The 72,089-nt window shown below is 38.2% G+C and overlaps 3 protein-coding genes across 7 annotated transcripts; 1 reads left to right on the top strand and 2 right to left on the bottom strand.

Annotated features, from left to right (window-relative positions):
• Positions 1–27,871: 27,871 nt before the first annotated feature.
• LOC107766315 (adenylosuccinate synthetase, chloroplastic-like) lies at positions 27,872–31,720 on the top strand. The gene is made up of 4 exons (XM_016585074.2): positions 27,872–28,625; positions 29,373–30,065; positions 30,254–30,565; positions 31,070–31,720. Exons 1-4 carry the CDS (start codon positions 28,287–28,289, stop codon positions 31,238–31,240), a joined length of 1,515 nt encoding a protein of 504 aa, XP_016440560.1. The 5' UTR covers positions 27,872–28,286; the 3' UTR covers positions 31,241–31,720.
• A 907-nt stretch (positions 31,721–32,627) lies between these two features.
• On the bottom strand, positions 32,628–33,821 carry LOC107766306 (dehydration-responsive element-binding protein 2F-like). The gene has a single exon (XM_016585062.2). The coding sequence runs from the start codon at positions 33,594–33,596 to the stop codon at positions 32,733–32,735; it is 864 nt and encodes a 287-aa protein (XP_016440548.1). The 5' UTR covers positions 33,597–33,821; the 3' UTR covers positions 32,628–32,732.
• Positions 33,822–35,936: 2,115 nt separating this feature from the next.
• On the bottom strand, positions 35,937–41,801 carry LOC107766321 (uncharacterized). Of its 5 annotated transcripts, none has more exons than XM_075253885.1 (8): positions 41,379–41,801; positions 39,993–40,053; positions 39,554–39,771; positions 39,266–39,459; positions 38,995–39,102; positions 37,097–38,892; positions 36,797–36,869; positions 35,937–36,645 (listed from the first exon to the last, which is right to left on the bottom strand). In XM_075253885.1, exons 3-8 carry the CDS (start codon positions 39,678–39,680, stop codon positions 36,559–36,561), a joined length of 2,385 nt encoding a protein of 794 aa, XP_075109986.1. In that variant the 5' UTR covers positions 39,681–39,771; positions 39,993–40,053; positions 41,379–41,801; the 3' UTR covers positions 35,937–36,558. The 5 variants fall into 5 exon arrangements, with proteins under 5 accessions (XP_075109986.1, XP_016440572.1, XP_075109984.1 ...); XM_016585086.2 differs by having other exon boundaries at positions 35,937–36,590; XM_075253883.1 differs by having other exon boundaries at positions 36,311–36,611.
• Positions 41,802–72,089: the final 30,288 nt, after the last annotated feature.

The raw sequence follows: 72,089 nt of genomic DNA, 5'->3' as shown, positions 1-72,089 counted from the left end.
TATGTCAAAGATTGAAGAAGTTAGGGGTCCGCCTGTAGAACAGCGGGATCGTTCAAAGTCAAGCCGTAACCCATTGGAAGGCAGAAGGCTACAACAAAAATCCCCAGCACTCAATCCAAGATAGAAGCAACAAGAATCTCGCCCCAAGAATGCGAGTCAACAGTCTGAGAGGGTCAACAAAAGCTAGTCACAAAAACAAAAGGAAAAAAAAAGAAGAAAAGAAAAAGAGAAAAATGAATGAATCCGAAGCACGGATGTGGAGAACAAATGTGATCTGCTCAAGAACTAGCGCCTACAACTAGCAAGTATCAAGGTTCAAATCCAAAGTCTGTATGAAGCACCATTCAAGACTCAAGACCAAGTTTCAGAAGACTTAAAGATAGGAATCCTTGTAACTAGTAGCTGATAGGCTTAGTTAGTCTTTTTCAGTTTTCATTTTTTGTTGTAATGACAGGACCGCGGACCGGAACCTCAACGGAACGGCACATCGATCGGCTCTTCACCTCGGTACACTCTACCATCTCTCTCATTCCCGAACTACACGTGGCCTGATTCCTGTATAACCAAGGATATGTAGGCAGCTCAGATACCAGGGCTCGGTCACATTCCCTTCCTTTCCTTAAGTGTAGTCCGTCCAAGTAATGGTCGGGTCAAAAATACGGCTAGTCGTTCTTTGTCGGAAAACTCTTCGTGTTTCCAGTCAAAGAGGGGCAGCTGTAAGCACGTGATTTTTGACCCTCCCCGGGAATTTTTACATTCTTAGCTTAAATATTTAATTTAGGACTAATATAGCTATTTTGACTATTTTTACTTTATTTCGTTGCAAAAAGAAAATTTCAAAAAAATATATATATAAATTTTAGTTTATGTATCTCTCATAAACTTGAAAAATTGTACTTTATTTTGGTACTTTATATAAATCCGAAAATTACAAAAAAAAAATATAGTTCTATTAATGTTTGCAGTCATTATAATTTTGAAAAATACAAAATATCACTTCACATTTTTGTCTTTATTAAAAAAACGAAATTACAAAAATAGTTTTATTAATATAGTCATTTTAATTTGGAAAAAATACAAAAATATTACCCCATATTTTATCTTAATATTTAAAAACGAAAATTACAAAAATAGTTTTATTAATATTTTGTAGCTATTTTAAATCCTTAAAAAATATTTAAAAAGATATAGTTTTGTTAAATACTAGTCTTATTTTGGTAGTTATTTTGCTTATATAGGACTAGTTAAGCAACGTCGTTTTCTATTTCTCGGGTCCGAGCAAAAGAATAATATTCGGGTTCAAACTACCCGGTTTTAGGCCTAATTTTCGGACCTAGCCCATAATAAACCGTGTCCAGGACACGTGGGGAACCCCACCACGCGTGGGGGACATATGCCTCGAACCCCACCACGCGTGGGGCTCATTTTCATGGGCATTGTATTACAAAAACACGGACAAACACGTTTGAGGAGGAGGACTTTGGAGAATTTTGAAAACGGACTACTGTTCCTCTTTCTTCTTCAAAGAAGAAAGTAAGAAAAACCTACTGCCCCCCCCCCAGCGTCGAAAGCCACCGGCAACCTCCTCCCCCTCCTGTCCAAACAACTACCTCCATCGACACGTCCGAGCTCACTCCTCCTCAACCCGTCACCTTCCCCGGCAGCCCCACCATCGTCAACCTCCGAACAGCCCCCCACCATCAACACTCCATGAACGACCACCCAACTCCTCCATCGCCGACCACTGTCAAAATGCCATAACCATCGACAGACCACCGTCCTCACCTTCCCAGTCGAAACCATCGTCGTCATCACCCAAATCACCACTGTTTTGCCCTCCCCAGCCCACGAGCTCCTGCTCGTTGTCATTGTCAAGCCGACGACCAAACAACCCAGCTCAACACCACCGTCGACCACCAATGCTGCCCGTCCCAGCTTCACCAGCCTCACGTCCGAAAACCACCAGTCTGTCACCTCCCCCATCGCCTAAAAACCACCTGTGGAACCAACAAAAACCATCACCAAACAGGCCCGTCAACCACTGCCCGCAACCCCACCGTCCAAACGCGACCACCACTGCTTCAGCTCATGTTATCGTGGTTCCTTCACTGTTGTCGTGCAGTCCGTTGAGGTCGTCTTTGTTCGTCGAGGTCCGGCGCGTCGAGTTTGTTCGTTGAAGTCGATGTTGAGGTTCGGTCCATGGCTCTATGCATTTCTGTTTATTCAGTCCGTTGAGGTCGTCTTTGTTCGTCGAGGTCCGGCGCGTCGAGTTTGTTCGTTGAAGTCGATGTTGAGGTTCGGTCCATGGCTCTATGCATTTCTGTTTATTCAGGTTAGTAAGCCTCGATGTATTGGATTAAAGAAATTTTACGTTCAATGTTTGAAGTTGCAATATATCAATTGAGATTCTGCTTATGTTTCACCGTATGCATTTTAGTTCATTTTTGTGTTATGTTATTATTGTTTACTTGACGTCATTTGATTTAGTTGTAGTAGTAGTCCTAAGACACAGTTTGACGTTGATTCGCTCGTCCCTTCATTGTCTTAGTTTGTTTGGACAAGATTAATATTAGTACGTGTTGTTACTACGCCCGAAACACTCATTCGCTTAACTTCTTTTATCAAATCTTGACAAGTTATGAGATTGTAGTTGTAAAGAAGCCGTAAGGTTTAGTATTGTTAAAGGCGTAAAAATGGCATCCTTTTAAAAAAAAATATAAAAAAAAAATAAAAAATAATAATAAAAAATAAAAAAAAAACGGGACAAGCTTCGCCAAAAATAAAAAATGTACAAATTGCGGGGCCCTCACAAAATATATGTATTAAATACTTAGATTCCGGGACGGGCCGTTTAGCAAATTTCACGGCCCTACCCAAAAAATAATAATGCGCTAGTTGCTTTAGGCGCGCCTTTAATAATGTTATCTCCCTAAACTCGGGTGCACATTTATGTGACCCAAATCCAAATCTCAACGGAGTCGAAATATGTCTTTAGTTACGGGCGCATTGATTGTGGCGTGGCCCGAGATGCATTTCCATGACGTTGTAAATTCCTTTTAATAATAAATGAGACGAGCCTCGACAAACAAAAATGTAGAAGCTGCGGGGCCCTCTAAATGCATATATATTAAAAATACTTAGAATTCGGGACATGCCGTTTAGCAAATTTTACGGCCTTCCCCAAAACAACCATACGTTAGTTGCTTTAGGCGCGTCTTAAATAATTTATTTTTCTTAATTCGGGTGCACATTTATGTGACCCAAATCCAAATCTCAACCGAGTCGAGATATATCAATAACCACGGGTGCATTGATGTAACGTGGTTCGAGATATGTTTTCACGACGTTGCAAGTCCTATAAAAATAACAGTGAATGATAAAAGCGGTTAAAAGATAAAATTGGCACATAAGTTCATACTTGTATAAAATCAGATAATCAAGCCGAATATAACAATTGAGCGACCGTGCTAGAACCACGGAACTCGGGAATGCCTAACACCTTCTCCCGGGTTAACAGAATTCCTCATCCGGATTTCTGGTACGCAGACCATAATATAGAGTCATTCTTTTCCTCGATTCGGGATTAAAATTGGTGACTTGGGACACCCGAAATCTCCCAAGTGGCGACTCTGAAATAAATAAACCAATCCCGTTTCGGTTGTCCTTTAATTGGAAAAAACTCCCCTGCGCCCTCTCGGGTGCGTAAAAAGGAGGTGTGACATAACTTTCTTGGCATGTGATTGAAATTAAGGCTTGAGAATCAATCTCAATATTGTTTAGCCTATTATGCCATTGATTGAGGGTAAGACATGGGGATCAAGTCCTGATGCTCCATAATGATAAGAGTTGGGTTTGAGTCCCAATTTATTATGGCCTAACATGCCTTTATATTGGTAAGACATTGAGTTTGAGTCCCAATGTACCATATTGATGATATAATGATGACTAAAGAAAAATAATATATTTTTCATGAAAAGGCATGAAAATTGTCCCACTTGATATGTTTCATTCTTGAAGTGAATGTGATAACAATGCATAATAAGTTTCAATGAAGACAATTGGTTGAACAATGAACGTGGGCGTTCCAAATATCAAAATAATAATTGTGAGCACGTGATTTTTGCCTTACGAAAAACTACTCCAAAATAAATCAAAATAAATTTCTTTTACTGTGTAATTTCTGAATGTGCGTGATGTTAAAAATTTGTTTATGTCCGTAAAATGTTTGCTTTGTCATAATTGAACAAAAATAAAATAAAATACATATTTGCATGAATATAGGATTTAATTATGCATTTAAGAGATAATTTAAATAAAATCACAAAAATATGCATTGGTTTTATTTTAAATGTTTCACGGTGTGATTGATGTTTTTGTCTATGTGTTAAATAATTGTTATAGAGTAATTAATATATTTTTGTGAAGGTAAAATTGTTTTATAATTACAATTAGAAATTTAAATTAGAAAAAATGAAAAAAATAAAATAAAAATACATATACATAAAAATCGGACCTGGATTTAAATCCAGGCCCAACCAAATTAATTCCCTTCACAGCCCAATCCCAACAGCCCCATGTCTGGTCCAATTCAAAAGAGTCAATACGACAGCGTTTAGTCATGGTTCAGCATGGACCGTTCGATCAAATCCAATCAACGGACGAGATCTCCTACCCTTACCCGAAACCCGTAACCCGACCCTTTGACCCAATACAGGCCGACCCTGAACTTAGACCAAACGACGTCGTTCGGATTAGTGGATTAATCCTGGCCCTTAATCTTACTTGATCGGACGGATAACATCAATCCACCCCACCCCTATATAAGTCCCCAAGCCTTACCCGGCCCCTAACTAAACACCCCCCCCATCCTACACTGTTCATCATCGTCCCCAAGCCCCCACTCCTAACCCTAGCCGCCCTAGGATTCCACCGCCTGAAACCCGGCGGCATCAACGCCGCCGGTCACCACCTTAACACCCTAGGACCTCCTGAACCTCCCCTACACGAATCCAACCTTAGTTTCCTTCAAATCAGGCCCCAACTCTTCGAATCTTAAATCGAAGGTTGGCCTGAAAACCTGATTTAAACCAATCAGCCCCAAATTAACACCATGGCTTCCCCTAACAACCCTTGTTATAGATCTGAAGTTAGTTTGGTTCGAATCAGTTCGGAACTTCTCGAATCTTCTTTTGAAGGTTCGGACCAAACAAGAACAGACTCAGATCCGTTTCAAACTAACACCAAATGACCCCTAGGCTACCCTCACCATTGTGTCATGTTTGGTTCTTCTCGAATCTGACCAGAAATGGTTAAATCCCAAATCGAGTTTTTAAGAACCCTAAAAATACCAAACTTCCGGATTCTGTTCAGATTATGATGAAGATTGAGGTTTAATCGACCTTAGTCGAAGTATTTTCAGTGGAAAATACTTCGACTAAGGTCAGTTTGATTTCAAACAAAAAATCCGAAATCCAAGTTGAGGTCGAGTCTGATTAAAATTCAGAGGTATTATTTTCTATTATTTTGTGTATTCTGAGTATATTGTTGTTTGTGTCAATAGCTTTTTGATTTTTTCATATTTGTTTTGATCAATTCTGTCATTTCTGTCTCCTACCTATCTACTTGATCCGAATGTGAATTGTTTCTATTGATTGTGCTTAGTTACAATGTGTGTAATCGACTCGATTAAGTTCGTCGATTAATTATATTACGAATTCTCATAATACTGATTGAAATTATCTGTTTCTATTATTATGTACTGTTTGTTGACAGATATTGTAGATAATCATTTTTAACTAATACTCGTTAGTTAAATCATCCTGGTTTATATGAATCTGTCAAAATAAAGGTTGTATATATGTTATTGTCTGAACATTAAAGTTTCAGGACATTGTCAGTATTGACAATGATCCTGTGTGTGTTTGATTCTAGTTCAGTGTTAGGTCCAGTCTGAATTGTTTTGATAATTTCAGTAATATGTTGTTAGTTCTGAATTCAGTGAAATATTGCTGTAATGTCAAGTTTGGATTCAAGTTTACAAAAGTTGGTCAGATACAATTGTATTAAGAGGTTAATAGGATTGGTTATAGCTGGAATAACTAAGTTTGTACAGATTTTAGAATCTGTTTTGCTGTAGGTCTGATTTTTCAGTAATAACATCAGGGTTTCAGGGGCACTTTTGGGAATGAAACAGTAAAAAACAGGGTGTTAAGGCTAGTGTATTATAATGTAGTGATAATGGTTATATTTAAGTAATAAAGGGGGAACAAGGGATAATGGGGTTGCTGAAAATCATGTTAGGATCACATAAAGTATTAAAAAGAAGTTTCAATGGAAACTTTCTGGTTGTTAAAGGGATAAAGGGTCCCTCCAATACTAATTAGTATAGAACCAGCCCTGTATAAATACAGGAGCTGGACAGACCTTAAAGGGGAGTCTTTTAATCAGTTTTTAAGACCCTAGAGAATTTTTAGGAGAGTTTGGAAGGAACAAGAGGGCAGTCACACACACACACAGATATACAGCAACAAAAACAGAAAAATCAGAAACAAGAAGTCCAAAACAGGAAAGAAACTGAAAAATCTGAAAAATGTTACTTTTCTAGAATCTGTCCGGGTCTGTTTTTAGCGGCAATTTGTGGTTCAAATCTGAAATTTCTCATAAGAATACTGCTATTGTGCATTTGTTTTCCTTGGGTCTCATTATTGCTCAAATCTGTGGGAATACTGGTATATTTTGCTGCTTTGCTGCTGCTGTCACTGTTGAAATTCATTTCTTCTACCTCCATTTTCAGGTACATGTCTTTAAAATTTTAAGTTGGAAAGAGATTCAACATGACTCATCAATGAAGTTTGAATTGAAATTCTGTTTTCTATTTGTCCAAGTTCATCAATTTAAATTTCATTTTTATTTTATGTTAGTTAATTAGTAGTGAATTCAATTTGATAGCTATGAGCTAATTGTCTTACTTTGAAAGTTCGTATAAAGATTTGTAATAACATTAGCTCATTATCTCATTAGTTTAATCATATTAAATTGTCGAAGTAGGGAATATGGTATGAATGTTGGTCATTATTTAAATTTTGATGTTGGTTAAGTAAGAAGTGATGTAGAAGTGCCAAGAAAACTACAGTAGTGATATTTATTGTTACATAAGGTTAAGATGGTGTTGTTGATAAGATAACAGATGTGTGTATAAAAGTGGGCGAAAGGCGATATGATGTAGCTTATTACAATGTTAAAACGTTATGAATACGATATACAGTTAAGCTGCATGTAAGGTAATTTTATTGAATTAACTTGTATAATAACTCCTTTCCTATAAACTAGATGCCTATTTGCCTTCATAAAACAAATTAACCAAGTAATTATGCCTATTAGATTAAAAGCAAGCATAAGAATGAAAAGAAATGTATAAGCATAAATTGCCACACTTCCTATCAATGATAATTAGAAGTAGAATTTGCATTAAATAAATAATGAAAATTCTCGGAAAATATTTCCTTCCTTTATGAATCATTTATTTTCAGTTTCATATGCAATTTATTCTTTGGCATATATATATATATGTCATATTTGTTTAAAAATAGTATTAATCATATTTTTATTCTGTTCTTTGAATTTGAATAGTCTTGGATAAACATGTTATATGCGGAAATTATAATCAATGGGCAACATTCAAAAATTGTGAATTCTTTTTCAAGAATTAAGGATATCTAAAATGAAGATTTCTCATAATATAATAAAACAATTTATGGAAAAATCCCTAATATCATTACAAATATGTCGCGCAATTAGGGATACGTTCGCGTACCCTGATTATATTTTTTAAAGCTAAATTCGGATTATGCGTACGCGCAATTTCGAACAAATATTTAATAAAAAGGATTTTTCCAAAGGCGTTAAATCAATTTCATAAAAAACCGAGATGTACGGTTCACTATTCAGAAAAACAAATATTCTTGATTCGACACAATTTCGAAAAATGATTGCTCAATAAATATATTATCAAAAGTTATTGTGTACACGTATGCGTGACACAATTCCGCATTTTTTTTAATTAATAACACGAATATACGTACGCGTAATTCGATTCAAAGAAGGGTTCTTAACTACAATAAGTAAAAGCGGTAGAAAAATCATGTAACAAAAAGTATTTAATAAAAATCAAGATAATTAAGCCAATAATAAAAACAGTTAAGCGACCGTGCTAGAACCACGGAATTCGGAAATGCCTAACACCTTCTTCCGGATTAACAGAATTCCTTACTCAGGATTTCTGGTTCGCAGAATAATAAACAGAGTCATATTCTCCTCGATTCAGGGATTGAAATAGGTGACTTGGGACGCCTTAAAATTCCCAGGTGGCGACTCTAAAACAAATAAACAAATCCCGTTTCGACTGTCCTTCAATTGGAGAAAACTCCCCACGCGCCCCGCGGGCGCGGCGAAAAGGAGGTGCGACAGCTCTGGCGACTCTGCTGGGGATTAGAGGATTGTTACTATAACCCAGAACCATTGGTTCAGTGTTTAAAGAATTCGAGCTTAAAATATCTGTTTTATTGGTTTTATTTACTATATAATTATCAACTGTTTATATGCTAATATGCTAAATGTTTTTTTTTACCGCTTTAATATTATTTGACTTGTGAATATATACAACTGCTACGAAACCCCCTTCTTTCTGAGTCTTCTGAATTTATGGTGTACACGTGCGCGTGACCCACCTTTCTGTTAAAGTCATACCAAATAAGACGGAGTTGGGACAAGTAACTAGGCCGGGCAGACTTTCGTGCTCCCGGTACATTACCCCCGCTTCGGCTCAAACTGTCCGTTTGGGTAAGCCAGGTTTAGAACAATCAACCTAAGGTTTTACACTTAGAATAACTCAGCCATGTACCGGATCCCTAGTAGGAACGAATATTTGCATCATATGCATTTGGCCTTGGAGACTCAACACAGGGGTTGGGTCTGTCTAGGACAGGTGAACCAAAAATTAAAAGACCATCATGATGCATCCTACTTGTTATTTGTGCATTCATTCGCCTCAAACATGCTTGTTGACCAGCTTAAATAAAATCATGGTGAGAAGCAAGGAATAAAATGGGTTGCTTTAAAAATTTCGAAAAAATATAGTTTTAAATTTTTTTTTTTAAATAAAAGAAAAAAAATTTCGAAAATGATTTTTAGTATAAATTTTAACTTTATTAAAATTAAATTTCAGATACAAAATGAGCACTACACAAAGCCCCTCATCCACAAGTACGGAGGAATTTTTATGTCAGCTTCAAATGTGGTGGTATGATTTAGGCAAAGACGGTCAAAAATGGGTCGTCAAGCATTTGGGAAATCTTACGGACATTATGAAAGTTGAGCCTCGGGATGATCTGATTACGGCATTAGTAACGTTCTGGGATCCTGTTCACAATGTTTTTCGTTTCTCTGACTTCGAGCTTACTCCTACATTAGAGGAGATAGCTGGCTATGTTGGTTTTGACGGAAGTTTGAGAAATCAAAGCTTGATATTCACAAAGGCTCCTTCAATACATCGATTCTTCGGTCTTCTGAACATCAGCAGTCAAATCAGGAAAAGCAATGTCATCAATGGATGTTGTTCCTTCAATTTTTTGTATTCCAGGTTTGGAAAATCAGATGGGTTCGAAATTCATGAGAAAGGCCTTACTAATAAGCAAAACAAATACACTTGGCAGATGCACCGTCGATTTGCTTTCATGGTGGCTTTTCTAGGAGTCATGGTCTTCCCAAATAAAGAGCGAACAATTGATATTCGCACCGCAAAAGTTGTGCAAATCCTCACCACTAAAGAAAATCACACCCTTGTCCCCATCATTCTATCAGATATTTATCGGGCTTTGACTTTATGCAAATCAGGAGCGAAAGTTTTCGAAGGATGCAAAATTTTGTTGCAAATGTGGATGATTGAACATCTCCAACAACAGCCCAAGATCATACAGTATGGGTCGAACAAAGCTAATTGCATCGAGAGCTATGAGGAAAGAACAAAAGATTATCAAGCTCCAGAAGGGATAGAAGCATGGGTATCTCATCTAAAGGCTTTAACTGCAAATCAAATTGAATGGACTCTGGGATGGATCCCGATGAGAGAAGTAATACATATGTCAACCTCAAATAGTTATCTACTACTAATGGGATTGAGAAGCATTCAGCCGTATGCACCACTAAGAGTTTTAAGGCAACTAGGGAGATATCAAATAGTTCCTGATGAGGAAGATTTGAGTACGCAAGTAATCGAATTACACCCAGAAGCCACTATTCCCGAAGCTTTACTTCAGCAAATGTGGAATGGGTGTCGATACTTGAAAAGTGATACTCAAGTCCTAGACACTACCAAGGGTGAGATAAATCCTGGATATGCAAGGTGGTTCGAAAAGCGGTCTCGCGTGGATGATATACCAGAACCCGAGCTAAAAAGGCCAACAAAAAGACCCCATGTTCAAAACTTCAATGATAAAATCCAAGAGCGGTTGATCTGGGGAGAAAAAGAAAAAGGGTACAAAGCAACTATCCATGCCCTAAAAGAAAATCTAAGAAGCCTCAGTTTGGAGAAAGATTTGCAAGAACAAGAAGCCGAAGGCGAGAAAAAGAGTCTAGCTTGTGAGAATGAAAATCTTCATGCTCGATTCCAAAAAATGAAAAGAGTCTCTGAAACGCCAAGAAGGAGCTGGAAGGATCAAAAAACCATCGCCAATCTCTTTGAAAAGATGCAAGATTATGATTCCATTCTTGCGGAAAACAAAAGGGAATTGAGCAAAGCAAAAGAAAGGATCCAACAATTAAACGAAGAAGCCAGATCTAACAAGGAACGCCAAGATAGGCAATCCAAAAAAGACAAGGCTCAATTCAAGAAGGAAAAAGACTATTGGATGCGATCAGAAGACCAGCTTCGTGCACAACTAGAAGAGACAAGAAGATGCAACATAGAATATCAGCAAGAAGACCTCGACAAGGAAAGATCGCAAGCAAGATTAGAGCAGGCCAGACTCCGAGCTCTATTAGAATCAGCTCTAGAACGTGAAAATCGCGTCAGAGATATAGCCACCACTCGTCAGCAGCAATTACAAGACCAAGACCAACGTCTCCAAGGTTTCAGGGCACAAGTCCACGACCTGGCAGTCTTCACATCTCAAAGTTATGTAAACTGCCAAGGAATGGATTATGAAGCGTTTACAGAGCATGCGCCCACTTTTGCTCGTCATCTAGCAATAGAGTTGGAAAGGATGTATCGTACACTGGGAGGTCATCCGGGTCAAGCACCACATTGAGCAGATAATCCAATATTTGACAACAAAAATGGAAAGTGGGGCATGTTGTGAGATGTTATGAATTATATCTTTTATTTTGATTTAAGTGTGTTGTTTTCAAGCCATTTTCTTAAAGTTTTCAAATGTAATTCCATCTTTGTGTAATGAATAAAAATGATTGCCTTGGGTCCAAACTACGCAAAGGTTTGATTCATGTAAGAGCATGATACGTAGGCAATCTCTCAGATTCGACCACCACGATAAAAGATATATATAAAATGAATAACAATAAAAATTTCAAGAAAGCTGGGACGACACAAGCAACCGAGCGAATGCATAATAGAAAGGGATTATTTGTCTAGGAACATTGCATCTCAACGTGTGATTATATATGTGTTAAACTCTCAAAACTAACAAGTTTGTCCATTTCCTGAATTCAAGCAGTTAGTTTCTCTAAAGAGTATACTGGCATATTATCACTATCACACAAGATCCAAAGGACCAATACCCGAAAGTATGTCTATCCCAGATGTTGACACAGGTATGGAAATAGAAGAAATGGATGTTGGAAAAATGAAAGAAGAGATGTTTAAGCTCAAGCAGCAAATGGTTGAGATGTACCAAGCTTGGTCTACAGGACAGTTACCCCCATCTTACCCAAATAACCCTGCTCCATCAATGATCCAAACTCAGGATAATATCACCACTGAATTATCCCCAAGTTTCCCCATTTATCAGCACTACCGAGGCACCACCTCTCAGACACCACAGTCTCCACCTCCAAAACCAGTTCCGTACCTTCCTCCACCTATGACTCCTGTTTTCGTAGCACCTCCCCCTGCTACATTTCACATATCTCCTAGTGAGCCTACATTCCAGGCCCAGGACAACCAATATTACCCTCCGGAGCCCACCCTCAAAGCCTCCGAAATTCATTCAACCACTCCTCATTTTGATCTCCCAACCGAAATTGACAAGCCAGCCAAAAATGTTGAGCAAGAAGAGATGTTCCGGAAGGTCAAAAGTCTAGAACAATCATTCCAAGACATGCGGGGATTAGGTGGGCAAGTCAGTGTAGCATACAAAGATTTATGCTTATTCCCTAATGTACAATTTCCATTCGGCTTCAAGATGCCCAAATTTGACCTATACAGCGGGCACGGCGACCCAGTAGCCCACTTAAGGGGTTTCTGTAGCAAGATGCGAGGAGCTGGGGGAAAGGATGAATTGTTGATGGCTTACTTCAGTCAAAGTCTAAGCGGATCAGCTTTGGAGTGGTATACACGCCAGGACCATGGAAGATGGTACACCTGGGATGACCTGGCACAGGCATTCGCATACCATTTCCAATACAATCTGGAAATCATCCCAGATCGATTATCTTTGACCAAATTTGAGAAGAAACACAATGAGAGTTTCAGAGAGTATGGTTTTCGGTGGAGACAACAGGCAGCAAGAGTAGATCCTCCTATGAAGGAGAGCGAAATGGTAGACTACTTCCTCCAAGCTTTGGATCCAACTTACTATGCCCATTTGGTTTCAGCGGTTGGGAAATCATTCAACGAAGTAGTGAAGATGGGAGGTATGGTGGAAGAAGGCCTCAAGACAAATAAAATCATGAGCTATTCAGCAATTAAGGCAACTACTCAAGCCATTCAAGGGGGGTAGGAGGAATCGGAAGAAAGAAAAGGGAGGAAACAGCAGTAGTTGATTCAGGAATTTGGCCGGGACCCAGAGGTTCACCACTTTACTATAATCAACAACGACCTCGCCAATCAGCTTACCACCATGATTCATCCCAACACTACTATCACCCTTCAGAGCCTCATTTTGCCATTAACCATGCTCAAGCATACAATCAGCCACCTGTTCACACCAATTGGCGTGCTCCTGCCACACCAAATACTTACCCACGAGCCTATCCCGGACCAGGTTTCAGGCCTAGGCCAGCATTCAGGGGAGAAAGGGAACAGAAAAAGAAAACTTACACTCCATTGGGAGAGTCTTACACTAGTCTGTTCCACAGGTTGAGGCAGCTAGACATGCTGAGACCAATACAATCCAAACTACCCAATCCTCCACCAAAGAATCTGGATTACACCATTAGCTGTGAATATTGCTCCGGTGCACCAGGCCATGATACGGAGAAATGTTGGCATTTGAAAAATGCAATACAAGAGCTGATTGATACTAACAAAATCGAGGTTCAAACCCCCGAAGCTCCAAATATCAATAGAAATCCAATGCCAGCCCATCAAGAGGCTAACATGATAGAAATCATACAAGCTGATGGGGAGACAAAGAAGCCGTCACAAACTGTCATGATGATCAAATCTTATGAAACCAAGCCAGATAAGCAGTTAATGGAGGAGAAGCCGGTATCTAAACAGAACAAAAATGGTGATGAACCGTCTATGATAGTCGACGAGGGGTCATCGAGCAAAGTTGCCGCAAAACAAGAGAGGCCGAAGGTGATAGAACCAGGGGTTGCTAACAAACCCGTTGTATTCGTGGAAGGAGCACGTACAGATCGGGTTATTATTGCACCTGTAATTCAGCTGCCAATCATCAACAACAAAACCATCCCATGGAACTATGAACGGTTGACCGTAATGTACAAGGGCAAAGAAATCAAGGAAGAAGTGTGTGAGGTGCAAGGCTTGACTCGTTCGGGAAGATGTTTTACTCCCGAAGAGTTGAGAAAAACTAAAAACAATCCAATATCAACAAAGAAAGTTGTGACGGAAGAAGAGGCGGAGGAGTTTTTAAGAAAAATGAAGCTCCATGATTATTCTGTTGTGGATCAATTAAAGAAAACCCCCGCTCAAATTTCATTGTTGTCATTACTGATCCATTCAGAGGAACACCGTCTGGCGTTGATGAAAATCCTGAATGAAGCTCATGTTCCTGAAAAGATCTCTGTAAATCATTTGGGCAAAATAGCCAACAGAATCTTTGAGACAAACAGAATTACATTTGCTGATGATGAATTACCTGTGGAAGGTACCGAGCACAACAAAGCTCTTTACCTCACCGTGAAATGTGAAAACTCCGTAGTAACCCGGGTATTGGTTGACAATGGGTCCAGTGCAAACATATGCCCTCTCTCCACTTTAAACAAATTAAAAATTAAAGAGGAAAGGATCCAGAAAAATAGTATCTGCGTACGAGGATTTGACGGTGGAAGCAGAGATTCATTTGGCGACATAGTGTTGGAACTAACTATAGGGCCAGTTGAATTCACAATGGAGTTCCAAGTGTTGGACATATCTGTTTCTTACAACTTGTTATTGGGTCGACCATGGATCCATGCTGCTAAAGCAGTCCCGTCAACACTACATCAGGCTGTCAAGTTTGAATGGGATCATCAAGAAGTAGTCGTGTATGGAGAAGAAAGTTTAAATGCTCACAGCAGTACCATTGTACCGGTCGAGGGAATAGAAAATTAACCAAGGACCATGGGTATACCAAGTGACCAACACGGTGTCAGTAGAGAAAATTCCAGAAGGGAAATACCTTCCTAATCCAAAGATATCTTCTGCATCAGTCATGGTAGCTTACGAAATGTTAAAGAATGGCTTTATACCCGGCAAAGGTCTGGGCTTATCTCTGCAAGGAATTGTACAACCAGTATCTCTCCCCGAGAACTGGGGAACATTCGGTTTAGGGTTCATACCCACTGCCAATGACGTGATAAGGGACAGGAAGCTGAAACACCAAACATGGGTTCTTCCAAAACCAGTCCCACATCTGTCAAAGTCTTTTGTCAAGACCGGCGCTAAAAATCGCCCGGTAACAACAATTCCTAAATCCCGGGTCAATCCTGAGGAGGAATTAATTGAAAGGTTCAAGAAACTGTTTAGTGATGTGAATATGTTGGAAAGCGGAGAAGGGTGTAGCAACGCAGAAGTTCAATTCGTTGGGCCAGAAACAAAGCTCAATAATTGGAAAGCCACTCCTCTCCCAATTCGAAAGGAGTCTTGGTAGTTTATTTAGATTTTCTTTCAGTTTGTTTTGGGTTATTTCAAGGTTGTAATCCCGAAGTTTACCTTACAGTTGGTTTGAAGTGTGCAAAACCTTGTTATCTTTCATCATCCAATAAAAAGCAGTTTCCTTTTTATTATCATTCCTAATAGCTTTCTTTTCTTTTTCTTCTTTTCTTGTACAGTTCCTTTTACGCTGGCTCTAGTGATATGGCATGCATGAGGAATTCTCAGCCCAGTCTTAAAAGTCAATCTGGTTCCGAAATATTAATTCAAGAAATATATTGTGATTATGAATCAGAATATGATGAAGATGAGGTTTTTGAAGAGATTAGTAAAGAGTTAATTCACTTTGAGGAAAAAATCAAACCTAACTTGAGTGATACCGAGGACGTCAATATAGGGGACACGAGTAATGTCCGGGAAACTAAAATAAGTGTCCATCTGGAACCAAAGATCCGAGAAGAGTTAGTTAAAGCACTCATAGAATTCAAAGATGTATTTGCATGGTCGTATGACGACATGCCAGGCTTGAGCACTGATTTAGTGGTCCACAAATTGCCCACCGATCCAACGGTGCCTCCTGTTAAGCAGAGACTGAGAAAATTCAAGCCTGATATGAGTATGAGAATTAAGGAAGAAATCACCAAACAATTGGAAGCAAAGGTCATTCGAGTTACTCGATATCCTGTTTGGTTGGCTAATGTTGTTCCTGTGCCAAAGAAAGATGGCAAAATTAGAGTATGCATCGACTATCGCAATCTCAACAAAGCAAGTCCAAAGGATAATTTCCCATTACCCAATATACATATTTTGATCGACAATTGTGCCAAGCATGATATAGGGTCTTTCGTGGATTGTTATGCCGGGTATCATCAAATTCTAATGGATGAAGAGGATGCAGAAAAGACGGCATTCATCACACCATGGGGAAATTATTACTACCGGGTAATGCCATTCGGTCTAAAGAACGCCGGAGCAACCTATATGAGAGCAATGACCACAGTGTTTCATGATATGATACACAAGGAAATTGAGGTGTACGTGGATGATTTGATCATAAAATCAAAACATCAGGCCAACCACGTTGGGGATTTGAGGAAATTCTTCTTAAGACTTCGCAGGTACAACCTCAAGCTTAACCCTACCAAATGCGCATTTGGAGTTCCATCCGGAAAGTTGCTGGGATTCATAGTCAGTCGACGAGGCATCGAACTAGATCCGTCAAAAATTAAAGCCATCCAAGAACTGCCACCTCCAAAAAACAAAACTGAAGTAATGAGTTTGTTGGGGAGGTTAAATTATATCAGCAGGTTCATTGCTCAGCTCACAACAACCTGTGAGCCAATTTTCAAATTGTTAAAAAAGGATGCTGCAGTCAAATGGACAGATGAGTGTCAAGAAGCGTTCGATGAAATAAAAGGGTACTTGTCAAACCCACCCGTGTTGGTCCCGCCAGAACCAGGAAGACCTTTGATTCTTTACTTAACGGTTTTGGAAAATTCATTTGGTTGTGTATTGGGGAAACATGACCTCACTGGCAGAAAAGAACAAGCCATCTACTACCTTAGCAAGAAGTTCACAGCTTATGAGGTTAAGTATACTCATCTGGAAAAGACATGTTGCGCCCTAACATGGGTAGCTCAAAAATTGAAACACTATTTGTCATCCTATACTACTTACCTCATTTCTCGGTTGGATCCATTGAAATACATTTTTCAAAAGCCTATGCCAACAGGAAGACTTGCAAAGTGGCAGATATTGCTCACAGAATTCGACATCATCTATGTGACTCGAACTGCAATGAAGGCTCAAGCATTGGCCGATCATTTAGCCGAAAACCCGGTCGATGAGGAATATGAGCCGTTGAAGACTTATTTTCCCGATAAAGAAACAATGCATATCAACGAGGTGGAGCAAATTGAAAAACCTGGTTGGAAACTTTTCTTTGATGGAGCTGCTAACATGAAAAGAGTCGGAATAGGAGCTGTAATCATTTCTGAAACAGGGCATCACTATCCTGTTACGGCTCAACTACGATTTTATTGCACCAATAATATGGCTGAATATAAAGCTTCCATTTTAGGGTTAAGGCTAGCCGCCGATATGGGTATCCGAGAAATCTTAGTCATGGGAGATTCGGATCTTTTGGTACATCAAATTCATGGAGAATGAGGATGAGAAGAAGTCAGGCGTCCACCTGGAGAATGAGGATGAGAAAAGAAGAAGTCAGGCGTCCACCTGGAGAATGAGGACAGAAAATTGAAGGAGTCAGACGTCCACCTGGAGAATGAGGACAGAGAATTGAAGAAGTCAGGCGTCCACCTGGAGAATGAGGACAGAGAATTGAAGAAGTCAGGCGTCCACCTGGAGAATGAGGACAGAGAATTGAAGAAGTCAGGCGTCCACCTGGAGAATGAGGATAGAGAATTGAAGAAGTCAGGCGTCCACCTGGAGAATGAGGACAGAGAATTAAAGAAGCCAGGCGTCCACCTGGAGAATGAGGACAGAGAATTAAAAAAGTCAGGCGTCCACCTAGAGAATGAGGATGAAGAATTAAAGAAGTCAGGCGTCCACCTGGAGAATGAGGATGAAGAATTAAAGAAGTCAGGCGTCCACCTGGAGAATGAGGACAAAGAATTGACGAAGTCAAGCGTCCACCTGGAGAATGAGGATGAAGAATTGAAGAAGTCAGGCGTCCACCTGGAGAATGAGGATAGAGAATTGAAGAAGTCAGGCGTCCACCTGGAGAATGAGGACAGAGAATTAAAGAAGTCAGGCGTCCACCTGGAGAATGAGGACAGAGAATTAAAGAAGTCAGGCGTCCACCTGGAGAATGAGGATGAAGAATTGAAGAAGTCAGGCGTCCACCTGGAGAATGAGGATGAAGAATTAAAGAAGTCAGGCGTCCACCTGGAGAATGAAGATGAAGAAATAAAAGAAGTCAGGCGTCCACCTGGAGAATGAGGATGAAGAAAGAAAAGAAGCAGTCAAGGCACCCACCTGAAGAACGAGGGAATGAAATTGAAGTGTTGAAATCAAAAGCCCGCTCATATGAAAAAGGAGCACACTTAGAATCAATAAAGCAGAGGAGTCCAACAGAATCCCCAGCAAGAAACAACAAGAGTCCCAAAAGAAAATACGGGACACAATGAAAAGGAATACGGAATAAGCCAAATGCCCAAGAGTCACCAAAATATCAAGACAACAAGAAACGCAAGGGCATGATCTAGATAAGATTTTTATAATTCCTGTACCATAATCTAGTTTAATTTTTTGACGAAGTCAGGCATCCACCTGGAGAATGAGGATGAAGAATTGAAGAAGTCAGGCGTCCACCTGGAGAATGAGGATAAAGAAATTGAAGGAGTCAGGCGTCCACCTGGAGAATGAGAATGAGAAGAAGTCAGGCGTCCACCTGGAGAATGAGGATGAGAAAAGAAGAAGTCAGGCGTCCACCTGGAGAATGAGGATGAAAATTGAACGAGTCAGGCGTCCACCTAGAGAATGAGGACAAAGAATTGACGAAGTCAGGCGTCCACCTGGAGAATGAGGATGAAGAATTGAAGAAGTCAGGCGTCCACCTGGAGAATGAGGATGAAGAAAGAAAAGAAACAGTCAAGGCACCCACCTGGAGAATGAGGACAGAGAATTAAAGAAGTCAGGCGTCCACTTGGAGAATGAGGATAAAGAATTAAAGAAGTCAGGCGTCCACCTGGAGAATGAAGATGAAGAAAGAAAAGAAACAGTCAAGGCACCCACCTGAAGAACAAGGGAATGCAATTGAAGTGATGAAATCAAAAGCTCGCTCATATGAAAGAAGCACATTTAGAATCAATAAAGCAGAGGAGTCCAACAGAATCCCCAGCAAGAAACAACAAGAGTCCCAAAAGAAAATACGGGACATAATGAAAAAGAATACGGAATAAGCCAAATGCCCAAGAGTCACCAAGATATCAAGACAACAAGAAACGCAAGGGCATGATCTAGATAAGATTTTTACAATTCCTGTACCATAATCTAGTTTAAATTTTTTGTATTTCCTTTAAAGTAAGGTGTAATAAGGAGGTCAGCAAGCAGTAAAAGCAGCACGAAGCAGCAGTAACATCACAGTCCCGCGGTAATCCCAGTTACCCAAAACTTCCCGAACTACATTGACCTGATTCCTTTATAGCCAAGGATATGTAGGAAACCTCTGAAGCAGAGGTTCGGTCAAATCTTTCTAAAAAATGCTTCCCACGGAGTATTCGAACGGGCAAAAATCGCTCGTGTCCGCTCACTTTATCTTTGTACAAAAACTCTTCGAGTTTCTGCACAAAGAGGGGCAGCTGTGAGCACGTGATTTTTGCCTTACGAAAAACTACTCCAAAATAAATCAAAATAAATTTCTTTTACTGTGTAATTTCTGAATGTGCGTGATGTTAAAAATTTGTTTATGTCCGTAAAATGTTTGCTTTGTCATAATTGAACAAAAATAAAATAAAATACATATTTGCATGAATATAGGATTTAATTATGCATTTAAGAGATAATTTAAATAAAATCACAAAAATATGCATTGGTTTTATTTTAAATGTTTCACGGTGTGATTGATGTTTTTGTCTATGTGTTAAATAATTGTTATAGAGTAATTAATATATTTTTGTGAAGGTAAAATTGTTTTATAATTACAATTAGAAATTTAAATTAGAAAAAATGAAAAAAATAAAATAAAAATACATATACATAAAAATCGGACCTGGATTTAAATCCAGGCCCAACCAAATTAATTCCCTTCACAGCCCAATCCCAACAGCCCCATGTCCGGTCCAATTCAAGCAGAATCAAACGACGTCGTTTGATCACCCCTTATCAAGGGCCGTTCGATCAAATCCAATCAACGGACGAGATCTCCTACCCTTACCCGAAACCCGTAACCCGACCCTTTGACCCAATACAGGCCGACCCTGAACTTAGACCAAACGACGTCGTTCGGATTAGTGGATTAATCCTGGCCCTTAATCTTACTTGATCGGACGGATAACATCAATCCACCCCACCCCTATATAAGTCCCCAAGCCTTACCCGGCCCCTAACTAAACACCCCCCCCCATCCTACACTGTTCATCATCGTCCCCAAGCCCCCACTCCTAACCCTAGCCGCCCTAGGATTCCACCGCCTGAAACCCGGCGGCATCAACGCCGCCGGTCACCACCTTAACACCCTAGGACCTCCTGAACCTCCCCTACACGAATCCAACCTTAGTTTCCTTCAAATCAGGCCCCAACTCTTCGAATCTTAAATCGAAGGTTGGCCTGAAAACCTGATTTAAACCAATCTGCCCCAAATTAACACCATGGCTTCCCCTAACAACCCTTGTTATAGATCTGAAGTTAGTTTGGTTCGAATCAGTTCGGAACTTCTCGAATCTTCTTTTGAAGGTTCGGACCAAACAAGAACAGACTCAGATCCGTTTCAAACTAACACCAAATGACCCCTAGGCTACCCTCACCATTGTGTCATGTTTGGTTCTTCTCGAATCTGACCAGAAATGGTTAAATCCCAAATCGAGTTTTTAAGAACCCTAAAAATACCAAACTTCCGGATTCTGTTCAGATTATGATGAAGATTGAGGTTTAATCGACCTTAGTCGAAGTATTTTCAGTGGAAAATACTTCGACTAAGGTCAGTTTGATTTCAAACAAAAAATCCGAAATCCAAGTTGAGGTCGAGTCTGATTAAAATTCAGAGGTATTATTTTCTATTATTTTGTGTATTCTGAGTATATTGTTGTCTGTGTCAATAGCTTTTTGATTTTTTCATATTTGTTTTGATCAATTCTGTCATTTCTGTCTCCTACCTATCTACTTGATCCGAATGTGAATTGTTTCTATTGATTGTGCTTAGTTACAATGTGTGTAATCGACTCGATTAAGTTCGTCGATTAATTATATTACGAATTCTCATAATACTGATTGAAATTATCTGTTTCTATTATTATGTACTGTTTGTTGACAGATATTGTAGATAATCATTTTTAACTAATACTCGTTAGTTAAATCATCCTGGTTTATATGAATCTGTCAAAATAAAGGTTGTATATATGTTATTGTCTGAACATTAAGGTTTCAGGACATTGTCAGTATTGACAATGATCCTGTGTGTGTTTGATTCTAGTTCAGTGTTAGGTCCAGTCTGAATTGTTTTGATAATTTCAGTAATATGTTGTTAGTTCTGAATTCAGTGAAATATTGTTGTAATGTCAAGTTTGGATTCAAGTTTACAAAAGTTGGTCAGATACAATTGTATTAAGAGGTTAATAGGATTGGTTATAGTTGGAATAACTAAGTTTGTACAGATTTTAGAATCTGTTTTGCTGTAGGTTCTGATTTTTCAGTAATAACATCAGGGTTTCAGGGGCACTTTTGGGAATGAAACAGTAAAAAACAGGGTGTTAAGGCTAGTGTATTATAATGTAGTGAAAATGGCTATATTTAAGTATTAAAGGGGAACAAGGGATAATGGGGCTGCTGAAAATCATGTTAGGATCACATAAAGTATTAAAAAGAAGTTTCAATGGAAACTTTCTGGTTGTTAAAGGGATAAAGGGTCCCTCCAATACTAATTAGTATAGAACCAGCCCTGTATAAATACAGGAGCTGGATAGACCTTAAAGGGGAGTCTTTTAATCAGTTTTTAAGACCCTAGAGAATTTTTAGGAGAGTTTGGAAGGAACAAGAGGGCAGTCACACACACACACAGATATACAGCAACAAAAACAGAAAAATCAGAAACAAGAAGTCCAAAACAGGAAAGAAACTGAAAAATCTAAAAAATGTTACTTTTCTAGAATCTATCCGGGTCTGTTTTTAGTGGCAATTTGTGGTTCAAATCTGAAATTTCTCATAAGAATACTGCTATTGTGCATTTGTTTTCCTTGGGTCTCATTATTGCTCAAATCTGTGGGAATACTGGTATATTTTGCTGCTTTGCTGCTGCTGTCACTGTTGAAATTCATTTCTTCTACCTCCATTTTCAGGTACATGTCTTTAAAATTTTAAGTTGGAAAGAGATTCAACATGACTCATCAATGAAGTTTGAATTGAAATTCTGTTTTCTATTTGTCCAAGTTCATCAATTTAAATTTCATTTTTATTTTATGTTAGTTAATTAGTAGTGAATTCAATTTGATAGCTATGAGCTAATTGTCTTACTTTGAAAGTTCGTATAAAGATTTGTAATAACATTAGCTCATTATCTCATTAGTTTAATCATATTAAATTGTCGAAGTAGGGAATATGGTATGAATGTTGGTCATTATTTAAATTTTGATGTTGGTTAAGTAAGAAGTGATGTAGAAGTGCCAAGAAAACTACAGTAGTGATATTTATTGTTACATAAGGTTAAGATGGTGTTGTTGATAAGATAACAGATGTGTGTATAAAAGTGGGCGAAAGGCGATATGATGTAGCTTATTACAATGTTAAAACGTTATGAATACGATATACAGTTAAGCTGCATGTAAGGTAATTTTATTGAATTAACTTGTATAATAACTCCTTTCCTATAAACTAGATGCCTATTTGCCTTCATAAAACAAATTAACCAAGTAATTAGGCCTATTAGATTAAAAGCAAGCATAAGAATGAAAAGAAATGTATAAGCATAAATTGCCACACTTCCTATCAATGATAATTAGAAGTAGAATTTGCATTAAATAAATAATGAAAATTCTCGGAAAATATTTCCTTCCTTTATGAATCATTTATTTTCAGTTTCATATGCAATTTATTCTTTGGCATATATATATATATGTCATATTTGTTTAAAAATAGTATTAATCATATTTTTATTCTGTTCTTTGAATTTGAATAGTTTTGGATAAACATGTTATATGCGGAAATTATAATCAATGGGCAACATTCAAAAATTGTGAATTCTTTTTCAAGAATTAAGGATATCTAAAATGAAGATTTCTCATAATATAATAAAACAATTTATGGAAAAATCCCTAATATCATTACAAATATGTCGCGCAATTAGGGATACGTTCGCGTACCCTGATTATATTTTTTAAAGCTAAATTCGGATTATGCGTACGCGCAATTTCGAACAAATATTTAATAAAAAGGATTTTTCCAAAGGCGTTAAATCAATTTCATAAAAAACCGAGATGTACGATTCACTATTCAGAAAAACAAATATTCTTGATTCGACACAATTTCGAAAAATGATTGCTCAATAAATATATTATCAAAAGTTATTGTGTACACGTATGCGTGACACAATTCCGCATTTTTTTTAATTAATAACACGAATATACGTACGCGTAATTCGATTCAAAGAAGGGTTCTTAACTACAATAAGTAAAAGCGGTAGAAAAATCATGTAACAAAAAGTATTTAATAAAAATCAAGATAATTAAGCCAATAATAAAAACAGTTAAGCGACCGTGCTAGAACCACGGAATTCGGAAATGCCTAACACCTTCTTCCGGATTAACAGAATTCCTTACTCAGGATTTCTGGTTCGCAGAATAATAAACAGAGTCATATTCTCCTCGATTCAGGGATTGAAATAGGTGACTTGGGACGCCTTAAAATTCCCAGGTGGCGACTCTAAAACAAATAAACAAATCCCGTTTCGACTGTCCTTCAATTGGAGAAAACTCCCCACGCGCCCCGCGGGCGCGGCGAAAAGGAGGTGCGACAATAATAATCATCACTATGATTATAAAAGGAGAACAATAAGGGTTCTCAAAATAGTCCTTCAAAATGTGAAGGCAATGCTTACCATCAAATTGGTATGAAAATAATAAAGCACGTCGCTGATTATGATCCATTCCTTGAAGAGAATATGACTTATGATAAGCATTGAGAATGCAAACCCATTCCTAAAGTTGAATGTGGCAATATGTGATAAAAGCAATGAATAAAGACATGCAATTCATGATTATATGAATACCACACAACTCACCTCTAAGGGAGGTTTGAGTAAAATAAAGAGAATAAATATTATTGTGTGGTTACATGAATATGTCATTGGTCGCGTACATGTGATATGCCAAATATTATTTTGTCATGCCTTATAAAAGTTATTAAAGGCAAAATTAAAGCAAAAAATGATTTTGCTTATGATGATTTTGACCATGACAATTTATTATGATATAATTTTCTCCGTGAAGGAGACATTTACCATATGAATGGTATGATAAAAGATCTTGTAGTACAAAAGTTGTTAAGAACTCCGGAAAAACTAATTTGTTACTACCCGGATGAATAAACTTATTCATGACATTGATATTGTAAAGTCTCAAAAGAAACTTTTTGAGTTTCAAATATATAAGTCAAAGTGATTGGCATATTGAGACTATAAATGAAAGGAAGATTGAATATCTTCATATTTCTATAATCATACCGGGTAAATATGAAAGGTTACCCGATCTTCTTTCTATTTGTACTACACAAATATAAGCATGATGCTGGAATCATATGCCACAAGTAAACTAGAGATTTACTAAAATAAATATTAATTGGCATGACCGGTTGACCATATCAGTTCAATTATGATGCGAAAAATTAATTAAGAATTACATTGACACATATTGAAGAATAGAAGATTCTTCAAGAATTCTCTTATGTTGCTTATTCTCATGATATACCAGTTAAAGGTTGGGATTGAATCCTTTGATTTCTAGAAGGAATAAAAGGTGATATATATATATATATATATATATGAGCCCAGTCACCTGCTATGTGGACCGTTTACTATTATATGATTTTAATAGATGCATCTATTTTATGGTCACATGTGCATTTGTTATCAACTTGCAGTTTGGTTTTTGCAAGATTGTTTGCTCAAATTATTAGAGCACAATTCCAGAATATAAATTATGATGATTTATCTTAATAATACTGGTTTAAATCCAAGTTGGTTTAGCAGAAATTGTATGCCTCCAATTATAGCTAAATCATTGGTTATGAGAACAAAACTTCCAAAAACAAAATTTGGTATGAGATTTATTATTTAATATACAGCAGCACTTGTACGCATCTAGCCAAGTTATAAAAATTTCTCCCTATCACAATCGGTTCAGGGTCAGGAACCAAATAATTTCTATATAGAAATATGGATGTGCTATATGATATAATTATGCCACCAAAATGCACAAAGATGAGTTCCCAAAGATAGTTGGGAAATGTGTTGGTGATCCCAACATTAGGGGGAGAAAATAGGCAGCTGAGAAAGTGATACGTGAAATGAATTATTATGAATACATATAGATCCTCGTACAAGAAAATATAAACTTGAAGTTCAAGTGATAATTCATTTACAAATTATTGCCAGACGCATTTGCTGACCCAAAGCTAAATGTCATATTTCAGCTGCTAATGCTCCAAATAGAATAAAGTCCATGAGGGACAGAGTCTATGGCACGCATGAAGTGTAACAGACCAATCGGTTCCAAAGATAAAACTCCTTGAAGAAGGAGAGGGGCAAATATTCAAAATGGTCATAATAAGGAGGCAAGTGCCCTAGAAGAGCACCACGATATAACACTTCATACGACCTCATGGGAGAGGCTCAGGTACATGAAAATAATGAAATAAAGAGATCTCAATAAGTTATATCTTTATTGGGTAATAATGGAACCGACATAAAATGATTGTCGACGATATTGTTAATATAATGTAGCGCTCAACGAGGATCTTGAGATCAAATCTGTCATGAAATTTGGACGGATAAAAGATTGGCCAAATAAAAAATACGCAATGAAATTGACTTCACTTGAAAAATGTGAAGTTGGACGGATAGTCCAACACCTGAAAGTATAAAGTCAATTGAGGTATAAATGTGTTCTTGTGCGAAAGGTTCAAGTCGATAGACATAAAGACGACCTGTGGCACAAGAAAATTAGTAAATATCCTCACATTGATTATATGAAGACATGTTCTCTTATAGTGGATATAGTCACTTCAAGTTTTAATCTGGCAATATATGAAAAACTTGATATGCGTATAGTGGATATCATTGAAAGATTTAAATTGTCTTGGAGCATATTAAGGTTTCCAAGAAATTTATTAAATAAAGCTTCAAAAATCCTTATACGGATTGAAACAATCAGGGCCCATGTGGTATAATCGCCCGAGAGAATACTTGTTGAAAGAAGGGTATAAGAATAATTCAATTTGTCCTTGTGTCCTTATAAAAGGATATGGATTTGAATTTGTTATAATCGCCATGTATGTTGATGATTCAAATATCATTAGAACTCCCGGAGAGCTTCCTAAAGCAGTAGACTGTTTAAAGAAAGAATTTGAAATGAAAGATCTTGGAAAGACAAAATTTTGTCTTGGTCTACAAATTGAATATATGAAAGATGGAATTTTTGTCCTTCAATCAGCATACACTAAAAAGATTTTAAAGAGCTTCTATGTGGATAAAGCACATCCATTAAGTACCCCGATGGTTGTGAGATTACTCGATATAAATAAAGATCCACTCTGACCTCATGAAAATAATGAAGAGCTTCTTGATCCTAAAGTACCATATCTTAATGCAATTGGTGCGCTAATATATCTTGCTAACACTACAAGGCATGACATAACTTTTTCAGTTAATGTCTTAGAAAGATATAGCTCCGCTCAAGGAGAAATTGGAATGAAATCAAGCACATATTGCGTTATCTAAGGGGGATTACCGGTGTGAACTTATTTTATGGCAATGATTGCAATACTGATCTTATTGGTTATGTCGATGTGGGGTATTTATCTGACACACACAAGGCTTGATCTCAAACATGTTATGTGTTTACATGTGTGGCACTGTCATATCTTGGCGATTGACTAAGCAATCAATCGTGGCTACTTCTTTTAATCATGCTGAGATAATTGCTATTCATGAAGCAAGTCGAGAATGTGTATGGTTGAGGTCTACTATACATCTTATTCGAGACAAATGTGGTTTGAAGTGTGATAAACTACCCAAAGTTTTGTATGAAGAAAATACAACATGCATAGCCCAATTAAAGGGAGGATTCATAAAGGAGTTAGGACAAAGCACATTTCACCTAAATTATTGTTCACACATGATCTTCAAAAGAATGGTGATATTAATGTGCAACGGATCCGTTCAAGTGATAATATGGCTGATTTGTTCACCAAATATCTACCGGCGTCAACCTTCAAGAAACTAGTGTACAAGATTGGGATACGAAGGCTCAACGATGTGAATTGATGATCTCATCAGGGGGAGTTAATACGCGTTGTACTCTTTTTCCCTTACAAGGTTTTGTCCCATTGGGTTTTCCTTGCAAGGTTTTTAACGAGGCAACCAAAAGGCGTATTTCTAAATATGTGTACTCTTTTTCATTCATTAGGATTTTTTTTCCCATAGATTTTTTTTTCTAATAAGGTTTTAACGAGGCACATTATTTATGGACATCCAAGGGGGAATGTTATGATAAAAATCAAAATATGGTGGATGTTTACTCTTCCTCCATGATCTTTCTCTCAAATGGTTAATGACATATTCAATGACATATTTTCTATGTTCAATGACATATTCCATGACATATTTTCTTCACTTTTCATGCCTATATAAAGGCCTTGTAATAGATAGGAAAATACACACAATTGAAGAAGAAAATCTCTTCCTTCTCTCTATCTCTATTTCTTGTTCATGTTTTACTAAATTGCTTTTATTTCTTGTTCATGTTTTACTAAATTGCTTTTATTTCTTGTTCATGTTTTACTAAATTGCTTTTATTTCATAACAGAATGATATTTTTAAACCTTTTCCAATTTCCGTTTTACATATTTTAGGGACTCTTCCTATTAAGGACCATTATTATCATTCTCCTTGTAAATTTTACTCATGCGACGTATCTGATGCGACTTACAACAATTGGTCCCACCTAAAATATTCTCAACTTTTTTTTTTTCTTAAACCCTTGAAAAGCTTCTTTTCCTCCTCCTTCCGTCTCTCCGCATATATTCGTTTTTTCCGAGCACAGCGCCACCGTACGCCGCCGCCGCAGCCATGACCACCATGAACATCTCAACCCTGAGGCTCGACTCCAACCCAATCACCACCTCGACGAAGTCAACTCACCGGAGTGGGGCCCTCGGTTACAGTGGGAGCTACAGCTGTAGGCTCCTTCAGCTTCAGAAAAAGAATAAGGCTCCTTCAATTATAGTTTGTTCAACAAAGCCGCTTGCTTCGGTAGTGGAGCATCAGGGAGTCAGCGACTCGGGGTTGACTCGAATTGAGTCACTGAGTCAGGTATCAGGCGTCTTGGGTTGCCAATGGGGCGATGAAGGAAAAGGAAAGCTAGTTGATATTTTGGCTAAGCATTTCGATATTGTTGCTCGTTGTCAGGTATATATTTATGTGAGCTTGTTTGCCTAGTTTCACCGTGACTATAAATCATTGCAAAATCCAAATTTTAAAGTTAACTTATTTTTATATTTAAAAAGGTGCCATTTTTTTTTTTGAACATATTAAAAGAAAGATTTTTGAAACTTGGCTCTAAAACAAGTCGTAACATTTGTGTGACCTTAAATTATCTCATAAATGGCAAAATCTAAATTTTAAAATTAAATTGTTTCTAAATATAACAAGGTATCATTCTTTTTGGAGCATACTCAAAAGGAGAGGACATAGGGAATTTGAGTTTATGTTCCTAAAGAGTTACTGTTATAGCTGGTTGAGTAACACTGAGACTTTAGTCTGTAAAGCTAAAGTCTTGGAGTGATTTTTAGGCCATATCAAGAACAGTGCTTGATTGGAATTTCCATGAGATATATTTTGTTTCAGTAAGTGGGTGAATTAGGATACAGGAGGTCTCCAAAAGATGCATACTGAAACTTAATCGTAGTTTCTGTAGAGCTGTTTCAAATTCTATATTTTGATTCTAGAGTCTCTCCATTATTATGGAATTTTCATTAATATTTAGATCAAATATTTTTGTAGAATGTTTATGTATTTTTTTCCAATTCCAATTGGTCTTAAACTTGGTATTTGCTTTTGTTTTTGTGACCATCCTATCATTCCACTTCAGATTATTGCCTGGGATAGATAAACTTGTTAACTAGCTGAGCTCTTCAATATGTTTCTTGCTGTTAGGGAGGAGCCAATGCTGGGCACACTATTTACAATTCTGAGGGGAAGAAGTTTGCTCTGCACCTTGTCCCTTCAGGGATTCTCAATGAGGAAACGGTATGTGTTATTGGTAGCGGAGTCGTGGTGCATCTACCAGGACTATTTAAAGAAATTGATAATCTTGAATCTAATGGAGTCTCTTGCCAAGGAAGGATCTTGGTGTCTGATCGTGCTCACTTGTTATTTGATTTTCACCAAGAAGTAGATGGGCTTAGAGAAGCTGAGCTAGCTAAATCCTTTATTGGCACAACCAAGAGAGGCATCGGGCCTTGCTATTCAAGCAAGGTTATTCGAAATGGTATAAGGGTAAGTGATCTAAGACATATGGATACATTCCCCCAGCAGCTTGATCTTTTACTATCAGATGCAGCTTCAAGGTTCCAAGGCTTTAACTATGGCCCTGACATGCTCAGGGAAGAAGTGGAACGCTACAAGAAATTTGCTGAGAGGTTGGAACCCTTTATTACAGATACTGTGCACTTCATGAATGATGCTATATCTCAGAAAAAGAAGATTTTGGTTGAAGGGGGTCAGGCAACAATGTTGGATATCGATTTTGGAACATACCCTTTTGTGACTTCATCGAGTCCATCAGCCGGTGGAATCTGCACAGGTCTTGGCATTGCTCCTAGAGTTGTCGGTGATCTTGTTGGTGTGGTAAGCAAACTTGATTTTTCTTAAAATATTTTTTTTCTCCTTTTATACTGAAGAATGAATCATTCTCATGGATGTTCAACTAGCTCTTAGGAACCAATTCACTGCATGGTCCTTCAATCTCCCTTTATTGTGTTTTAAGCGCAGAGCAGCCAAATATTGTGCATTTTTAACTTATGCTTTTCCTGCAGGTTAAGGCATATACCACAAGAGTTGGTTCTGGTCCATTCCCAACAGAAATTATGGGCAAAGGTGGTGACCTTCTTCGTTTTGCTGGGCAGGAGTTTGGCACAACTACTGGACGCCCGCGTCGCTGTGGTTGGCTAGACATAGTTGCACTGAGATTCTGCTGTCAGATAAATGGATTTGCTTTTCTAAACCTAACAAAACTAGATGTTCTGTCAGATCTATCAGAAATTCAGTTGGGTGTTACTTACCGGCATCCTGATGGTTCAACATTAAACTCTTTTCCTTCTGATCTTCGTCTTCTTGAGCAAATAAAGGTAAGTTCTTCTCTTTTCTTCTTCGACATCCTTTTGTGTGATGATTTTGTGGGCCAGAAGTGAAGTGAGTGCAACTACTCAAAGACTGTCTGGACACATTAGGCCTTTTTTCTCTATATTTCTTGGTGTTTGGAATCCTAGATTATTAGTTCCAACTTTCATGTGAATGTTTTAGGGAAATGGAGTCATGTTAACACATTGAATTCGCTAAAATCTTTTTCATGAAAGATTTGTTTTTAGTGAGGAATTAACTCCAGTTTGGTTTCCTCTACCCTATGATTGGAAGGTGGTAGAAAATGAATTTTCTGGGTTTTATTATACTTTGTTTCCTTCCGTTTTTGTCTTTTTCTCTAATATTTCATGATTTTTCCCTATTGGCTGTTCATATCCCCGAGACCTTCAGTACGCACATTGAATCTTCTTTATCCCCCGGTTGCATGTTTCTTATTACCATTTTGTACTTTCTTGTATTCTGAATTTATTTGGTTCATTCAATCTACATAGGTGGAATATGAAGTTATGCCCGGGTGGCAAAGTGATATTTCTTCTGTCAGAAAGTATTCGGACTTGCCCAAGGCTGCGCGTGAATATGTTGAAAGGATAGAGGAGCTTGTTGGGGTACCTGTCCATTACATTGGTGTTGGGCCTGGTCGTGACGCCCTTATCTACAAGTGATTTTAGTTTTTTTCGTCATATTGTTGTAATCCTATTCTTCAAATTGCTGGTAAACCTTAGGCTAAGCTTGTAGTAACATCCAGGATTATCAATCTGATGTCATTGCCTAATGTAAAACTAGATATCACCCCACCCCTTTTTTGGCCCTTTCGGGATTTTGTTTGAGCCTCGGAAGGAAAAATCAGGTAAGAATTGAATTGGCACCGGGTTGCTTGGGTTTCATGCCTCCTCAAATAAGAGGATTAGCTGCAAGTCTGCAACGATGATCAAGATTTTAATTTCAGTTGGATGCAACAGTTCTGTGCTTATATGGTCAAGTTCCATTTTAGCTTCAACTCTGCCTGTTGCTGCATATTCCAGTACTGTAACTTATTAAATTCATGAAAGTTGAGCTTTCTTTCCTCTTCTTGTTCTGTATGTTGACGAACATCACTTAGTCAACCCTTCAGTATTGCAATATTCATGTCTTGGTCTTCCATATTTCATGATTCTTGAATTCATATTGCAAAAACTGTGATGCCACTGGGTTGTTGCGTTCATTTGTGACTGATTATCGTGGATAGTATCGTTCTTTTTTGAGATGGATGGAGCATCATTCAAACAGTCGAATGAACATGAAGTTAATTGAACATTTGAACTTGATTCCCATAAAAGAGAAATTTAATTTGAGTTCCACGTGATAAGGGGCGCTCTATTTTGAACTACTTGTGTTGGTTTTCTGCCCTATTTGTTTGAAATACAATAACAAAGGTCTTTTTGTTGAGAATTCTTTGATCTGGCAATTTATTTTATAGTAGACAGAAAATAATAAACTAAAATTATGTCATCTCGGTTTATAATTGGCTCACATTGATTGCACCCATGAGGACTTCCATTGCTTCTCTTTCTTCATGCGTTAGCAATTGTTTTACAGACCTGTGGGCAGGATCCATTTCAAAAGAATTTAACTTCTATACTTTTATCCCCTATTATTTTATCGTTAGGTTAAGATAACATGCAATAACTTATAATTCTTTATAGTAAGCGAAGTTAATAATGTTATTTTCGTGTGACCTATAGGTCACGGGTTCGAGCCGTAGAATCAGCCACTCATGCTTGCATTAGGGTAAGCTGCCTACATCACACCTTCTGGAGTGTGGCCCTTCCGCCGACCCTGCGTAAATACGAAACACTTTGCGCACCAAACTGTCCATAAGTAAGTGAATTTAATAACCTAGAAGTTCAATAAATAACTGTTTATAATCGATTAAATAACACTGATCATGTAAAAAAGTTTTTTATACTATCCATGTATATAATATAAAATCTTATAAAAATTACTGTCAAGGAGAGTTTTAGTAGGTATAATAATATTAGTGCAATATGTCTATACCTATTTCTACTAACATCAGACAATATCCTCTTAATCCATTATACATTAGTCTTCTCAATCCCATGCACCCATACAGAAAAGGAGATTTCCCTGGTGTCTGCAAAAATAACTCAATTTTTTTCAGAAGTTCCATATTGAAGAAGGAAACATAAGCTCATCATTCACATTATAAGCATCAATAAAGCTACTAGTCTCTTCTGCCTGATCATGATCATCTATCCCTGTTATTGCACCCAATGTATCCCAATTGTAACTTGCATCAGCAAAGAAATTAGCAACTGAACTGTCATCTTTCAATGAAACTTCTGACTCAGTGAAACAACTGATGCTATGATCATGACTTTTATCCGCCTTATCATCGTCTCTTTTCAGTATTCCAAGTTGTTGAAGAAATTCATTCAGATCAATCTGAGGCTTTTCTTGAACTACTGATTTATTTTGTGATGAAAATTCAACTTCCTTTTCCTTGACTTGTGGAATTGTCAAGTGGGGTTGTTTACTAAAGTTGTATATTTCATTCTTGGGATCACTGATTGATGAACTTGAAGACGATGCCTCTATTTTCTTGAGTTCTTGAAGTCTTTGGTGAATTACATGAACATTAGGTTGAGCACTTAAGTTGAGCAAACCAGTAGTACAATTAGGGAATGATGAAACAAAGTTGGTTGAGGAAAACCATTTGAACTTTTGTGATTTGTTTAATGGATTGAAATTAGCTCTCATGTGTGGTAAATTAAGGTAAGCATCAGGACCATATAATCTCCGAGCTGCTTCATCATAAGCCATAGCAGCTTCTTCAGCTGTTGCAAAAGATCCTAACCAGAGTCTAGTTCTCTTCTTAGGCTCTCTGATTTCTGCTACCCATTTTCCCCATGTTCTTTGTCGAACGCCTCGGTATTCGCATAATGCATTTTGTGGGCCCCCTTTTCCTCTTGCTGGGCCCTTCTTCCATGGTTTTAGTGGATTTCTTTTGTAGTTGTCCATGTCAGGATGCAAAGCGCAACTGACGTCTGTGTGATTACTTTCTGCCAACCAAAAGCCCACTTAGTGTGCTAGACTCTGGATTATCCGTGCCGTACTGGAAGGCCAATGTCAAGATCACGACTTCTATTAGTAAGAGTGACAATTACAAGAAAGCTAGCATGGTGTCATGGGGAAGAGTCACCAATAAAGAGAGAGGCAGCTTAGTGAAGAGAAGTGAAGAGTGTATTTTTGCTTAGTGTTGAGTGTGAGGAGAGAGTGAAAGGCGCGGGGGATATGTATAGGTAGAATTTGTAGTTTGATTTAAATGTTTTCACGTTTGTAGAAAGTCTTATAAGAGCTCATGTGACCGTTGGTCTAATAGTGTACGCTGAATATAATGTCAAGTCACATTATTCTTAGTTCTAAATGCTTCCATTGTTTAATTTATTTTCCCTTTCCATTCTTTTATTTGTAGCTGCTGCTGCTGCTACTACTCTACTGCTGCTTTGTTTCTTCAATTTTTCTAACATTATATGGAGCTAGCAACATATGATGTATAAGCCAGTGGTTTGTGTAATGCACCATATGCATGCATGCATTTATTAGAAGATGAAATCAAGATTTGCATATACACTTTTATAGGCTCTCTTGGTATTGAGTTAAGAGGCGGAGCTAGAATTTTAAGTTTATCAGTCAATTTTTTTAGTCATCTTAAGTTATTGGGTTCTAAATTAATAATTTATACATAATCAATGAATTTTAGACAAATACAAAGTTTGGACCAAAGTCATTGAGTTAGGCCGAACCCGTAAGTTGTACTCTAGCTCCGCCCCATTGAGACCATGTAAGCTAAGAGTTCACGTGAAATCAGTAGCTTCTATCCAAACTCTATAAATAGTTGACCCTGAACTCAATTATATTATTTTATTAACTTGAGGTCCCTGCAGCAACTTATAAACTTGAAATTCTGGATCCGCCTCTGCAACTAGTATATATGATCTTTTAAACTAAGATTAGCACATGGAATTGAAGACATGAAAACAAATTGCTTTGAATGCAGAATGACACCTCACTTCCTTGGATTCTCTATTAATGGTCTACTCTCATATAGTCACAGACATTCACAGATCGAAGATGTAGAAGAAGAAGAAAGACTAGCCAGTGATCGAGTCACTAAGCAATTAAGAAAAGCACCTCACAAAATTTTTTGACAATCACGAGCCCTCTAATTCACATGTTTTCCTGACATAAAGGCCTGATTCTCGAGACTTTTTGTCTTCATCTTTATCCCATGCAATGCATACGTACACAACTTGATAGTGTGTATACTGCTGGGAATTGAAACACACTGTGAAAATCCAACTCTACCAATTGTGCAGGCAGCTGCAAAGAGGGTTGGACTTTGGGACGGGGCGGAGTTGCACGATACTAAAGGGGTTCAATTGAATTTCTTTCGTCGATAATGCAAGTTATTTTGTTTTACATATATAAATTTGAATCTACTTAATATAAGGACGCTTCTAATATAGTGGTAAAAAATTGCTCAAAAATTATTTTAGGTAGATTTGAGGTTTGAATCTTTGGCGTGCTATTCTTGTTTTTTCTTTTTGTCAGGATTCATGGCTGGTTCGGAGAGGAAGGAGGACTCTCGTACATTTTTTAATCTTTATTAAAAAAATTTGGCTTTTGCCACTGTTCTCATAGAGAAGGAAAGGGCAAGGAATTGATCTGATCCAGTAAATGGACGACAAGCTGACAACGGTAGACAGAAAAAGAACTAGTTGAAGTAGAATAGTAGTAACATGTAGTAGTAGTTTACCTGTGAGAGTAATAAAAGGAGAAACACGGGCTTATGTTCCCCTTTGCATTCTCGGCATTTCATGACAGTGTGAGACTGCTATTCGTCATCACCATGTAGTAGATACGTGTAAAAGAAACTGCAGATGATATATAAGAATACGACAAATATAGACTTACAAATTCGACTTGGTTGTGCTGACAATTCTGTTAAATTAAAAGTCTTTATTAGATATGACAAGGGCACCTCTAGGATACAATTGTGTTATTCTTTTTCACTGTATTTATTCTTTCTGGTCTTCTGCCTTTGAATTGAACTTATAACTAACTTCTTATAGTAATTATCACGTTCAAACTTCATGGTAACCGTGACTCTGTTTTTAATTTCACTACACATGATCGCTACTAGTTGAGTTCTTAATCGGTCAATGTCCATATTCGTAATTCAAAGAAATTAAGTGAATATTTAATTTCATAGAATAGTGGTATACAGACCAGTTAAAATATTGTTGAACTTGCTAAACAAGGTTGTAATAACAGCTACAGAAATTTACGAGCACAATGTTTAAGTATTTTTTCGGAAGCATTATTGATGTCAAAAACAAAGTGTTGTGATTACATCCAAAGAGAGAGCAAAACAACAGAAAAGACCCTAGCTATCGATACAAAAGATACAAATGAACCGTAACAGGGTTTTACAGTCATCTATCCGTCCAATTTACACCAAAAAGGATTACAACAATTGAACAACGAGCTATTCTTAGCCCCCAACACAGATACTATTGAGTGTCTCTTACTTTCACCCCTTCAGCTTAGCATCATATTCATATAAAGAGAAAATCATTTTGGCTTCATCTAAAGAAACTCAACAAGCATCAAAGTCTTTTATATAAAAAAAAAAAAAAACCCTTCCACTCAAGGTAGATAATGAGGTTAATTAGCAAGCATTGTTGTGGCATGGCTGTAGCTAAGCAATAACAGAGCTATGAAAAACGTCCGCTGTTCAATATAAGTAGCCGAAAATATTAGACAACTGTACACATATACAGAGTCCATTTAAGAAAGAAACCTTTACGTTGCTCTCTCCTTTGCTCTGCTCATGTTCCTCCACTTATCTTTAAGGTCCCCAGTGGTCCGACCTTTCAGGAAAACATCACATCCAAATTCCAAAATCTGCTTCCATCTATCAGGAAAATGTGAGAATCGTTGTACTCCCTCCTGCAGCAGCAATGGCAAAGACTAGTACCAGAAGATAGCCAAGGGCAAAGTATGACTACACAGAGAGAGAGAGAGAGGGTGGGGGTGGGGGGTGAATCCCCCTTATATTAGAAAATAACTGGGGTGCCTTCTTACCAGTTTTTCAACGAGAAAACTAGCATGAGCAGAAAACAAGCAAAATTTAGACAGAAAGAAGATGCGTCTACCTTTAACGTTTCCTCCTCTATCTTTGTCCATTGGACCTTCCTCCTCCTCAATTGAGGTGTTATGGGAAAGGTACTGCAAATAAAAATGAACAGCAAAAAATCAGAGATAGAAGTTATAACCAAAACACAATCAACTGCCTGATAATAATGATTAACAAAATGCTTTGATTCAATGCAAAAAGAGATAGGAAAACCAAAAATGCAGAAACTGGAAAATATACGTAAAATGCATGGCACATTTGAAAGAAAGCGTGGAGTGACCATATGATTTGCATTCTTTGGGAAGTGCATCAGACTTACTGCTTCTTCTCTGGATTCCTAAATTGTACACGATATCTGGAACCAATATCATCTTCTTCAGAATTTTCTTCTATAGAAGAACTTCCTTGACACACAGGTTCATGAGAAACAGGTGGTTGAGGTGGATACATCTGCATGAGTTCAGCATTCGTAGAATTTATATTAACAGGACCACTTCCCGCTTCATCAGCCTTCTTCAAAGAATTCTTGTTTCCATTCCCATTATGACACAACTCTTCTTCCTCTCTGGACTGATTCTGCTTAGATCTATGACATCCAAGTTCTGATCCTTCAGGTTGTTGACCAGCTACCAAGCATTGTTCAGGTGCAGAAGCCTCTGGTTGAGGTGAACCCGTCTGCATGATTTGAACTCCAACGGAATTCCTGTCGACTGGAGCACTTCCTGCTTCTGTAACCTCATTCAAGGAACTCCTCCCATTCTCATTGTGGCATAATTGCTCATTCTTATCCTCTCGAGATTGATGCGGCTTCATTCCTTGTGATTTAGGTAGCAACTTCTTTGATTGTTGTCCAGCTCCCAAGCCAATAAATGCAGCCAAATGTTTCCTAGCAAGTGAGACCTTCTTCTTACCGTCCAGGTATTCAGAAATTGCTCGAGAATATGCACAAAAGGGGCAGTAGAAGTTCCCTTTGTAATCAAAGTTGGGTACAGAACCCAAGCAACTTTCATGAAGCATTAATGGGCAGGTGTCAGAACTACAGACAAATAATTTCCCCCCTACATTACACTTCACACAAAGATTAAGCTCATTACAATCAGCAGCTGCCAAAAAATCTTCACCCTGAGCATATTGCGAGCTCAAGAAATCATTCTTCCGTGAAGCAAGAGCAGTGCTCTCATCGTGATACTCATCAGTATCATTAGAGAACTCAAATTCATGACTTTGCTCAATATTCTCTTTGGCTACTTTTGAAGGCTCACCATGTTGCAAATCTTGTGGAAGATTAAACTCCAGGTCATGTTTGGATCCATGAGTGCGAGAATCTTGTTGCATCACCACCTGGCATGAGCCAGAGCCACTGGATGTTCCAAGTTCAGTACAACCATTGCTGCTACGTCCAATATTTTGGAACTTGTTGTCTGTGCTCATTCTTTGAGGCAAGAACTCATTGTGATTAGAGTCACTTCCATGTAAACCACTTCTTGATGCAGCATGCTCAGCACAACCATCGTTCAGGCCTCCATTTGCTTCGAAGGCCCCAACTTGAGCTTCATCTTTCGAGTTCCCATTTTGAACAATAGGTTGACTTCCTCCAGATGATTCTGCTGGGAATGCATCTCTCCCAGACAATAGCAAATCAGGAACTGTGTTTCGAATGGGACTAAAGACAAACTGCTTCAACTTCTTGGCAGCCTTAGCACAAGGATCAGAACTGTTCTCTGATATGGCTTCAGTTTCATTGACTTCTACTTCATGAGCAGTGGAGGCATCGATACTCCGCTTAGCACGCACCAGAGCTCTTCCAAGCTGACTTTTTGTCTTGCCATTTTTATCGGTAAGGTCAGCGTACATACTACCCTTCCCAGACCCCACACTGTGGGAATATACTGGGTATGTTGTATTTTTATCGGCCTGGGTAAAAGCATCCGAGTTCCTAGTTGGTGCAACATGTTGGGTATTTGTGCCTCCTACTTCATGTCCCTGCTTAAAGCCATCAGAATCAACAGCATCAACAGGATCACTATCTCTGGAGTGATTCCCGAACTCCAATCGACTTCTTTCTTTCAAGGATCCAGAAAGAGGACTGGTAGAATCTACAATGTTATCTTTAAGCTGTTTATCAACAGAAAATAAAGTAAATTCCAGATAATAAGACAGAGAATTTTCAATATGTTCCAACTTCTCAAATTCAAAACATTATTAAAACTAGCTTACTTGTTTCAAAAGACACTTCGGCAGGAGAGATCTCTTTTTCATAATGAATGACCGAACATCCCATTTCAACATCTCAGGCGCTGCTGTTTTTATATCTGATGCAGAAATCTAGTAATATTTACATGCAAATACACAACTAAGCATGTGTAAATCAGGAGAACTTAAAACGCTTAAGGAGACCATTTCCCTTGTAAATGGGTCCCTTGCTTAGATCTTTCAAATAACTGAATCAATAGTCCACCATAGATAAGTAAAAGACAGAATTCATTACCTCCAACAATATTCGGTGAAGGACATCTTCACAGCTCTTTGATGGATCAAGTTCAATTTCGGCACCTGGAACTGAAGCAACATTATTTGCATTCGGGTTTCTTTGGACAAATAAGCTCTCTAAAACTCTCAAGGAAACCATTTCCTTAGCATTTCTCCCCAGATCGGAAATGTCAGGAGTCCTCTTAACCAAATCTGTTATGCATGAACTATTAGTGTCAAAAAATTCTGATGCCCACAATTTAACAACGGCTTCCACAAAATAAAGCAATTGTAAATTCACACATACTGATGAGTAAAGATGTATCTATTTCATTGAAGCTTGCTAGTGCTTCAATCACCCAAATCCAGGGTAGAGATGATGTACAGGAACGTTTGGTAGCCATGAAAGACTGTTGCAGTGCTTCAGAGACCATAAATTCGCTACATCAATTCCCAGCTACCTCATACTTTGCTCATGAAGCTGTTTGACATGAGATAGAGGATGACAGTGCGATGAGTTCATAACTGACAAAAGTAACAATTATATTAGATGCTCGCACCCATTAACTTAATATCCAAATGACATCCATTCGTAATTTTTTTCAAATGGATAATAATAAAACTTAATCTAAAGGCCTCAAACAAGGCCAAAATACATGGGGGCTTCGTTGAGGAAAGGCAAACATAACAGGTAAACTTAATCAAAGAATTCCTTGAGCAAGCGAAAATAGGATATAAACACTTACTCTTGATTTCTTTAGACTTTAGATGCCAGCTCCCCCAACAAAGCCTATTCAAAATCTGAAACTGGTAACATAAAATTGTGTAAGTCAGTGAGTATTTACTAGAAAACTCAAACCTAACAATTCGAGCTGGCCAATAGGTTAAAATCAAAGCAATGATACAATACATAATTCTACAACTTCTTGGGTCGAAGATTTCCTCCTCGTCCTACCGGTGCTACTTTTTCAATAGCTTCCTTTCACTCGATAAATAGTAAATACTCACCTCTATAAGTTGCATCAACCTTGTAATCAGTGAATTATGAGCTTTAGGGAAAGAAAGAAAGAAGCATTAGAAAATGACATTATGTTGATTAAATCATACTTCTCCACTAGTCCTTTCTTCTCAAAACTGAAGTTCGTGCTTTAATTTAGTATGACCACTGAAAATCAGAACTGGATACATCTTTTTAATATTAAATCAAGGAATATTATTAGGGTAGATGTAGAAATAAATTGTGACTGTCTCTAACATACTAGTCGTAGCACTAGATACTAGATAGAAATGCCGGTCACCCCTCACCATAGCATAAGATCCTACTCTGCTTGTCTAAGTCAAGCCAGATTGCAATGGATTATCCATTATAGTTATATGCAAAAAACATTCAAGTACATATTGAACAAAGAAAAAGATAACATTCAAACGGAAAAAAGTTCAAAATAATATGTTCTCAAGCACCCAAGGTAGTGGCCTGGTCAGTGAAGTGGGAGGAAAACCATGAGGTCATGGGTTCAAATCCTAGCTGAAGCGAAAAATACTAGGTGATATCTTCCCACTTGACCAAGCCTCGATGGGCAGAGTTACTCGGTACCTATACTGGTGGGAGATAGCAGGTATCGGGTGGAATAGTCGAGGTACATGCAAGTTGAACCGGAAGCTACCGTCATAAAAAGTTCTCAAACCCCTCTCGGGAAGGCAAAAATTAATTGGGACAACAAAAGAAAGGAACATGAGTATATGAACATTTAGCTTGGAAGAGTATGAAAGTAAATAAAGCTGGATCATTTCATGTTTAGCAATATAAATAACATAAGAACTCAGATAGAAATAGTAAGACACATCTCAGTTGTCGCTACACAAAATCCATACCATAAGCTGCTTCTGTAAAACGCTGAAGAACTAATTACTTAAATGCTTTACTGTTTCAATTTCAAAATGTATACGCACATGCAGACAGATACACGCAGAGATATTCTGGAAAAATTAATTTGAAATGAATTTAACGATAGCCTAATATAAAAATTGAAGCTACTCAAGTTCATTTCCCCAGTTTGTCAATTGATTCAAATTGCAATAGTATAAAATTGAAATACAAATAGAAAGAACAAAAGATTAGATTTTTTCACAACCTTCAGTTTCAATTAGTGTCTCTGTGCCGCGAGAGGGGCAAAATCGGATGCTCACTTTGTTCCAAAGTTGCAGTGCTCCCATTCAAGCGTTCAAATCTTTCCAAATTACCGAAGCAGGAAAATAAAAACGAGAAGGAAAAGTATTAAACTGAAAAAAGAAAAAAGAAACATTTGGGAGAGAAGTGGGCTTCGGGTCGTTGGGTCGGATCCTCATTCCCAAGTTTCAAAGGGGTAATAACCGATCGGCTACGGCAACCAGTTGATTGCATTCATAAATTAAATTTTAAAATTAAAAGAAAAAAAATAGTCCCTAATGTATTGGGCAAAATGCATTTTGGCCATTAATGTATGACACTGAACATAAGCTATCCTTCATGTTTGTAAAAAAGGGAAATTTTTGGTCCTAAGCTAATTTTTTCTATTATATAGAAATGAGAAGTTGGTCGACCAAATGTATACTTGCCATTATACTCTGTTATTTTTTTTTCTTATTTTATACATACATATCTACACTATTCTAAAACTGTCATTTTCATTTCCAACACCCTAGAATTTTCCGTCACTTTCATCCCTTTGCTCCCACTCACTTTCATCTCCTTTACTCCCCTTTAACAACATAATTTTGAAAGATTTCTGTAAGTTTGATACATCTACTCAACTAGGTTGATAAATTTTTCCCTTCTCCTTTCCATCTCTTTTCAAATTTTCCAATTTCATACTAAAAATCTTCGTAGGTGTTGTTATTGTTTATTTAAACTTTTTCCAAGAACTACTTTATCAGCTTTTCCATCTACTTTGATGTTATTTCTCCCACTTATTTTGTCACAATTCAAAAACCACTGGTCGTGATGTCACCTAACTTGACCTGCTATGTAAGCCAATTAACCAAAAGAAACAAGCCAAATAACTTATAGAAAAAGGAAGTTAGAATTTATTTGAACTTTTACAAATTTACCCAAAAACTGGTAGTACAAGTCATGAGCTCCTAAGATTTGAAATTTTAAAACTGATACAAATAAATACACGTTCTGTTTGGAGGTTACATAAACAGATTAACAATAATCTAAACTACCAAGGACAAGTGGCAGCTATATCCAAACACACGAACATCTTCCGAATCAGCACCCGACGTCACCAGCAACTCCGCTCCAAAATCTGCACGAAACGTGCAGAAGTGTAGTATTAGTACAACCGACCCCATGTACTGGTAAGTATTTTGTCTAACCTCGTCAAGGTAGGGACAAGGCTTTTAGTTGAAAGATGCTTATTGTTATAACTTGTACATTAGTTTAACAGTAAAAGCAGTTCAAAGCATAACAGATAAGAATATCACATACAACTCGGCGAAACAATCCACAATTACAAAAAGGAACCATAGTAGAAGATGTACGATATTTCCTGGTACGAGAAGTATATCCAAAATATCAAGTCACGTGGCACGGTAACACCCTTCGTGCTTCTATCTCATCCTCACCATGTATAAATAAGTTTTATGTAACAATTCAACTAGCACGGCAATACCCTTCGTGCGTTCAACTCATTCTTCCAAATAAACGTACAATAGAACCAACCATATGACAGAAACAAAATAACATAAATTACAAAGTAGAGAATACGCAAGTAACAACAGTGGACAAGGATATACGTGTGGGCAACAAATAAAGAACTAAACGGAGGGCACATGAGTAATAACAACAACTGGAAAGCAAGGAATATCAACTTCAATTGACTAGCATATTGGAGGCCTAAGTACAATTATAACAATTAAGACGGACTCACATGATCTTCGCAAGTTAACAAGTAAGGGCATGAATGACTAGCATGGTGAAAGACTTAGACTAAAGCGCAATAGAATAGATATAACATGAGTATAATTATAAAAGCAGGAAGTAGACACGACATTCGCAAGTTAAGCTATGATTTTCATTCAATTTCTAAAAAGTTAACAAAAGTCAAACCCCGGGCCCGCTCGGTCAAAACCCGGGTCCAAAGGTAGGTCTTGACTAACCATAGCCCCACGAGTCCAAATATGTATTTTGTTTTCAAATCCGAATCTTATTCGACTCTTAAATCTCAAATTTTTATTTTTCAAAACTTAGACAAAATCTCCAAATTTTTCCATAGTTTTCCCATGAATTTGATGCTAAATCTTGTATAAAATCATAAAATTTAATTGAAAATTGATTAAAGATACTTACCCAATGATTTGGCATGAAAATCTCCTCTCAAAATCGCCTCACCTCGAAGCTAGGGTTCAAAAATATGAAGAATGAAGCAAAAGCCGGGAATTCTCAACACTTAACAGGCTACAGATGTCGCATTTGAGATAGGGGGTTCGCAAATGCGGGAAAACTATCGCAATTGTGAACATGACAGATTCCTGCTAAGGTCAAATTTGCGACAAAATCATCGCAAATACGAAGGAAGGAGTTTCGCAAATGTGGCGGAGTCCTTCGCAAATGCGAACTCTGCCCAGCAGCCCAGACTTCACAAATGCGATGGCTGCTTCGCAATTGCGGCTATCGCATTTGCGACCAATACATCGCAAATGCGATGATACCAGTACCAACTATCAAAAACTATGAATAATCATTTCGAAACCAATCCAAAACTCACCCCGAGCCCTCGGGGCTCCAAACCAAATATACACACAAGTCTAAAAACATAACACGAACTCGCTCGTGCGCTCAAATCATCAAAATAACTTCTAAAACCAGGAATCGGATGCCAAAATGCATGAAAATCAAACTTAAACTTCAAGAACTTCTAGAATCACAACCGAGCATCCGAACCCTACCAAATCAACTCCGAATAGCGCCAAACTTTGCAGACAAGTTCCATATGACAAGACGAACCTACTCAGAGCTTCAAATCACACATGGCAACCTCGAAACGATGAATCACACCTTAAGTCGAAATCAATGAACTTTTAATCTTCAACTTCCACAATCGATGCCAAAACCTATCAAATCACCTCCGATTGACCTCAAAATTCGCACACAAGTCACATTTGACATTATGGACCTATTAAAACTTCCGAAATCAGAATCCGATCCCAATATCAAAAAGTCCACTCCCGGTCAAACTTCCCAAAAATCCAACTTTCGCCATTGCGAGTCAAATTCAACTACAAACCTTCAAATCACAATCCGGACATGCTCCTAAGTCCAAAATACCCAACGAAGCTAACGGAACTGACGAAACTCCATTCCGAGGTCAAATGCTAAAAAGTCAAACTTGATCAACTCTTCCAACTTAGAACTTAAATCTTGAAGTTCATTCTTCCAAATTGCTTTCGGATAATTTGAAAACCAATACCGACGATTTATGCAAGTCATAATACATCATGTGGAGATACTCGAGCCCTTTTAAATGCCAAGCGAAGTGCAGATACTCAAAACGACCAGTCGGGTCATCACATCCTCCACCACTTAAACTCACGTTCGTCCTTGAACGTGTAGGAGTCATTCCAAAGCCATCCAATCGCGGTGTAACCTTACTAAGCTTAAACCCGAGGGTGATCCCAAGTCACCCTGCTCCACATAAGCCCGCCAACACAACACCATTAGAGATCCTTATTTCAACTTTGGTCCTAAAATCTTAGAACTCCATCTCTACTACTCAGAATTCATTGCAAGACCCGAATCCCACAGCCACACACTGTATAAGTCTGAACAAGCCGTATCAAGTCTCAATCATAACACAAGATGTAATCACATGATATACCCTATCACTTAGACACTTACCACAAGAACTGATGACCACTAATACTGCCCAAACACGAGTCCGGTGCCGGTAGAAAACCTCATACTAATTAGAACCTCGTTCAAAACCCTCATACCCCTACTGCTGACGAAAGAAAAATGCATAACCGCTTAACCACTCATTTGATTAATAAGCCAAGAAATTCGCTTGCCCGACCAGGGCCATTGTCCAAATCCTCAACAAATCATAGTGTTATTCTTCCAAACCTTCCTTGTCCCAATACAACAGCGCAAACCTCAGGTCTAGAAACCTCATCTTAGCCAATACAAGCAGTCACACCGACAAGTATCAACAATAAACATATGGAGCAACACACAACCCGGTTCCGAATACTAACAAGTAATAATTCAGACAAAACAAATAACAGTAAGAGAAATAAATAAGAAAACTACTAAGCAAGTTAAGCAGGCAAGGAAATTTTAACATTTTACTATGAACTATCCTCAACAAAGTGAAAGCAAAATACACCAAATAGAAATAAGGAGTCATTTTTTCATCACGTTACCGTTGCGGCGTGCAACCCTATCCCATCATATCAATCCACATAGGTTACCCTTCGAGCCATAATACTCGGCTCACTAATCACATGTGCATCAGCATCAAGCACAATAGAGTGCATAAAAATATAACTATGGGGAAAATCATTAGGAACAAACAATACTGAGAAGGACAAGCAAAACTATGGTGCAATATGCAAATCAACATCACAAAGGCCACCTCGCCCATATCTCCATGAAGTCTAAACTGAATCATAATATACGTGCGAAGAATCATGTAAACCTCAGAACACATCATAGTATGAGAGAGAAACACACGACATAAACCAAGGCACGAATGACATCCATTCCATCTGATGATATACACATGGTAACAACTGCGCAAAACAAATAGGTCTGATCCGATACAAAGTACACACTCTCATTAGGCTCAAAATAATCCCCAAACCAAATTTCGATTTTCCTCTAACATGTAGTAAACCTTCCAAAATTCTGTTGCAACCATTCTATAACACCTACTATTAATCAACCAATCTTATTCATTCCTTCATAACTCGCAATCAAGGGATAGTCCGCCAACAAGAACATTCAACCTCTGAGCCTCATGAATACTAGAATTTTCACACCCAATATCAACACTACTACTCAAATAGTTGACGCGTAATTCATACTCCATCAACTCACGGAGAAACACCCGTAAACCAAAACACATGGCACCTGCCAACAAGCGAACTCTACTCTGATAAGAACACATAATGCCAGCAAAACCTTAAACACCCGAAATCGTTGGTGCCATCGAGAACTCATATCCTTCCCTCCGAAACTATTTGCAACCTTACACCTGCAAATTTCAACCCCTCATGGCGCATCGCCTATAACATGCTACTCGCAATACTACGAAAATCTCATAGTCAACACTAAACCATAAGCAAATTGAACACCTCATCAACCGGGAATCTTTCATTTAACTCAATCCAGGAAGACACCACAACATGCAATATAGTCTCTATACCTGTAGAAAACATCAGCTCCGACCGTGGTCATAACCATGATAAATTCTTTGGAACTCATTAACACATAATCGAGGAATAAGAACCAATCGCCTCTAACTCAACTGAGTTACGCAGACTGCCAACCCGAAAACAACTCAATCAAATAGGCCCGCCCTGAGGGAACCTCCTGGAAATCCGAAGCCATTTCTTGCATCACCCCAACATTGACTTGTAGACCTTTCTTGACAAGGAAATATCGCGAATCTGATTACCATTCACTGCTCCGTAGACAATTTCAAAAGTCCTTAAATCCACTCATCTTATTCTAATCTCCAATATGCAGCTAATATTCATTGAGCAACCCATGCTTCACCAGCAGGTGCCCATTCAAAGAAATAACCATGAAAGCTCTCGGTCCGAAAACTGATACGGCCCATGATCCTACAATCTGATTGTCATTAGCATCCTCCACCACTTAGCTTGAAGCCATAGAACACACCGAAGATTCTGCCCACACGCTTACTCATTATTGCAATAGCCAAGCAACATTCCCCAAATGCTCTGAAATGATGACCTATGCACCCCACTGAATGGAAACTTCATACAAGACAACACGATCCAAGCTAATCATGCAGAAGATGGCCCACCGATTATACTCAAATCGACACCTGGTCATGAACTCACCCTAATCACAATAGCCTATCCACCAACCAGTCTATCCAAATCTGTGCTCACCAACCAGACATATAAACCTGCCTCCTACCACAAACGAACGACTAGAAGATTTAACATTGCATCTGCTTCTGAGGCCGGGCAGCACATTGCGATGATAATCAAGCAGCCATAGCCCATCATAATCCTTATACAACATCACCGATCGCCGTCACATAGCGAATACTGAGCGCACGACATCACATATAAGCGATCGGGAAGAGTCAAAGTCATAGATTTCAAGCTGAAGAAAAGCAGCACAATAAGAAAAGAAGGAAGGGAAATTTTTCCTAAATGCCCTGTAGCCTCCCGAGGATAGATATGGACGTCATCATACTGATCCGCAGGACTCTACTAGACACTTGCTCATGACTCGTAGAACCTACAAACCTAGTGCTCTGATACCACCTTGTCACGACCCAAAAATCTCTGGTTGTGATGGCACCTAACTTGACCCGCTAGGTTATCCAATTAACCAAAAGAAACAAACCAAATAACTTATAAAAAAAAGGAAGTTAGAATTTATTTGAACTTTCACAAATTTATCCAAGAACTGGTAGTACAAGTTATGAGCTCCTAAGATTTGGAATTTTAAAACTGATATAAATAAATACACGTTCTGTTTGGAGATTATATAAATAGATTAACAATAATCTAAACTACCAAGGATAAGTGGCAGCTATACCCAAACGCACGAACATCTTCTGAATCAGCACCCGATATCACTAGCAGTTCCGCTCCGAAATCTGCATGGGACGTGCAGAAGTGAAGTATCAGTACAACCAACCCCATATACTGGTAAGTATTTTGTCTAACCTCGTCAAAGTAGTGACGAGGTTTTGAGTTAAAAGATGCTTATTATTATAACATGTACATTAGTTTAACAGTAAAAACAGTTCAAAGCATAAAAGATAAGAATATCACATACAACTCGGCGAAATAATCCACAATTACAAAAAGGAGTCATAGTAGAATATTTACGATATTTCCTAGTACGAGAAGTATATCCAAAAATATTAAGGCACGTGGCACGATAACACCCTTCGTGCTTGTATCTCATCCTTACCATGTATAAATAAGTTTTTTATGTAACAATTCAACTAGCACGGCAACACCCTTCGTGTGTTCAACTCATCCTTCCAAATAAACATATAATAGAACCAACCATATGACATAAACAAAATAACAGGAATTACAAAGTAGGGAATACGCAAGTAACAACAGTGGATAAGGATATACGTGTGAGCAACAAATAAAGAACTAAACGGAGGGCACATGAGTAATAACAACAACTGGAAAGTAAGGAATATCAACTTCAATTGACTAGCATATTGGAGGCCTAAGTACAATTATAACAATTAAGACGGACTCACATGATCTTCGTAAGTTAACAAGTGAGGGCATGAATGGCTAGCATGGTGAAAAACTTAGACTAAAGCGCAACAGAATAGATATAACATGAGTATAATTATAAAATTAGGAAGTAGACACAACATTCGCAAGTTAAGCAAGTAAAAGACATGGACAGTGCAACAACAATTGAGATAAAGGTCAAGTAAAGGACAATAACAACAAGTTACACAAAACACGTAAATACAATAATAGCAGCTCAAGGTAAGGGCACAAATGTATACATGGAAAACAGATATCACATCATAATGCATGTCCCTCGTCCTTGCGCGGAAACACCCTTCATGCCATGACCTCACCATAACATACAAGCATAATAATATAAATGAAATGGCACGACATCACCCTTCATGTTTTACTCTCAAATGATATGGAACGACATCAACCGCCGTGCTTTTACTCTCAATAATATGGTACGACATCACCCTTCGTGTTTTTACTCTCAATGATGTGGCACGACATCACCCTTCGTGTTTTGCTCTCAATAATATGGTCGGCATCACCCTTCATGCTTTTACTCTCAATAATGTACCACGGCATCACCCTTCGTGCTTTTACTCTCAATAATATGGCACGACATCACCCTTCGTGCTTTTACTCTCAATAATGTGGCACGGCATCATCCTTCGCGCTTTACACTCTCCCTCACATGATAATATATAAATAATGGAACGGCATCACCCTTCGTGCTTTACACTCTTCCTTACCAAGCATATATAAAACAAGGACAAGCAAGGTAGAAAGCATAAATAATATCAAGGGGAGTGTTTTAACGGATATTCCAAACAATTCTCAATAACAACTTTCCAAGTCAACAATGGTTCAACAACCCTTAAGAACCTTATTATTCAAATACTTTCACAAATCTCATAAATAATCCGCAACACAAATATAGAGTCTAGCATCTCAAAAATATCACTTATTACTATGTAGTAATGATTTCGCATAGAGATGGCCGGATTAGACACATTAATGCATTCTTACAATTTCCATCAAGTTTTATCAAGTTACAACAAACTAAGTCTTGATACTTACCACTTAATATTATGTCCTTAATACCTAAGAGTCAAGTAAGGCATTTAACAGAATGTCACAAAATTCTACAAACACAAATATAGCATAATCGACCCCCCGAGCATGATTAACCCTGGCACATACATATACGCTCGTCATCTCATATATGTATCACCCCCGCATGTAGCAAACAATGGCAAATAGGAGGAAAATTTTCTCAACAAAGCTAGGCAAAACACTTACCTCGGTTCGGCTAACTCAACACTCACCTTAGCCTTTTCCTCTACAAATTCGCCTCCGCTCAATTCAATCTAGCCAATGACGACTTGAATATACCACACAATGCAAGAAAAAATAATTCCAATTAATAAAGCTATGATTTTCATTCAATTTCTAAAAAGTCAACAAAAGTCAAACCCCCGACCAGCTTGGTCAAAACCCGGGTCCAAAGGTAGGTCTTGACTACCCATAGCCCCACGAGTCCAAATATATATTTTTTTTTTCAAATCCGAGTCTTATACGACTCCTAAATCTCAAATTTTTATTTTTCAAAACTTTGACAAAATCCCCAAATTTTTCTATAGTTTCCCCATGAATTTGATGCTAAATCTTGTATAAAATCATGAGATTTAATTGAAAATTGATTAAAGATACTCACTCAATGATTTGGCATGAAAATCCCCTCTCAAAATCGCCTCACCTCGAAGCTAGGGTTCAAAAATATGAAGAATGAAGCAAAAACCCGGAATCCTCAGCACTTAACAGGCTGGAGATGTCGCATTTGCGACAGGGAGTTCGCAAATGCGGGAAAACTATCGCAATTGCGAACATGACAGATTCCAGCTAAGGTCGCATTTGCGACAAAATCATCGCAAATGCAAAGGAAGGAGTTTCGCAAATGCGGCGGAGTCCTTCGCAAATGCAAACTCTGCCCAGCAACCCAAACTTCGCAAATGTGATGGCTGCTTCGCAATTGCGGTTGTCGCATTTGCGACCAATACATCGCAAATGCGATGATACTAGTACCAGCTATCAAAAACTATGAAAAATTATTCCGAAACCAATCTGAAACTCACTCGAGCCCTCGGGGCTCCAAACCAAATATACACACAAGTCTAAAAATACAACACGAACTTGCTCACGCGCTCAAATCATCAAAATAACTTCTAAAACCACGAATCGGATGCCAAAACGCTTGAAAGTCAAACTTAAACTTGAAGAACTTCTAGAATCACAATCGAGTATCTGAACCCTATCAAATCAACTCTGAATGGCACCAAACTTTGTAGACAAGTTCTATATGAAAAGACAAACCTACTCGAAGCTTCAAATCACACACGGCAACCTCAAAATGATGAATCACACCTCAAGCCGAAATTAATGAACTTTGAACTTCAACTTCCACAACCGATGCCGAAACCTATCAAATCACCTCCGATTGACCTCAAAATTTGCACACAAGTCACATTTGACATTACGAACCTGTTCTAACTTTCAGAATCGGAATTTGACCCCGATATCAAAAAGTCCACTCCCGGTCAAACTTCCCAAAAATCCAATTTTCGCCATTTCGAGTCATATTCGGCTGTGAACCTTCAAATCACAATCCGGATACGTTACTAAGTCCAAAATCACCCAACGAAGCTAACGAAACTGACGAAACTCCATTCCGAGGTCAAATGCTAAAAAGTCAAATTCGGTCAACTCTTCCAACGTAGAACTTAAATCTTGAAGTTCATTCTTCCAAATTGCTTCCGGATAACTTGAAAACCAATACCAACGATTTATGCAAGTCATAATACAACATGAGGAGATACTCGAGCCCTTTTATATACCAAGCGAAGTGCAGATACTCAAAACAACTAGTCGGGCCGTCACATATTTCCCCCCAAAACTACTTTATCAGTTTTTTTCATTTACTTTGAGTGTTCCAATTTCAGATGCAATTTTAAAAATATGTTCTTACCTTTCCAACTCTTTTCAAAATTTCCGATTTCATGATGAAAATCTTCGTATGTGCCGTTATTATTCATTTAAACTTCTTTCAAGAATTAATTTATCAGTTTTTTCATCTACTTTAAATGTTCCAATTTCAGATCCGAATTTCTCCCACTTTTTTTCCCCAAGAACTACTTTATCAGTTATTTTCATTTACTTTGAGTGTTCCAATTTCAGATCCAATTTTCCGTCTACTCAATGCAGAAAGTGTGATATGCTACTTGTTAAAGGTATATCATGATTTTAGGCTCTCTGTTGTACTACTTTTCTCTTGATATTTTAGGGTAGAACTTTATTATTGGGTTTATTTTATCTTAGAATCTGAGTTTTTTTTTAATTTTATTATGTTTGAGCACAATAAAAAAGTAAGAACATATTTTTGAAAAAAAAATCTATTATATAGAAATGAGAAGTTGGTCGATCAAGGGTATATTTGTAATTGTAATAGCATTTTATATATATATATATATATATATATATATATATATATATATATATATATATACTATTTTAAAACTGTCACTTTTATTTCCTTGCATCCATATGAAGCCCCAACACTCTAGACCTTTATGTCACTTTCATCTCCTTTGCTCCTAGTCACTTTTATCTCCTTTACTTCTATTTAACAGCATAATTTTGAAGGATTTTTGTAAGTTTGATTCATCTACTCAACTAGGTTGGTAAATTTTTCCTTCATCTCCTTTCCATCTCTTTTCAAAATTTCCGATTTCATGATAAATTTTTTTGTACGTGTCGTTATTGTTCATTTAAACTTCTTCCAAGAACTACTTCATCAATTTTTTCCATCTACCTTGAATGTTCCAATTTCAGATCGAATTTCTCCCCCTCTTCTCCCCCAAGAACTACTTTATCAGTTTTTTCCTTTTACTTTGAGTGTTTCAATTTCAGATCCGATTTTCCATCTACACAAAAAAAAATGTGATTTACTAGTTAAAAGGATATCATGATTTTAGGCTCTCTGTTGTACTACTTTTCTCTTGGGATTTTAGAGAAGAACTTTTTTATAGGATTTATTTAATCTTAGAATCTGAGTTTTCTTTTTCTTTTTTCAATTTTATTAGGTTTGAGCATAATGAAAAGTAAGAACTTGTTTTTGCTTCAAGTCAACTAATTTGTACCTATTTTGTTAAATACTTCTTTCTAAATTTAATTACAGTTGTGAGACAACAGATCATGGTAGTAATAATAATAGAATATTATATAAAACTTTAAAAAATGACCCTTCAAATTTTTAAATGCCAAATTTGTTTGCAAAAACTTTTTTCCCTGAAAAATAATCAGCAAAGCACATAAGTTTAAGTAATTTTAATGTTTGTAGCATTACATGAGAAATTGTATAGCAAAGTGCATGCAGATTCAGATTTCATCTATTATATAGGAATTGTTTCGAACAATGACGATATTAATATAAACAATGTAATAATATCTTATACTTTTGTAATTTTGAATATTATCTATTTTCACGGTCCAATTTTTCCTATAGTCCGTGATGGCACCCAACATTGCCGCTAGGCAAGCCAACAGTGAATTAACTATGTATTTATTCTTTTTAATAATTTCAAAGTAGTTGATTTTAATTTACTAAGTGAATGAGAAGTGAAATACTATAGTAAAGTAAAGCGTGAACCTATGAAAGAAAAAGATACAAGAAATAAATACCCAAAATCATAAAGTGTCTTCTAGCATATAATCAAGATCCGGTGTCACAAGTGTATAAGCAACTAGTAAAATATACAAAACACCTATGCTACTGTCCGAAATAAGATAGACAAAAAATAAATACAAAAGAGAGACTGTGGGTGCTGCAGAACGGACCCAGAAAGCAGCTCACCACTATGCCTCGGGGTAACGGGGGTGCGCGCATGGATGACTACTAGATGAACCTGCCTTAGATCCTGCATGATTAGAGTAGAAGTATAGTGTGAGTACATAAACAACATGTACCTAGTAAGTATCCAGTCTAACATAGAACTAGTAGTGACAATGGGTCGACATCGACACTTACGATGAGCCAACAAATAAAATACAAAAATTCTAAATAGGCATGGAATATGCGAATAATAATAACACAATAGCAAGTAGTGAATGAACGATTCTTTAACTAACAGTCAATTTAAAGATCTCCAACTAACACATACTAACTCCAACAATTTCGGGCCAATAAAAAAATTATTACCTGTCAAGTCATAAATATAATATCAACTGCAATCAGGCTCCAATCATATTCATGCACGATTTATGCTGAGGTCGTACGATCCGATCCAGAATAATTTGTACACTACCAAGGGTCGAGCGTCATGAACTATAGATGCATCTATTGTACTGCCGAGGTGTTCGGTCTGCTCCATAAGAAGAGAGAATACTTTATGAACATCCGATTTAAAAGCTATCACAAGACTAATACACAAGGAAGCACAATTTCTATTAACGGTCAAGTAGCCGGTCAGGGGAGCGACTCCGGGACGAATTTTTACCGTGCTCGGAGAGCCTATCTGGAGCAATCTTCGCTCCGGTTTCCTCGTACAATGTCTCCTATTCATAGATCCACACCCACCTTTATATAGTTGGATACAAAATTATCTCGAAGTAAGTGAAATTCGATCTTTGCGAATCCTTTATCAAGTTTCAATATAATTTAAGCACTTAAACTAACAAGTAGAGTGAAAACAATACAAGAATTTCATGATTTGGGTCCTAAAACTAACCAGACTTAAGCATGATTAGTAGCTACGCATGGACTCTAGTCACCTCGTACGTGCGTAGCCCCCACAATTAGAAGCAAATAGTAATTTAAAATACCTATGGGATGAGTTCCCTCTTACAAGGTTTGGCAAAAGACTTACCTCGTATCAAAGTTCACTTTTTGGCCCACGAATTCATTCTAAAGTCTTAACTTGGTGCCGAACAATCCGAAGCTAGCCAAATATTATATAAATTAATCAATATACACTCACAAGTTCATAATTTAGCTATTAGAGTAATTACCCAACCCCAAATTGGAAGATTCTTAAAATTCACCCCCATGCCCACGTACTCGGATTCCAGAAATTTTCAAAGATAAATATTATCCATAACCTCACCAACTCAAATATATAATTTTCACCCAATTCCATAATCATTTTCATGGTTAAATCCCATTTTTATCAAAGCCTAAGTTTTTCAACAATCTCCTATAATTTTTACATTTTACATGTTAAAATCTACCCATAATCTATGTATTTAACTTACATTGGGTGGGAATTACTTACCTTCAATAGCTAGGTAAAAAACCATCTCCAAGAAGCTTCAAAATTGGCCAAGGAAATGAAAAATGAGAGAAAATAGCCTAAGTCCCATTTCTAAAACAAGTCTCTACCTAGGTATTCCTTCTTCGCGATCGCGGAAGAGGTCTCGCGATCGTGAAGACAACATCCCAGGCCCAGAAAATTTTGACCATCACGAACGTGAAGACTCTCCTGACCTTCCCTAAGCGAACGCGAGGGCTTCATTCACGAACACGAAGAGACACAGTGTGCCACCCAGCTCCAGCCTTCTCTACGCTAACGCGGGTCCATTCACGCGAACGCAAAGGCCATAGGTCCCAGACCTTCGCGAACGTGGACTGGCTATCACGAACGCGTAGCACAAATTTCCAGTCCCCCATTTCCTCCTTCGCGAATGCGGCTCCTCCCTCGCGATTGCGAAGAAGGAAACTAGAACCAGCAGTGATATCATTTTGGACTTAGCTCCGGGCAGTTTGAAACTCTCCCGAGCCACCCGAGACCCCATCCAAATGCACCAACAAGTCCAAAAATATAATACAAACCTGCTCGAACTCTCGAAATGTGTAAAACAACATCAAAACTAAGAATCGCACCGCAAAATCAAATAGAATTAAGTTATGAACTTCAAACTTCTCAACTAGCTTCGAACGCGCCGAAACATACTTAGACTACTCGGAATGATGCTAAATTTTGCGTGCAAGTCTTAAATCACCATACGGAACTATTCCAAAGCTCGAAATTCCAAACAGACCTTGATAATACCAAAACCTGCTCCAAACCAAACTTAAAGAACTTGAAAACCTTCAATGCTCCAACTTTCGATATTAAGCGCTAAAACACTCCCGGGCCATCCGAAACCCAATCCGAACATACGTCCAAGTCCAAAATCATCATACGAACCTCTTGGGACCGTCAATTCTCGATTCCGAAGTCGTTTACTCAAAATGTTGACTCAAGTCAAACTTAACCATTTTAAGCCAATATTAAGGAACTAAGTATTCCGATTTCAACTCGAACCCTTCCAAACCCGAACTAACCATTCCCGCAAGCCGTAAAGTAGTAAAAGCACAACAGAGATCTAGAAAGCAAAACGACTGGTCGGGTCATTACATTTTCCACCTCTTAAACAAATGTTCATCCTCGAACGGGTCAAGAATCATACCTGGAGTGCTGAATAGGTGTGGATATCTGCTTTGCATGTCCTCCTTAGTTTCCCAAGTCACCTCCTAGACTGGTTGACCCCTCTACTGAACCTTTACTACAGAAATCTTCTTGGACCTCAACTGGCAAACCTGCCTGTCAACAATGACAACTCCTCCTTATAACCCAGGCTCTCATCTAGCTGAACCGTGCTATATTCTAACATATACGACCTGTTGGCATGATACTTCCGGAGCATAGACACATGAAAAACCGGATGAACTCTCGATAGAGTGGAAGGCAAATCATGCTCATAAGCAACCTCCCCAACTCGCCTCAACACTTCAAATGGATCTATGAACCTTGGGCTCAACTTGCCCTTCTTCCCGAACCTCATGATTCCCTTCACTTACGAGACTTTCAAGAGAACCTTCTTGCCCACCATAAATGATAAATCACGTGCCTTCTGTTCCACGTAACTCTTCTGTCTAGACTATGCTGTGCGAAGTCGCTCCAGCATCAACTTTACCTTTTCCAAAGCATCTCTCACCAAATCAGTACCATATAACTTAGCCTCACCGGGCTCAAACCACCCGATGGGCGAACGTCATCGCCGACCATACAAAGCCTCAAATGGAGCCATCTCGATGCTGGACTGATAACTTTTGTTATACGCAAACTCGGCCAAAGGAAAGAATTGATCCCACTGCCCTCCGAAGTTTATCACACATGCTCTGAGCATATCCTCCAAGATCTGAACTGTCCGCTCCGACTGCCCATCGGTCTACGGATGAAAGGCTATGCTGAGCTCTACCTGAGTCCCCATCTCACTCTGTACTGCCCCTAAAAAATGCGAAGTAAATTGAGGGCCTATATCTGATATGATCAAAACAGGCATACCATGCAATCGAACAATCTCATGAATGTAAATCTGGGCCAATCTCTCTGAATAGTACGTAGTCACCACCGGACTGAAGTGTGCCGACTTGGTCAACCTATCGACAATTGTTACATCTCGCATTTTCGTATGTTAAAATTTTATTTTTTGTTAACCGACGTAGACTCGGGGATGAGATCATCTTGACGTTAACGTACTTACGCTATTTATAACAAGCGATAAATAAGTGTTATGAAGGGTGAAAGGGGTACACGGATTAAAGAAAACGAGTTTCGTTTAAAGTGGCCAATTTGGAATAAAATACGGGCAGAGCGATAAAATCCGATGATTATGAACTAGTACCATGCAAGGTACCATATAACCATGGTAGTATAATATATAAAGTATATATGAAGTATTTTAAAAATAAATATAATTTTAAGTAATTTGTGGTAATTTTTAAATTATGCGGGTCATTGATTAATTACTGGGTAACAGGACATTACCCAGATAACTAATAAGTAAATAAATAATTAATAAATTAATCCCCCCTAAACGTGGCAAGAAGCCACAAAGCCTAGAAAATGACTAAGTAATCATAATTCTAGGTTGCTACCTATGAATAACTTAATAATGACTTAAAGTTAAGTCTTAGAAAGACTTGTGAAAACTTATCCAATCTGCCTTTAGCTTCATTTAGTGCCTTAAGCTTCAATTCATTTCTTTGGCTTGAAATCAAAAAATTGGAAAATAGAAATCATTTTCGTGCAAACTCTTAGCCAAAAATTTCAATTGAAATTTCAAAGAGCAACAACAAATTTCGTTTCAATCCAAGCATATGTTTCGTTCATATTTCGCATAAGCACAAAACTTCATTTCGTTCAACTAATTCAAGAAACAGGTATGTTAAGCCCCTCTTCTTTCTTTTGGCATGGTCCAAATTATACTGAAGAAACGAGCAAACACACAGTTTCTATAAATTACTCTATTCATAGAATTATTAGGAGTGTCTATATTCTTGATTCCCTGTGAAAATTATTATTATTTTCTGTTCATGTGTCTCAGAATAATACGCAGTTGGAAAAGTTTATCCAGAAGGAATATTGAGATTATTACGTATTTTTTATGCATTTCACTCATGTGCATTGACCCATGACCAGATGGCGTTATATACACATATATACGTAAATATATGTATATGGGATATGGAAAAAGATTACGGCGTTATATACAAACCACCACCTGTCAGCAAGTTAAGATTGAGCATTAAAAACTCGATGCATTATTGCAGGCTATGGAGATTCCGACTTGGAAATGGGAAGTAATCAATATGGACTTCATTGTAGGCTTACCTCGTACCCAGTGTAAGTTCGATTCATTATGGGTGATTGTTGATAGGCTTACAAAGTCAACCCATTTCTACCTGTTAGAACTACATATTCCTCAAAGGATTATGCAAGGCTTTATATTAAGGATATAGTACGACTGCATGGTGTCCCTATATCTATTATCTCGAATAGATGAGCTCAATTTACAGCTAACTTCTGGAGGTCCTTCCAAAAAGGATTGGGGACTCAAGTAAGTCTTAGTACAACATTTCATTCCCAGACAGACAGACAGGCTGATCGTACTATTCAAACACTAAAGGATATGTTACGAACTTGTGTAATAGACTTCAAAGGTAGCTGGGATGATCATCTGCTGCTTGTTGAGTTCGCATATAATAATAGCTACCATTCCAGTATTCAGATGGCTCCATACGAGGCTCTTTACAGACGGAAGTGTAGATCGCTTATAGGGTGGTTTGATGTTGGAGAATCTGGATTACATGGGCCAAACCTGGTTCAACAAGCTCTAGAAAAAGTAAAGCTTATCTGGGATCGACTATCGACAACTCAGAGTCGTCAAAAGTCGTATTCTGACGTGCGGCGATGAGAATTAGAGTTCGGGGTTGATGACTGGGTATTCTTAAAAGTGTCACCTATGAAAGGTGTGATGAGGTTTGGCAAGAAAGGCAAACTTAGCCCACGGTATATTGGGCCTTATAGGATCATTCAGAGAGTGGGCCGAGTAGCTTATGAGTTAGAATTACCCTCAGAGTTGGAATCTGTCCATCTGTTTTTTCACGTATCTATGTGACGGAAGTACATTGGAGATCCTACCCGAGTGGTGCCCATGGATGATGTACAGATTATAGAGGACTTGTCATATGAGGAAATTCCTGTTGCCATCTTTGACTGACAAACCCGCAAGCTGCAGAATAAGGAGGTAGCCTTCGTGAAAGTACTTTGGAGGAACAACAATGTGGAAGAAATAACTTGGGAGGCTGAGAAAAATATGAAGTCTAGATATCCCTACCTATTTCCTCCTCTAGAGAAGGGTCCGACTGAGACGTCATAATCATAAGGTACGTGTATAAATTCTTGTGTTGGTTATTGTCGTTGGTCATGTGAGGCCATTGTCGTTATTGATAATTGTGGTCCGGTATGGCATTAGATTATTAAGCTTCTACAGGGAGAATTGGTAGTAGTGTTGTTACAAAGGCGGCCCTGCCATAGTTATATGGATCACGGGGAGTTGAACATTCGAGGACGAACGTTTCTAAGGGGGAAGGATGTTACATCTCGCGTTTTCGTACGTTAAAATTTCGTTTTCAGTTAACCGACGTTGACTCGGGGATGAGATCATCTTGACGTTAACATACTTACGCTATTTATAACAAGCGATAAATAAGTGTTATGAAGGGTAAATGGGTACACAGATTAAAGAAAATGAGTTTCGTTTAAAGTGACCAATTTGGAATAAAATACAGGCCGAGTGATAAAACCCGATAATTATGAACTAGTACCATGCAAGGTACCATATGACCACGGTAGTATAATATATAAAGTATATATGTAGTATTTTAAAAATAAATAAAATTTTAAGTAATTTGTGGTAATTTTTAAATTATGCGTGTCATTGATTAATTACCGGATAACAGGACATTACCCAGTTAACTAATAAGTGGATAAATAATTAATCAGTTAGACCCCCTCCCTCCCCAAACGTGGCAAGAAGCCACAAAGCCTAGAAAATGACTAAGTAGTCATAATTCTAGGTGGCTAATAACTTAATAATGACTTAAAGTTAAGTCTTAGAAAGACTTGTGAAAACTTATCCAATCTGCCTTTAGCTTCATTTAGTGCCTTAAGCTTCAATTCATTTCTTTGGCTTGAAATCAAAAACTTGGAAAACATAAATCATTTTCGTCCAAACTCTTAGCTAAAAATTTCAATTGAAATTTCAAAGAGCAACAACAAATTTCGTTTCAATCCAAGCATAGGTTTCGTTCATATTTCGCAGAAGCAGAAAGCTTCATTTCGTTCAACTAATTCAAGGAACAAGTATGTTAAGGCCCTCCCTTCTTTCTTTTGGCATGGTCCAAATTATACTGAAGAAACGAGCAAACACACAGTTTCTATAAATTACTCTATTCATAGAATTATTAGGGGCGTCTATATTCTTTATTCCCCATGAAAATTATTATTATTTTCTGTTCATGGGTCTTAGAATAATACGCAATTAGAAAAGTTGTGGGGGTTCGGGTGTGCTTCTTATTCCTGCTGGTTCAGGAGCTTAGGCCCAAGCGGTTGTAGTTTCCTAGTTGGAGTTGGCACACGTAGGCCCGACACCAGAGGTTGGTTGGCGCATTCGGTAAAGCATTCCGCTAGTCCGAAAGGAATATTGAGATTATTACGTATTTTTCATGCATTTCACTCTTGTGCATTGACCCATGACTAGATGGCATTATATACGCGTATATATGTAAATATATGTATATGGGATATGGGAAACGGTTACGGCGTTATATACGCACAACCACCTGATCAGCTGGTATATGATGATGATGTTGCCCACAATGGCGGAGACGGTGCGATGGGATGTCCTCGGTGGCTTGATGATATTATGCGCGTATGCACGCGCATGATATTATAAACATTTTAGAATTTATAAAGTTATTCAGATTTAAAGATGTGTTTCTGTATTCCATGTTTCATCTATGTCTTTTACGTACTAATTTCCATGCCTTATGTTGATTCCCAATTTTTCTCTATATATTTTAAATATGCATAAATACTTTGAAAATTGCATATATATGCATATATAAGCATGCACAAGGTTTTTATAAATTTTTCCATAATTTTAAGGATTTAAATTGATTTATTTCCTTCCCTTTTATTCATAAAATCCCCAACAATTATTTCCCAAATTATTGTTATGGTGATTTAGCCATTTCTTTATATGTTTATGCCAAAATATGGTTAATATATTTTTTATGCATTTTTATAATTGCATTTGGTATTTTTAAAGCTAAATTGCATATAATTGCAATATTAGCCCATTTAATGTATAATCACATTTTTATATGCGTAAAATTCGTCCCTATATTTTTAAAATGATAAATATATATGTTAAATCATTTTTGTACATAAAATTATTTTTCAGAAATTATTTATTATTTATTATAAATTAAATAGGGGGAAATTGACTATTTAAATTATAGCCAGATTTACATTTCAATTACAGCTTAAATTGAACCCAACCCCAGCCCAATTTCCTATTAAAATACCCGACCCAGACCCTATACACAATTACCTGACCCAAAATTCATTAGATCACAGTCGTTGATCTGAAAGATCAACGACCCATATGATTCCTTTCCCTTTTTAATTCAAACGACCCCTAACCCTAGCCTCATTTCCAAACCTCGCCGCCTCTGTATTCTCTCATCTCTTAACCACTCAACCTAACCCTAGGTCCTCTCACCCGCCGACCTCCTTCTCCGGTCCTCTCCGATGACCACCCTTCAACCCCTAAACCTCTAATGGCTCCTCTATTGCCATGCTCATCTTCTCTAAGGCCTTCAAGGGCCTTGGGCCATGCTGACTTGTATCTAGGGTTTGCTTTTTGGGCTGTTCTTGGTTACTCTGGTGTGATTTCGAGCAAGATCACACTGTATTTGTTACGATCTTCGAGTTTCTAAACAGTTCTTTCATCTCTACTTGGGTTTCTTCTGAAACCCTAACTTTTTGCTTACAACTCCTAGATCTATACAATTTTTAAACGATTTGGGTATTCTTTTGATGTTTTACACTATTCTTGAATCTCTTTTACAAGAATCATCGATTTCCAGTTGTTTTCACCCTCTTCTAAAGTTAGGATTTTTTGGAACTTCTTCTACACTTTGTTTAAATCGAATCTTTATGTTTTAACTTCTATCCTTTGAATATCTCTACTGATTCTATATTTTTACTGCTTTTTCAACTCGCCTATGTTAGAATCCCTAATATTTCTAGATTTTCTTTGTTTGGTTCTGTGTGTTAGCATGACTACTCGATTCTTGTTAAGTTTCTGTGGTTACCTTACTTCGAATATGTTCTTACTGAGTTCTTAGCCTAACTTATACCACCTCTATGTGATTATGTTCATCTTGATTGTTCAAGACTTGCCTCTTTCTATCGATATTGTTGACCCTGCTTGTTTGCTATGTTTGGTTGCTCTTACTCTATTTAAATGTTGAGTATTGAATCATAATTCCATCTTGATTGATTCTGGATTCCTTATTTTATGGTTTGATTGAAAGATCTTCTTTTAAACCCTAAATTTCTACCTCGTCTGTTTAAATTAATTTTATTTTCCTACCTTATTTACTGCGGTACTTTATTCTTACCGAACCATTTCCTTAATGGGAATTTTCTGAACTTACCCCTAATTGTCTACCCTATACTTACTGAATTTGAATCTCTCTTTATTAGTCGTACACTGATTTCTTTCCTTATTTATCACTTGTTCTTACTGTTTGAGTTAATTCCCTTAACTTAAGGGGAGTACTCACCTTGATTTCCTGACTAACTGATTTTGAGTTCCTTAATTACTAATGGACTTTGATTTTTACCTTATTTTCTACCTGCTTTCAAACTATAAATACCTTAGTCTTTCATTAACACAACACGAACACTCTTGGTTCAAAAACTCTCTCTCTCATACTTAAAATTCTCTGCTCTCTTTTGTGCTACTTGCTACTACTCTAAGTTAGTTGGTTGCAAGCCAAGGCTAACCATTGTGTTCTCGTGCTCTTTCACTTTGCTTACTGTCCTCTTTACTGGTATTTCGAGTTTCAATTCAAAGTTCCAACAACAATATGGTTCTTTTATTATTTTAGGTCATCCTGTTGCTAGTTTGCTTCTATTTATGGTTTTGTTGTGAAACTTATAGTTGATGTTTACATTATTATGTACTCCCCTTCCTTAAGATCAGTATGTTACCCCTCTGTGTTGTTTCTGAATATGTCTGCACCAATGTGTTTTCCACCATGTGCTCCATGTATCCCCAAATCCCCATCACCCTTGTATGCGAGCTTGTTCTTTATGTCTGGTTCTATGACTATGTCTGGTCAGCTATTTCTGAGCATGTCTATACCAATTCCTAGACCTTTGCTTGATTATGTGTTCACAATCAAGTATTCTATGTGTCCCCAAACCCCTTGACCCTTGTCTTGATTATTGAACTTGCTTTGGTTCTGTGACTACTGATTGTGTATGAATCTGTCTTAAAGGTGACTACTCCACTCTCTTTCAAACTTCCTTCTTAAATTACTTTCAAACAAACTTCCTTCTTAATACATTTTTTTATTAAAACCTTTCAACTTGTGTCAAGCACTTTCACTCTACTCCTAAGTCAATAAGTTCTGCCACCTCCATTATGTGTACTGCCTTGGGATCTTCTTGAGAACCCTATGAACTCTGGCATACTGAGGCTGGCCCTTCCACACTGCACTTATTCAATTTTGGTTATCAAGTTTAGGTATAAGCATTGCCCGGGATCCTTGAGATCCTTAGGAAACTTTGATGCACCTAGACTATGATATTGTCTATGGAATTGAGGCATTTGAGGCTATTGGAGGCTTTGGGAAACCTGGGCCTAATTGAAGGCTCCCTGTAGACTAGCTTCTTATTTTCTTATTTACTTATGTAATTCATTTATATGGTCTGTAATAACTTGTAAACAAATATTAGGGTAACTAGTGAAAGAGATGGGTGGCTACATGTTTATGGGGGTAATACTGGTAGAAATCATGCTCATAGGACTTTGTACTTAAATATGATTGCTTTACCAAGTAGAAATCATGCTCATAGGACTTTGTATTTAAATCTGATTGCTTTACCAAGTAGAAATCATGCACATAGGACTTTACGTTTAAATCTGATTGCTTTACCAAGTAGAAATCATGCTCATAGGACTTTACGTTCAAATCTGATTGCTTTACCAAATAGAAATCATGTCTGCAAGTCTTAAAATCGGCTTAACAAATAGATGCCATGCCTATATGATGTAATTTAACCTAGATTGTGTTATAACAAGTGATTGCGTATGTTTCCATGTCTGCCAACCTTTAAAATCAGTATTAAACTTAGATATCATGCCTATAGGGAACGATATCAATTCCTGCCTATATATCTCGCCTAAGTTTAGTTTAAATAACTCAATCCGGTTAACGCTTAGCTCACTTCTGAATTGGTTTTATTAAGAAGTTTATATTTCTAAAACAATTCTTTTAAAACTGCCTTAATCTGTTATTAAACAGCATGCCCGTAGGATTTTCAAAAGTCTGTTTTAAAATCTGCCTTGTCTTACTATACAATGCAGTCATCAGTATTTTGCGTATAGGCAAGCCTGTAGGGCATTTTCAAAACTGCGATTCTGAAGCTGTTTCTATGACTTAATGTTATTCTAATCCTAACAGGTTTTAAGAAACTAATAGGCAACTACTGAGGTCATTACTCCTGAGTTTATAAAAGCAAATTGCTTGTCTTCTGCATATTCACCTAGATATCCTGCCTTAGGATGTTGTTTAATAAAAACCCTTAATTGTGTTTGAGTCATGCTGTTTATATGCCTTGTTTGAGGAGGAAACTTTGAGCCTCTAATTGCTTCCTTTTATGTGCTAAAAGTCCTAACTGTTTTGCCTGTCGCCTTAGAATTTTCACCTTTAAAACCTTAGGGATCTGTCTAGAACCACCTATAGGTAGAGGTCCTAAATCCCTTCGGGATCATTAAGAAGGGACGGGTAACAACACACAATAGAGATCGCTGACCAAACACTCGCTTTGCATGACCATTAAGGGGATGAGAAGGGTAGATATGGGATATGATGACTACACATTAATTTCATGTAGTCCCTCATTGAGTAGTGTTTACCGGATATTATGTGGGGTGATCCTATAGGCTAACCAACCTAGGACTCCTCCTTTCTCAAAATTCCTTTTAACCTTTGTTTTACGACTTGTTCAAAATCTTTATCTTATTACTTGAGTTACCCAAAGATGCTTTACTTGAAACCTATTTGATTCAAATGTTTATTTATATGGACTAATTTGTGAATATAAGTTCGACCGGAACCCACAGTTATGGACCAAGAGGGGTGCCTAACACCTTCCCCTCGAGGTTACTTTGAGCCCTTACCCTAATCTCTGGTAACACAAATCAATCCCAAGAGTTAATCACTCTAGGTGCCCTAACGCACCATAACTCGTTAGGTGGCGACTCTTCAAATACTTAATTCCCAAAAAGGAAAGGAGTTATCACACCCCGTGAAATGTCAAAACCCGGACCTCTCTCCGCGAGGGGGAAAAAGGGAGGCGCGACAGCATGGCGACTCTGCTGGGGATATCTTTTAGGCTCTTACCATAACAAACTTATCTTTTTACAAGTTAGTCCAAGCATGCTTTATCCCGTACCCCTTCTCCCTTATTTGAATTTAGTTGCCCGTTTTTAAGCATTTATTGTTCTTTATCCCTGAAACTGACTTGTTTCTTTGTTTTCTTTTTCCTGTAACTGTCTTTCAATTATTTAAATGCTGTATTTATTTTTCCTACGTGCAAATACTTGACTACATGTTATTAATTGCTGCATTAATCATGCTTCGCATCATATTCCACTTGTGCATATCAAATCCTATAGCAACGCTTTAATGAGTGGTTGCGCTCTTCCTATTTACTACCCTAAAATTTGGAAAGGCTTATTTGCGGTAAAACCAGTCGATCAGCGGTGCAGTCGATGGTTCCGTGCCTTCCCCCTCGAGTTGTCCGCTTGAGGGTACCAGTCTAAACTCCATGGAAACCTTACTCTGGTTAAAATTGTGCATGCATCATGGTCAAACCTAGTCGGATCAGTTATGTTGTCCACATAATGATCCCTTAAGATAAGCCTTATCTAAAGTCCATCGAATTTTCCATAATCCCAACGGACACAATCACGTTTTGTGCATTAACTTGGAGAACTAAATGTTGATATGTTGATTATGAATATATAAATAGTCAAGTCCGGTGGGGGTAAGGTCCTAACCCTTTTGTTTTGCAGAAAATGAGGCACGAGGTCCCTAGATTCGATATGGTTAGCAACATCCCACCACTGCTCATCTTCCCTTAAGTGACAAGAAACATATGAAAATGTACCTGGGTAACCTGCCCTCCTTGCTAGATATTGAACCAAACAACAAATTGATCGATGTCGCCACTTTATTCTGGGATAGCGAAAGAGCTGTGTTCCGTTTCGGTGACATAAAGATGACACCATTTCTAGAGGAAATAGGAGGACTTGTGGGATTGACTTGGGACAGTCCTGGGCTTTTGGTACCAGAAAACCATATGGGCAGGGGACTTTTGAAGATGATAGGGCTGAAAAAGAATGTCGACCTAGTGTGCTTGAAGGATTCCTACATACCTTTCGAATATCTGTACGAGAGGTATGGCCATAGAAAGTCTTTTCGCACTTACCATGATGAGATCCCCCTCACTTATCTAGGTCACATCCACCGCAGAGTGTTTATATTCATTGTGTGCTTTCTAGGCCTGATAGTGTTCCCAATGAAAAAGGGAAGAATCCACACTAGGTTGGCCATGGTCGCTAAGACTCTGATGAAAGGGATTAATGGATAGACATATACCATAGTCCCCATGATCATAGTCGACATCTACAAGGCCTTGGAGCGCTGTCAAAGAGGGGTAAAACATTTCGAGGGTTGTAATTTGCTGCTGCAGTTATGGTTGCTGGAGCATCTTCAAAAGGGTCACTATCGTCAAAAATTTCCGTGAAGAGCTTGGAACGACCACATTGCCTTCCATCACCCTAAGCAGATGACCTATATTCCAGACAAATTTGCTCAGCCGAAAAGCGCCAGAGAATGGGTAGAGTTCTTCGACAATCTGACTGAGGAACAGGTGCAGTGGATGGTTGAATGGTTCCCAACAGACGAGTTTATTATTAAGTCCAGGGATGCTCCACACTTGGTGTTGATCGGATTGAGAGTGATATATCCATATGTCCCTATGCGAGTTATGAGGCAAGAAGGCAGAAAACAGGTTGTACCAAGGGTTGTCAAAATGAGTCATTTCAGGGCAGACCTTCAAGATGACGATGTCCCTTACAAGTGCCAAGCTCAACATATGTGGCACTACAAAATCATTGTGGAGAAAAGCACTGTTAAGCCATACAGGTACCATACAGGGTGCGAGCTTCTCTACCCGGCATGGTTGGAGGACAATCTGAAGGAATGGTGACACCAGGGACTAGTCAAGGGAACAAAATCATAGATGAGAAAGCTAAAGATCAAGTCAAGTACAACAGGCTGTGCAAGAGGGTCCACGACTCTAAGAATGAGCATAGGGAAATACATGAGAGGAATGTGAGGCTGATCGAGGAGTGGAAAGAGATGGCAATCACTTCTAATAAGAAACTGGAATATCTGGAGCGATGAATAGTGGAGCTGGAGAGCAAAGTCATAAAGAGGATTGAAAATTGCCAGAACGCTGAAGGAGCTGAGGGAGGACATCTAGCCAGAGCCTACTTGCTGCTAGGACTGCACGAGCTGGGGGATCTGTATGATGGAGTCTGGAAGATCGAATCTGGGGAAGGTCCTTCTGGGACCAAATAGATTAGGTTTACTTGCTTTTCCTAAATGTAATAAGGTCAAGTGCCAGTAGTGACTTATTTTATTATTATCTTAGTGTCGTTTTGGGATTCGTCTATTTTGTATTATGAAATGAACATTTATTGGCATGTGAAGTTCTCCAAATTTATTTGTTGCTAGGCCTACCACGGGCACAACAAGGCTCCCAAATTAGGACGCGAGTTTACATTTCGCAATATGTATTTAAATACTGCAAGCATTTTAGAATCCTCACTGACTTGTTACCTTTTTTTGTTTTTGCTTATTTTTATTGTTATTCCCATCCCCTTAGGTTGGTTCTCACTCATACTGACCTCATCAGCATATCATACCAGATCTAGAGGCCCTCTACCTCCTCCTCCTCCAAGCAACACAAAAGGAAAAGGAAAGACAAAGATGGACGACTTAAGTGGAATCCGAAAGGAAAATGTTGAGAACGTAGAGACTTCAGATGGTCGTAGTACTCCAGCCCCAAATGATCTGGTTTTGAGACTGGAACAAAAGATACTAGAACAACAAGGAGAACTTGAGAAGATCCGTAACTTAGCAAACCTGTCACTTACCCTCAATGTCCCCGATGTCCACCAACAAAACGCAAAGAACCCAACTCCTTCTCAGAACACACAAAACCAATAGCCACAAAATCCTCCCGCACCAAATCAATACGTAACTCCACCCCAATACCAACTCCACCACAACATCATCATCAATCAATTCAGTACCCACCAACCACCACTTACCACACTCCCCAAAATACACCACCACTCATTCCTGATCCACAAAACTCCACCAATGACCATCACTATACCCAAGTTCCTGGCACCCATCAAAGCAATCCTATATACGTGGAAACTATACCCCATTCTATCCAACTAATCTCCTATGCACCGGAATCCTCCGAGAAGGACCTGCTCATTAAGAACATAGCTGAAGAACTTAAGAAGTTGACGAGCCAAGTTCAAAGTGTTGAAGGCGATAGAAGGATAAAAGGTTTAAACTATGAAGATCTGTGCATACATCCGGATGTCGAACTACCATAGGGGTACAAACCTCCCAAGTTTGAGATGTTCGATGGTACATGTGATCCCAGGGTTCATCTAAGGACCTATTGTGACAAGCTTGTTCATGGACCGATTCAGGTTTAACACAGAGAATGCATCGGATGTCTTCTACATTCAGAATATTAAGAGGAAACCTACTGAGGCATTCCGTGAGTACGCTACTCGCTGGAGGTCGGAAGCGGCCAAGGTCAGGCCCTCTTTATATGAAGAATAGATGAATAAATTCTTTGTCAGGGCACATGATCCATAATATTATGAGAGACTGATGGTCATCGAAAATCACAAATTCTCTGATATCATCAAGCTTGGGGAAATGATCGAGGAAGGAATCAAGAACGGGATGGTAACAAATTTTGAGGCACTGTAGGACACAAATAAGGCACTACAATCAGGTGGCATATCGAAGAAGAGAGATGTTGGGGCAGTAATGGTGGCTCAGGGCCCAAAATCTCCACTTACATATCAAACCCCTCCTCCCACATACCAAGCATCACCGCCTACATATCAGTCCTCATCTTTTAGATATTCCCAGCTAGCCACTGTCCATCACACCTATAACTCTCAACCATCCCACTTCCAATCACCACCAGCTCGCCAAAACTATCCTATACCAAGACCTAATTTCGACTGCAAGCCACCCAGACAGTACACCTCCATTCCTGAGCCCATCGACCAACTGTATGAAAGGTTAAAAGCCGCAAGTTACGTCACTAATGTTCCTGCTGTGGCATTAGAAAATCCATCCCAATGGGTCAATCCGAGCAAAACCTGTGCGTACCATTCTGGTATGAAAAGGCACACCACTGCTGAGTGCCGAACATTGAAGGATAAGATCCAGATGCTCATTGACAACAAGGTCATACAAGCAAAGGAAGCCACACCTAATGTCCGTAACAATCCCCTCCCTGATCACAGAGGTGATGGTGTACATGTTATAGAAACCAATGAGGAATGGGACCCTGAGGGGTCAATCGGGATTATTCGAGAAGGCGATGACTTTAAGGTTACAGTCACACTTACTCATGTTGTGGTTCAAACTCATGCACCTATTGATGTTGAGGTAAAGGCATCAGTTCCATTTGAAGTAAAAGTGGCTCTGCCCACAGCCACCTTCGCTCCATTTGAAGTAGAGGTGGCTATACCTTTCACTGTGACGGTATCAACCACACCCCCATTCAACTCAAAAGCAATACCCTGGTATTATGTTGTCGAGGCTCGACAAAAAGGGAACACTAAGATAGAGGAATTTGACGCTGCACAAGGGATGACTAGAACCGGAAGAGTCTATACACCTGAACACCTGGGAGGTTCAAGTAAGGAGGCCACTACTAGGCAACCTATCATTGAGACCGGGCCAGATGACCTATGGAGGAAAGTACAAGCAAAGGAGTATTCTGTTGTTGACCATCTGAACAAAGTCCCTGCTCAGATACCTGTCCTGTCACTATTGTAGAATTTAGAAGCACACAAGAACGCTTTGATAAAAGTACTAAGCGAGACTTATGTACCCAATAACATCACTGGGGGAGAAATGGCCAACATGAACGGTCAAGTGCTGGAGATCCATAAGATTATCTTCCACGAAGATGAGTTACCGCCTGAAGGGTTGAATCATAATAGAGCATTGCATATCATAGTGCAATGTGAAAACAAGTTCATTGCCAGGGTGTTGGTTGATGGGGTTTCAAGCCTCAACATTTGTCCGTTGGACACTCTGAAAAGGTTGGACAAAGGTTTTCATGAAATACGGGAAGGAAGCATGAATGTGAAGGCTTTCGATGGGTCCTAGAGGGCCACGATCGGAGAAATCAACCTTTGCTTGTAGATGGGGCCAACTTTATTGGACGTTGAATTCCAAGTGCTTAACATACCAGCCTTATATAATCTTCTATTGGGCTGACCATGGATCCATGCTGCTGGAGCCATGCCTTCCACACTACATCAAGCCGTGAAGTTTGAATGGAACCGCTAGGAGGTAATCATTCATGGAGATGGGAGTAACCCCATCTACATTAGTCAAACCATCCCGGTCATTGGACATAGAATAAGGCTATGAGGGGAAACCTATCATCACATCGAACGAGTCAATGCCGTCGAGAAGGATAAGTGGTGGAGTAACAAAATAGAAAACATACTAGCATGGCCCGGATATGAACCCGGCAAAGGGCTGGGAAAGAACCTCCAAGGTATCACCAAACCAATACAACTGAAAAAGCATGGTACCATTGGATACCAATATACTTGGCAAGAGTACAATGATTGTCCGCCTCCATAGCATGGACTATATTACCCTCTTGAGAAACAGGTGCCATGTTTGGAACAGGCTTTTCATCAGGCTGACACAATATGGGGAACTGTAGAGGAAGAAGCACTTGCTGGGTTGAAGAATTTGTTCTTGGAGGATGATGACATGGACTGTAGTGCCATAATTGAGGAGGAAGAGGAAGAAGGCCTCCCCATTCAGACTGTGGCGAGGGGAGCTGTTCTCAGAAACTGGACTGCCACACCATCCCGAGCTTGCCGAGTCCTTGGGTAGCTTGGCAGGATTTACTTCTATAGCCATTTTAAGCACTTAAAATTTCCTATAGTTTCATTTTAATCTTTACTTGTTTCAAAATAAATGCTCGATTCATTGAGCCCCATTTTATCTGAACAATTTCTCAAGTTTTAATCAAATGCATTTGCTATTTATTATTCACTACTATCCTTACATTTTTTTCTTTCCACAACGTTATTATTATTTTTCTGATGAACCAAGTGACTGTGACATGTAATGAGGCAACGCAACATGAGGATAGTGATTCAGATGAAGAAGATGAGATACCCGAGGAAATTGTCAGGGAGGTTGAAAATTTTGAGAATAAGCCTAAGTCCAATTTGGATGAGACCGAAGCAATAAATTTGAGAGACGCCGAGACCGTCATGGAGACCCGCATCAGCATTCACTTGTCACCAACAGAGAAGGAAGAGTA

This window comes from Nicotiana tabacum, chromosome 5 (genome assembly GCF_000715075.1).
Source record: "Nicotiana tabacum cultivar K326 chromosome 5, ASM71507v2, whole genome shotgun sequence".
NCBI classification, from domain to species: Eukaryota; Viridiplantae; Streptophyta; class Magnoliopsida; order Solanales; family Solanaceae; genus Nicotiana; species Nicotiana tabacum.
This window is presented reverse-complemented; position numbering and strand designations above follow the sequence as displayed.

What these genes read in the sequence shown, in the direction of transcription:
- LOC107766315 (XM_016585074.2), top strand. Translation starts at nt 28,287, where the DNA reads ATGACCACCATGAACATCTCAACCCTGAGGCTCGACTCCAACCCAATC. An exon ending in ATATTGTTGCTCGTTGTCAG is followed by an intron (nt 28,626 to 29,372) that starts GTATATATTTAT and finishes TCTTGCTGTTAG; the next exon opens with GGAGGAGCCAATGCTGGGCA. An exon ending in TCGGTGATCTTGTTGGTGTG is followed by an intron (nt 30,066 to 30,253) that starts GTAAGCAAACTT and finishes CTTTTCCTGCAG; the next exon opens with GTTAAGGCATATACCACAAG.
- LOC107766306 (XM_016585062.2), bottom strand. Translation starts at nt 33,596, where the DNA reads ATGGACAACTACAAAAGAAATCCACTAAAACCATGGAAGAAGGGCCCA.
- LOC107766321 (XM_075253883.1), bottom strand. Translation starts at nt 39,680, where the DNA reads ATGGTCTCTGAAGCACTGCAACAGTCTTTCATGGCTACCAAACGTTCC. An exon ending in AGATACATCTTTACTCATCA is followed by an intron (nt 39,460 to 39,553) that starts GTATGTGTGAAT and finishes CATGCATAACAG; the next exon opens with ATTTGGTTAAGAGGACTCCT. An exon ending in TTCACCGAATATTGTTGGAG is followed by an intron (nt 39,103 to 39,265) that starts GTAATGAATTCT and finishes AAATATTACTAG; the next exon opens with ATTTCTGCATCAGATATAAA.